At 44.0% G+C, this 72,089-nt stretch overlaps 1 protein-coding gene and 1 long non-coding RNA gene across 2 annotated transcripts; one reads left to right on the top strand and one right to left on the bottom strand.

Moving 5' to 3' along the window:
• The first annotated feature begins 5,364 nt into the window (after positions 1–5,364).
• LOC139820568 (uncharacterized) lies at positions 5,365–7,191 on the top strand. Its single transcript, XR_011734022.1, has 3 exons — positions 5,365–5,529; positions 5,605–5,846; positions 6,100–7,191. It is a non-coding gene; the product is annotated as an uncharacterized lncRNA (long non-coding RNA).
• A 6,506-nt stretch (positions 7,192–13,697) lies between these two features.
• Vvl (ventral veins lacking) lies at positions 13,698–58,584 on the bottom strand. Its single transcript, XM_071794353.1, has 3 exons — positions 54,304–58,584; positions 17,316–17,574; positions 13,698–13,878 (listed from the first exon to the last, which is right to left on the bottom strand). The coding sequence occupies exon 1, from the start codon at positions 57,148–57,150 to the stop codon at positions 55,801–55,803; it is 1,350 nt and encodes a 449-aa protein (XP_071650454.1). The 5' UTR covers positions 57,151–58,584; the 3' UTR covers positions 13,698–13,878; positions 17,316–17,574; positions 54,304–55,800.
• Between the last annotated feature and the right edge of the window lie 13,505 nt (positions 58,585–72,089).

The raw sequence follows: 72,089 nt of genomic DNA, 5'->3' as shown, positions 1-72,089 counted from the left end.
CGCGCTCTAATGCAATCGGAAATATTCGGAAGGCCGAGAAATGGAGTTTATTATTCTCTCTGTACAACAGTGAAAATTTCGCGTGATGTCTTTACCGTACATACGCCGCAATGTTGAACCGTACAGGAGGTAACCTCCCGATGCAACGTAACAACGTGTGTGGGCACGTGTGCACGGATCACAAAGGTCGCGCAATATAGCAGTATTCGGCCACCGCTTCTGTGGGCCCTGGGCTCGCCGTTCCCGCGGGCCCCCGTACGCGAGGGCGCATGGCACGTACGGGCGCGCTCGTAGGGCCCCGCTCGCTTCCCTTTCCCGCAATCTCGCAAATCTTCCTCTCCGCGTCTCCTCCTCCCGCTACCTGGTCGCTCGCTCGTTCCGTCCTTCCAACACGGCGATTCAAATAAGTCAGCCGGATTTTATTCTTGTCTCTCGGATATTCTTTATAGCGCCGGGGCCCTGGGGCCCTCACCGCGCCGTCCGTCCGTCCCCTTCTTTCGCCCTCTCCCGCGCCTACGTTACACGCGCGCCATACATTATAAACGCAGGCAACGGTGTGTATGCGCAAAAGTACAAGGAGCGGAGGCCTACAAGTGAGGCCCCATGTTTGGGGCCTTACTTATTGGACAGTTTACACGCTGCACATTTTCATACTCCACGCGGTCCCACAGAGAGACATATTCACCGACCGCTATAAAACATCCTCTCGTTCCTCTTTCAAACATAACGTATTCCACTGACGGATTAAGTAATTATCTCTTCTACATCTCGTTACGTATACATGTGTGAACTCAAAGTCTCTTAATTCACACAGAAATATACGCGATACGCGCAATCCGTGACTTCGACAATCGATAACGTACTCGGCGTACAGCAATATAATCAAACGGAGGCACGCTTCGTACAAGTCGTCTAATATTTTATCAACCGAAGCTTTCCTCGTACGTCATCACATTCGTATATCGCGATTAAAATCACGGCCGAGAAGCATAGGTCCTGCAAGCGCAGATGGGAAAGATACACGTCTTCGATCCGCGTGGACTCTGCGGATGTATCGACCCCGGGGGCCTTACGGGGCCGCGGTTAAGGGGCCGGCATAAGTCTCCGGGAATAGCGGCTAATAATATGCGCGCGAAGTTTATTTCGCCAGTGGATTCATACGTCACGGCTTTATTGTGCGTCTCCGTTTCTCTCCGTGGGGCCCTCCAGAGGGAAGGAGGGGGGAGGGGGGGCGAGAGAGGGGAGGAGAGATCCCGTGAGACGGCGTTTGCATGAAAATACGCCGGGTGATTGAGTACTTTAGAAAATTTAAGCGCTATAGATTACGCCCCGCGAGGGAAACAATATTGCCCGACGGTGGGCCTTTCGATCTGCCGCGCGAGCAGCCGTTACGACCGATATTCTTACGGACAGAAGAAACTCCGCGACGGTCGCTTCTTCCGTCGAAGAATCGAACGGGCAACAACGGATATTTGCATACGTAATTATACATAGGCATTTTTTATCGAGTATATGCCCGTGCCGCTTGGTAGCCAGATAACCTTTGCTCTTTTTTTCCACGCGTACCAAATAAAAGTTTGTAATGCCTAGGAACATATGCGTTTCGTAACAGCGAATAGCCATTAATGGTGACACAATGGCAGGACAAAGAAAAGTATTTTCTTTTCTTTTAACGATAGGGGAGTGGATTTTTATTTGATTTATATGGCTATTTGTCGTCCAATAACTATATAATTTATCTCATGATATCATTTATATATAGCAATCGAGAGGCAATAATGAGTCATCAGTAAGGTTGTCTCCCAAATTATCATCGATAAAGGATTTATCTGGGTCAATCGGGGTTCCTCGGAGGGAAGCCGCGAATGGACCGAGCAATGTGCATGTGTGTTCATGTGTGGATGAGTCGAGGTGAAAAAGTGTATATATACTGGGGGAGAAAGAAACGCGAACACACGGCGATATCCTCCCCGCGGCGAGATCCGGTCGGACAGATGATTATCGGGTATATAGGAAATTGAAAGGGTGTCTAAGGAGGTGTCTAGGCACTACTCCGCGGGGGCGGTTTTCTCAACGGGGTGGCACACGGCTCGACTTATGGGGTCTTAAGGGCGTTCGGACGCGGACACCCACACGGAAAGATGGTGCTCGCCGATAGCCGTTGCCCACCACGGATAATAGGTTCTACGGGTTTCTTATATAGTCCCGCAGAAGTCACCTATCTGCCTCTTCGACTGTCTTTAGCTTATCCTCGCTGACCGAACAAGGATAACCTCCGCCCTGCTATTTCCCTCCCGCTTTGTCCCTCCTGCGCGATCCTCTCTCCTTTCTTCTTCTTTCTTTCGATCAGGTGCACACCTCCTCGCGTTCCTAGATCGCTATCTGCCAAATCACTATCAATCATTCGGGTGATCCGGACACCGGATGCTCGGGGCCAATCTCCTGTAAGCCCTCTTCTTCTCGCTCTTCGCTCGCGATAAATAAATCGATCGATCGGCTTTAACGAGCCGTGCGAGGAGTCTCGCTGCGTGAACGAGCGAGAAGAGTTTATAAGCATTAGGCGCGACAAGAATCGGGAGTTCGTCGAAGAAACGTTGCTTGAGATATTCATTGCGTCAAAAACTTAATGATAGATCTTTATATATATCTTCAACGTATATATAGACGTATTAAAAACTGAAGAATTTGTTTTACTTTGGAATATGAATCCGCCGCGGGCTAAAACAGCGAAATTCGTGAACTTCCGTACCGCCCCGCTTGGATCATCGATCATGCTCTCTAATGGTCAACGAAGGTCGGGACAATGCTCGCGACAGGGCTCGCCTCGTTCCCGGCGAAAAGCCGCGGGCCAAGCGAACGCGAAGCTCGTCAAATCGCAATTAGACGGACGATTTAAAAGAGATTTTTCACGATAATGATGATAGAGTACCGGGCACAGATCGTCCCCGAACTCGTTTCGTATCGCGTACGTCGCAGCACGTCTTTTTTTTCGCGACGTTACGTAACGTCGCTTAATTAATAGTTTATCGATTATTAGCGACGTAACGTGTCAATGGCGCACTGCAAAGCGCGGATCACGCGAAAATTACACGCTATGTACTCATCACGCAAATCATCCTTGTGAAATGTGTTTTCTGACGTGCTTCCTAATGCGATTGTAAAATCGTAATAGCGAGCTCTATTCAAGAATAATCTTAACTCTTTACATTCTGAATATGCATGACGACTAACTTTGAACTAGTTTCTCTATCGTTTACTCAGCATTATTATAAAATACCTAACCGTACAATTAACGAACATGTAGAGAAAATAAGTAGAGAATTATTAAAAACGACTTAATGCTTTAGTTTATATGTTGAATAATCTTATACAGATGTCGAAATAGCTTCTATAATAATTTCTTAAATTCTGGGACACTCTCTCTTTGTATCTTGTACATGTTAAAAGTATGAACGAGATTTGTGAAGGAATTATTATAGCAAACACGAGTGCGGAGATTAGGATGTTTAGGGAGCGCCGTAATTATTAATTCGCTCTTTGCGAGTTTTTTTATATCAGATTGAGATATTACGTCATGCGCAACGATCTCGGACGAAACCGTATCACCTCGTGCTTTTATCGTTATCTCGCGTGCCGATAGTATCGGTATTTAAAGTATCTAAATCTAACAGTGCGACCGCACACGCAGACCGTTGCACATGTGGCACAACTTTTACCGTTAAACACACAGAACTGACGTTGATTACTACATGTCAAACATTATGCATGAATGATGAAGGAAAAAAAAAGAAAAATTGAATCGCTATCGAGACTAATATTTCCGGCACGTCGAACGGACACAAACTTTAAAACATACGATGTAAAAGATAAATTAGCGATTGAATTACACGATTTATCACATGTGTATAAAAACTGGATTGGAAGATGCTAATCTACTTTTAAAACGAGGTATTCAATAGCTTACATTTACAGTCAGAGCAAATAAGTCTGCATAAAGAAAATAATTGTACATAGATCTTGCCTGATAATGTTGAAGATTATTCTTGTAAGATAAATTTCTTTTTAACGTTGTCACTAATCGACAGTGAAGTTCATATCATCCATCGCAGATTAAATACGTTTAACGTTAAACGCGCGTATTTGTGCCTCGCCATCCTTGTCGTACAAAATCGACATACATCACATACCCATAAAGTCGCGTCATTTTTAAAGGACAAATAAAACTCGGACCTCCTAAATACCTTACCTTACGACAATCACTGGCAACTTCTTTAGCGCTTTATTCAGAAATAAAGATTCGCCGGTCGATAAAGGGCGTAGAATCGCACGAAGCGAACCGGCCGCGAATGAGTGCCGAATCAAATATCCTCATCGCCGACCATCGGCGATTTTTTACATCGTCGAGTTTTTGCTCGAGCAGCTCCGCATCGGATGTGGACGTACGCGGCATATCGTAGCCGATAACCCACTTCGGCATCTGGAATCGGATCCGAGATATCCAAAACCCGATATCCGGGAAGGGAATGCGACGGCACGGGGGAGGTCGTCGTCGCTGGTAGGAGGCGAAAAAAAGCGTGCAGGCGGATACCTCGACGACGGCGCGCGGTTGTCGGAATGCTCGTAAACTCGCGGGTTTAACCACCGCGTTGCATCGGCATCGCGGACTACTCGACGGGGGCACCAGCTCGAACCACGCTGTTTCGCCTACTCGCGTTCGCGAATTCGCACCGCGACGGAATACGCAACCCTTATTTTCGCCTCGAGAACGTGTGTATACCCGCACGATAGGTGCTCAAGGTATCCGTCTGATGTCCCGGCTGTTTCCCTCAGTGGACGGCCCCCGTCGGGGGCCTACTCTCCCGTCGATGAATAAAAGACGAACCGGTATGTGGTCGCGAAAATTACAAGCCAGTATATTAAAAGTCGCGGTGTCCTGTACCTGTGGACAGCGGTCCGCAAAACTGTGCCAACCGCTTAATTTACGACGGGAACGGGCGCGTCGCCGATAACGAACGGAATTTCGCGACACGCGAAATTTTGAAGGACCCGTTTTACACGAGTTTGACCTGGGTCCTGACGAATGAATCGGCAACGAAAACAGAATAAACAGAATTGGCACACATGTTTTATTAATTTATTTAAATACGTTTTAAGATATATAAGTTTATTCAAATAAATTTATTTAAATTTATTAGAATTTTTTTCAATAATTTTGTACATATTAACATATTAATTGCTTGATAAAATAAAATTATATTGTCATAAATACCTAATGTGATCACTAATTACTTTTATAACAGAAGTGATTTACATAAGTATAAGTTTCTCTTTCTCGAATAATCGCCGAATCTTTTTACAGAATGAATCTGATACAATCGCTCTTTTCAACGTGAGCAGAGTACGTTTGGAAAACGCTGTTATCTCATGAGATCCATTCAAGCAGATTTTTCCATGGGCGTCTCATTGATCCTATCTCTCGGTGCACCCGTTCCACTATACAAGAATACCCAACCGATCTCAAGATTCTCTGTAAGTCGAATCATACTGTAGGTCCGAATCAATGACACCGCGAAAAAAGCAATCGTTTCCCGCTCTTTCCGGCAGCTGCTGAAGAAGAAGAAGAAGAAGAAGAAGTCCTCGAGTTCCACGTAAAAACGAGTTTCACCGTGTGTCCGGTTTGGCAACACCGAATGGTCCATTCACCGTTAACCCCTGAGATAGGTTTGCGGGAGCTCGAAGATCACACCGGAATCTATACGGGCGAGGAGGAAGGCGGAGGGGAACAAAACTTGTTATTCCCTAAAACCGAAGTCCCTGGTCGAACATACGAGCGTACGATGATACCTGTACGTATTTCTCTCTTTCCTCCTTCCCCCGTTCTTCATTCTTTCCTTCTCTCTTTCTCTTTCTCTCTATCGATCCTTCTCCGTCTTCCAGGCCGTCTCTTCGCCCGATATGGCCGGGCGTATCGTTGCGCTCGGTTACCAAACTGGACATAAATTAATCCCGTCAAATGTCCTCATTCGTTATCCGATCCTGGAAGTCCCCCCTGATCCGTTCTCTCGGGCACCGCTAAGCAAGGTTAATCTTAACTTATAGGTATGAGGCTTGCGTAAGCCTGTACCCGACCGACTACCTGCCCGCAGCGATGCCCGTTCGCCCGATCGTCTCTGTCGGAACCACCACCACACCCCGGCACCTCTCTCGAAAAACCTTATACGCACCTGAATCTAGCAAAGTGGCACGAATTTCTGAAATACCGGGCAAGCACCGATAACCACGATAAATGATCCTGTCTCTATACATTAATCGACGAGATAAGCTAATTAATTTTCAGTGTACAAACTACTCTCTTCCTTCATGCAACATTCAATAAATCGTGTACCTGGCTGTAGTTCGAAATCTCACTACTGATCATTCGACAAGTGAAGGACTCGATCCGAAAGACGGCTGTAATGCTAACAATTTTTTTCTAGATAAGATTAACAAAATATTACTATAGGTATATATAATTCTTGAAAGTACAACATACATATAGTTTCTTAATTGTATGTATAAAAAATTAATGTAATTGTATGAGCTACAATAATCTATCTTCATTAAGTCTTACAGTTAAATTTTTGTATGCCTAATTGACCGGGAAAAAATCGACACTGAATCACGGTTTGAGAATGGTACAAGCCCACCATAAAAATGATGCAACAATGAAATACAACCGCAGTACCCAAAGTACGATTAAGGATATCGAGTTACCGCGGTTTCACGGGAGTCACCTTATCTGGTATTCAATCACGGAGTGTATCGCAGTTTGTTGATCGTTCGATCGCGCTCGTGAATGATTTTGTCTCCAGAAATGGCCACTACGAACATTTGTAAAAGGAGGACGCGTTGGAAGTAGTACCAATGTTAATGGCAAAAAAAAGACGAATTTCCGCAAATGGATATCGGCGAATAAACGTCCATTATACCGACAACAAACGTGAAATAGAAGCAACATGTCGTTACTTGCGTGTCAACAAGCTAACTGTCAGCCGATCGCATATATTACAAGCGAAATAAATTCGGAAAGAATTAAATGAAAATCGCGCGTGTGTAGATGTACCCCTCCACAAAAAAATAAGCAACCCTTCGAAGTCTGCAGAAGTTTCAAGAGACACATAATTTGTGGTACAGCGACCCCGCGAAAGGACGAGCATTAACTACACCCTGAGCTATTGTTCCGTTTCATTTCAGGGCGCCATGGGCACTCACACCCCCATCGAAACGTACGTGGGGATAACGCATCCCTATACCAGGAGTACGCTCGAAGTTATCGTGCTGGCTATAAAACAATACTGCTCTGTTACAACAAGAGAGAGAACATATTGCAGTTATTGTTGTAAGCTGGAAGGGTAGGTTTTGCCGTATGAACATGAATTTATTCGGTCATCGGTCTGCTATCCTCACATGATTAACATTAATATACAATTTAAAAAATTCCTTAAATCTTTAATACATTAAATTCTTCGAAACTTGTGATTACCTTGTGCGAGTCATACCGCGAAACAAATTTTCGACAATAGATGAATATATTGCGGCTTTCTTCTTTTGATTTTTTTTCTTTTGAACATCTCAAACATGTATGATAAATTCTATCGATCAACCGTTAACGAGTCGTGTCGACGATAGCGTCATTTAAACTTCGCACCATCTTCGTGAAAAGGCGGAATTCCGCCTCAACATTTTCGTTCGTATTTTTCATCGCGATACAGAGCAAAAAAAAAGAAGAAAAAGAGGTGAAATATCGAGTGCCTTCGGTACCTCTGGCACTTTCATCCCTTCGTGATCGCGCGGCGCCGGTGGATTCAACCTATTCCAGAATCTCCCTGAGGTTCTGGTACGACGGGGTGTCTCGCGATTTATGCAAAATGGTACGTAGCTCCCTTGGGAGCTTCTCAGCCTGGTCGACCCTCTATCTAACACGTGCGCAACCGTGGCGTGCCGGGGGCCCCCTCGGTGCCACCCTGCCCCCTCCTCCCCCCAGTTTTCTTTTTCGTGGTTGCGCTCGTCGGGAGGTCGATCTCGGGACAGAAGGGGCCCTTCGTACCTTACGGACGCAGTTCCTATGTATTTTTCGAGCGAACGTGCGAGGAGCGACTGAAGAAACGAACGCTTGCTCCTCCCGACCCAGATGTTTCGGGAGTTCTTTCAGCCTTCGAAATTCCTGTAGCAAGTTAGATAACGTAGCGGCGTGATGCACGACGAAACGACTGTCCGAATTAGCCTATTCAATTGGGACTTCGCGATTGTGGCTTAATCGCGATTTGTTTTGCGATTTGAATTGACTCTCTCGCGCGAACAGGTGGAAAAAGAATAAAAAGAATTATCAAAATTCTAAGAATTATTTTGTGCAAACAATTATACGTTACTATACTTATGTTTATCATTAAACTTAATTATAAAATGCACATTAATATTAGGAAAAAAGATTGAAAAATTTAAAAAAGGTAAGCAATTATACAAATACCTATACCATGCAATGTAAAGCATTTTTAAATTGTAAGTGATATGTAGCACGTGTCCGTAGAAGCTTTCATTCTCATCGAAGGGTGTCGGAATAAATAGGCACTTACGAGCCGGATGATCGAGAGGGACCGTGGATCATTTAATTTAATTACCTCGCGGGGGTTAATAGAAGAGATAAAGGTGGCTGCGCTCAGGCTGGATATTATACATCGTGGCCGAGTGTCGCTCTACAGGACCCTCCAAAAATAAATCCTGCCTTTCTGACAAATGCGAGGAGTATATTTTGATCCCCCCCCCCTTTCTCGCCATCTCGTCGTTAAAAACTTTTACATTATTTCACTCCGAGTAAGACATCGGAGCAACTCGATGGAGATGTGAGAATGATCTACTCTATGTATAAGTTGAATCTTTATTAAAATAGGTTTCGCAAAGTGGATAATAACATCAGTCTCTACAAAGCTTTTCTACATCATCTTAGACGCTGTTTCTTACGTTTAAATCAATTTTATTTTTTAGATCAATAATTTCCTTGAAAAAAATATTACAAAATATATATTATCTATAAAATAATAATCTATAAAATAATATATTATATACAAAAAATATACTTTATAAAGAAGAATAGGTTTTTTTAAATATAAAGCGTGCTGGAACATTATAGGTAGTATTGGCTAGGCTGACCCTCGTTTCAGAAGTCAGCGGCGATTTAATTTCATAAACCGCAACTGTTGCCTCTATTTAGTTCGAATGGGAGTGCGACTAATAGTTATGATCCCCGCGTCAGATTCTTAATCGAGTTCTTCCCCTCTAGCTGAAATCGCAGCCTGCGGTCGATAACGTCAATAACGTTAGACATGAAAATTGCGTTATATTTTCGTCACAGTATTATATATTTCAAACATTTCCAAGAATTATAAGATGGAGATCGAAGAAATCGTAGACGTTCCCTATTTATTAAGCCACTCCTCTAGCAGTACGAATTCTTCAGCTGTTCTTGCGACACTCATCGTTTCGAAAATCCGCTGGATTAATTTAGACGTCATATTTAATCCAAAATCCGGTCTCTCGAGCTGGTTCGCCATGCCCATGATGGATCTCAGTTTCTCCTTCGATAATTTCGACGGGCGGTCGCATTAACGACATCCCGATGATACGTCGGGGGGGAGGAGAGGAGAGGGGAGAGCGGGAGTCAGTTCAACAGGAAGGGAAGAGCGAGGAGGAGGAGGGACGGTTCAGTGTGCCGCGCGGATGTCTCCAGCATTGTATGCAGATGAAGAAGGCAGGGCGACAATGACTCGGGACGACGGTCGGGGACCTGGGCCCGTTCGTCTTGAACCGAAAGAAATCCATCCGCCACGAAAGGGGTGTCGCGGGGCTCGGCGGAGGGCTCGACGGAGGACGGGGAGGAGGCTGCCTGCTTTGGCTCGTGGCTTGGCACCAGCGTTGCTCGCCCTCCTCCCGGTACCTCCTTCCAGACACGCTTATGTACTACGCGTCCATACATTAACATGTCATCATCGTGTAGAAACCGAGCTGATCGAGGTGAACCTTCTCCTCTCCTCCCTCCCCCCTCTTTCCCGCCCCCTTTGCCAGGTCGTGCTCGTCCAAGGCTTGCAAGTCGAACGTGCCGTCGTCATCAGAGACCCAGAGACGTGACGCCCTCCCGTGAAGACTTGCCTCTCGAAAGTCGCTCCTCTCGCGCGCGGATTCAGCCGGCCTCTTCTTCGTGGGCGTTTCGTTTGCTCGCGCTGGATATCGCGGGCAATTCGTCACGGAAATTCGTGCCGGGCCGTTTTATAGACGGAATAATTACTTTAAGGCCCTGCGCGCGCGCGCCTGCCCGTCGGCGTTGTCCTTTTTGCGACGGCCAGTCGATTTGTCTGCGGCGAGTCCGTCCTACCTAAGCGCGAGCTCAGCGTCCAAAATTATACGTCTCTATTCGAAGCGATTATTATATGACTGCTGAACTTACACGTCTAAATTTGAAAGAAAATTAAATAAATAAACGTAATTTATTTTTTTGCCGACGAGCAAACGGAGCGATCATCACTGGGCACCGACGACATATAAAAATTCACGTGGTCACGCGTGATTCGAATCGCGAATGCGATCTTTCCGACCTTTCCATACGCGATGCAAATAAAGGATATCTCGGCGCGACAAGACGAGAGAAGTCGGCGTCGGTGCCGAACGTCGTTTTTAACGGAACGGAACGGACAGCGGAATCAAACCTTGGAAAATCGTTTACGAGAGAATTTCGGAATCGCGAAGGGAGTTCGAACCATTCCAGCCAATCGATATGACTCTGGGGGTTGTTTGGCAGATACACGTACACACAGGTACGTACCCGACGGCCCTTCCGTGCCAGCTCTCGTAACGGAAAAGAGGTATATAGACTAGGCGTTGGACGCGTTGGTGGTGGTGATGGTAGCGATGGTGGCAGCGGCGGCGGCGGCGGTGGCGGCGGTGGTGCAGGAAGGGCTGGATTGGTAAACCGGTCACGTAATGCACGGCGATGAATGGACCCGCCGAGTCGAGCCCAAAGCCGGGAATTGGCTACTGGGCATACCACCGACCATCTACCCCACTGCGTCAGCTTTAGCTACCCCACGGCAACGTAAAATTACAAAGAGGTGCTCAAACCTGAGCTATCTGCCGCGTATCTGCCGTCACGCAAATAGAGACGGTGGGTCGCTGCGAAAATTCCGAGGGCGACGCGTATATTTCGTTTTTTTGAAAAAAAAAAAAAAAAAAAAAAAGGGAAAAGAAGACTGACGCGATGCGACGTAATCGATCGATTACACCGTGAAACGTACGGAAACTGCGTTAAATAATGAAATAACCTGAGCCGCTGTACGTGTAATGCAAATTTAAAATTATAAAACCACCGCAGAAATCTAAATTAGATCCTTTTATATCAGATTACTGTAATTATTACTGTAATTATTACTGTAATAGCTTATACATGATTAATTTTTTTAGACAATTATAAATTAGTAAATTTTAAAAGAGTAATAGTAACTTTTCAACTATAATTTAAACTAAAGCCAGGCATTGTCCTGCATATTCAAACCACTTGCCTCATTGCAACCACTTTAATCACTTCTCAGTAAATGCAGAATTGGTATAATAACGCCTATATCTTGTAACAGTTTATATCTAAATAGGCAAAGAAAATAAATAAAACATAATAATTTTATTAACATGGAAGCATTTTCTATATCTTTTAAATTAATTTTTTTTGTTTCCGTTGAGACGATATTATCTGTATATTATAGTATCAAAATGCAATGAACGAACAATGTATCACACATAATCGCGCAAAGTCAGATATTTGATGTTGAACGTACCACGATTACGAGCCCGACTGCGTCAGCTCCAGTCAGCTCTCGTAAGACTATAAAAAAGGCGCTCAAGCGGATAATCTTGCTTTATTTTTAGACTAAGTGTTGCAAAATATCCTGCGCGCGGTCCACAATCACCCCTCATCGCAACGATATATTTTTCTTTAATAATTCACACAAGAAACTATCTTCAATTTCACATCTACAATATACAATAAAACATTTTTACTTACGAACTTGGGCCGGCGATTCATGAATGACACGTTCGGAGAGATTTCGAAAGGTCGCAGGACGGCGTTATTCGTAATCAGGATTCCATTTGCGGAATTCTCTCGGGCCTGGCTCCTCGTTGTCATACCGTAGAGATCGTCCTCTCCCAGCTCGGACTTGTCGGCGAGAGCCGAACGCGCGTACCCCCGTACGCGCGGGTACTCCTGGACCCCCCTTATGCAATCTACAGCAAGCCTCTGATCTGCCATAAAGTCATTTCATAACCCATCCCGAGGGTTAAGTACCCCTCGAGTCCCAAATCCCGAGTTAAGTGCGAACCCACCGAGAGCTTCAAACTTTCACGACACGATCTCTGGTCTCTTTCCTTCCCTCATTTCCCCGTCCGCCTTTCGCCTACCTTCGGTGTTATCTTTTGACAATTAAAGCTACAAAGCTGATACTCACTGAAAAGTTGCTTGAAAAGCGGCGCGGTCGATTATTTCTGCAACTTGCGGCAAACCGCGATACTCTGCGATAAGTTCTCTTTAACTTATCTCGAAATAAGTAAGTAGATTTTTGTATCATTGATACGTCAGGAAATTTAAATACATATTTCCATGTCATTGTTAGAAATTTAATTAGAGCTTAGATTAGTTTGACCTTTCATATTAAGCTGTATGCCCACTGTTGAGATAAAAATTGTGATGAAAATACCAATTCTGTAAGGAATTGATGTATTCTCTGTCTGCGAATAATACGACGTATTAATTTTACGATTCGACGGATAGCAGCTGAGATTTTCATCTACGATTAATCTCGACACTGACGTCCAGCACTATTACGCGAAGCCGAAGCCTGAACAAGACCGTGCATAAATTACAGGCTGTCTCGTAACGCGTTCGCGACGCAACGGGTTCCCGGCAGCTCGGGAGGAGAAGAAAAAACGCGGTGACACTTGCGTCGGAATTAAAAAGTAAAAGCTCGTTATAAATCAAACGTCTTGTCAGCGGGTGTGGCGGCTGGCCTTTAAGCTGCCGCGCGGGAGGGAGAAGGAGGAGGAGGAGGAGGACGGTGGCGGTCGGGGTGAAGGCGAAAACCCTTTCGTTAATTGCGCATCGCAGATGCCGGGCTATTGCAGGCGCTCTTTACGAGCCACTCTTCCCTCCCCGGTGCACCCGGTGAACGACCGTGGAAAAAAGCTGAGCTTCTTTGTAGCCGAGGAAAAGTTCGGGCCGTAAGCTCCGAAAGTGCCTTTAAAAGCGATTACGACCGTGCCTCGTAATCGTAACACGATCCGTTTACCGCGCGGAAAGGAGAGGAAGAGGAATTAAACGTGTTCGACAAATTTTTCACGGTACGCGTAAGTCCAGCGCCAAATTCCGAACGACTTCGAACGACTAATTAAACGGTGACTCGATGATTCGAATGAGATCTTGTCCTTGGATCGCAGCGATGAAGTAATCTTGTCACGACATTGACATTTTTCCTGAGTTATATTTGGACTTTGTTAATTTGGCAATCCAATTAACATTAGAGATCTGACATACGATTCGTTCAATCATCAGAACTTGTATTCATTCGTATTTTTAAGTGCTTGGAACGTGGATGATTTCTCGGAAGAAAGCGAGACGGCAAATATACATAAAATAATGTATTTATTATAATACCCCACTTCGCTACAGCGATTAACATTGATTTAACACAACTTATACCGTAATTCTATATAATTATGTATTTCCACACACTGACACGATGCCTGGCTGGGACTGGATTCTGGAACGATTGCTTGCAGGAGGACGATGCGAGACAACTCTGTAAGCTAAAACACAAAGGCAAATGCTCTTATTACGGAGGTGCTCGAGTATGGCCGGCGATCGATTATTTTCGCGGCGAATTGGCGCGTGCTTTGGTATATGGAATCGTGAATATTTCTGCAACGGTGACGCTTTAGCTCATTACCGTCCCGCGGCACGACGCGGGGGAGGCACGCAAATAAAAAAGCGCGCGAGATCGAGCAGTTACGGGACCCCGAGATGTCGTCTTCGGGGGGTCCGACGGGAGAGTCGGTGGATATCTAAAAGCGAGATCTCTTCTTCGCGGAGGAGGCTGCTGGCGGCGGTGGAGAGACAGAAGGTGGAGGAACCCTGGAGAAACGTTATTAATTGGCTACACGATAAAACAGTGTTAGTCCCCATTCGCTGTCCTTCGGCCGGACCCCCCTTGGCTTCCTCCTAAGATATGGGGCCACGCGACTTCCTCGCGCGTATGTGCGCGTGTGTACGTGCGTGCGTGTATCGCGAAGCTGGAGGTCCCGTGAGAATTACGAGGAAAAAGGAATCCCGAGGGCGCTGTGCGCGCACGACGGACGGACAACTCGTTTCCGGCGAAATTCCTCGCGCTGCAAAGAAACACGACACGCACGATCTTCTTATACCTCCCCGACAAAAATAATGTTCGTGCATCGAATTGCGTCTAAAAAAGGTTACTATTTAATCGGACAACTAGACGTGAACACACGATCTCCTCTTCCCTTACCGGAACTGCGAAGTACTGCGAAGATTTTTTTTAAACAGAACAATAATTTTTCTATATGTACCGTAATTGCGGACAATATAATGGGAAACTTCAACTCGTAGAAAAACTGTTGCGTAAGAGGTTTATTATTAATTAAAATTAATTTTTTATTATTTAAGATTATCTCATGACGTGGCACATCATAATCTTCGAGTTGCAGTGCGCATAATGCAATTGCCGCTAATCGCGGAGGAGACGAATTATTACGATAATTATCGAATGGAAATTAACGCGTACCACGATTCACATGCGCACACATTAACATTATTGAGCGTTAATTAAAAAGGCTACTGGACATATATGGGTCACTCTCGGTGTAAGAAGTCCTTGATTTGATATAATCCAGGTGCAATCAGTAATATGATAATAAATGCTTCGCATTTATTCGAATATTTATACGATGATAAATTCGAGATAACAGCAAGATAACAAGGATAATACATGCAATCGAGAATAAAGTCCCTTTTTTCAAATTTTATTTTCCATTTTTATTTTTTTTATCAAAACATCCTTGACTGCCGTCATATCAATATCTCCTACCGTTTACCAATAAAATCTCATTTAGATTTATTCCCAATCGTTAAATATCATACATGTACATATTGTACATTATCATTAAATAGTGCAACTCGAATTTATCAAATAAAAATCTGCCATTAAGGAAGAGACCATGCGTAAACACGTGTTTAGGTATTACATTACGTATCATGTGCGTGCGTCTCGCATCTCGCATCTCTTTCGGCTTTCATTGAGATTATTCCTTCTATTAATGTGCCATTAATTAAGGAGCGCGTGGAAAACGAGCGACGCGAAACGCGAGAGATACTAGCGTAGATGCGAGCGGCGATATATACGGTCTAGTTCGATTTTAACGTGGAAAATGGAAGAATAGTACGCCGCGCGGCGGCACCAGGGGAATATATTCAAGATCCGCTGTTCTCTTATCCGCTTGTATCTTATCGGCCCCTTATAGCCCTCTTTCTCTATCTGTCGTCCCCCATGATTTTTTTTCCTGTTCTCTGCTTGCTACGCGACTTTCTTTCTCTCTTTCTCTTTTTTCCCACCGTTCTATTCATGCTCTTCCCTTTTACATCGACAGTGTCTTCGCTTCACCCGTTATACACATATACACCCGTTGTCGATAGGGTACATATATCGCATGTGTTTGGTGCTCCTATCGTTTCTCCTCCTCTCATCCTCTATTTCCCTATCTCTCCCTCTCTTTCTCTCACCTTCCCTCTTTCTTTTTTTATTTCTCCCATATCGGTCCGTCCGCAGTTGTTGTTGCTGTTGTTGTCCTTCCCGCGGATGAGGGAGCGAGCATGAGGGCTATAGGCCATAAGGGCTAACAAGGCGATTACTCATGCCTCCCATAAGAAGGAGTTACAAGCGGTTTCGAAGGTTTATTGCGGCAAATGGCGAAATTTGTACCTTGCTAACGATTGGCCGTCTTTTTTGCTTCTGTCACCCCCTTTCTCCCCCCCCCTCTCTCTCTCTCTCTCGTGTTTGCATTTTTTATCGTCGTGTATGCATCCCCGATATGCGCGACCCTCGCGATTTAGCGTCCGACGCATATAATTATGCATCAAACGTCAATGTATTCTGAAAACGAGTGACACCAGCCTGTCGATCGCGGAATGCAAACATATTTTATCGTCGCTAAAACTCTCACGCAGACTATTAAATATTTGCAGACGATGCATCAATCAAATATCGCGATAATCCTCAACGTAAAGCCGAATAATTTTTTTTAAATCCAACAGGAGAACAAAGATAATAAAAAAAACATGTTGAGATAGCTATAAAATAACTAGTAGGGGAGACCGGGGCTCGTTGACACCGTTTTCACAATTTCGGCATTTGAGTTTTTATATAACTAATTATTATGATTAAGCAGTACTAATATGATAGAGAGAACCTTTCTCTACATTTTCATGCTAGGAACGCTCCTGTATACTGTATAGTTTCTTTTATAATAAGTGAAATACGAACATGCTGCATTGTAACCAACTTGCCCCGATAGTAGACTATTTTAGATGTAGCTTTCTTCATCATAAAAATATATCTAGCTTCTATCAGCATTGTAGGTAGCAAATCACATGTTCAAACAGGTCTCACGCGCGCGGCAACAAGTCAAGCTAAGCGTGTCTTGATATGAGCCAACATACCCCATCTCTACATACGTTTTATTTCAGTCATTTTATTACAATAAATTACTGTTGTTAGTCAAAATAACATGTCGTATAGTAACAGAAACTTTTCTTTTAACTAATGATACGTCACTTTGATTTACTTCTCAAGCTGAAGAACATTAATATGATATTTTGAAACGCTCGAAAATTTACTTGCCACCTCTTGAATCAGAGTTTTCTCTTTTTCTATTGTAATACTTGTCTGATTAAAATAAAACTTTGGGAAAAGTACCTATATCATGTAAGAGATATTTTGTGATAACTTATCAATTGTTTCTTTCGCTATAAGTACATAAACGGAACGCATTGCCAACTTGCCTCTTGTGCCAACGAGCCTCGGTCTCCCCTATTTTTTTCATTTTTCATTGTAACATTCAAAATTTTGATTGATATATTGTGTCTCGGTATTATGGCATTCCTGACTTTCTCCAAGCCAACTATCTTATATTTTAATGGTAAGAATTCGCAATATGATAGTAAAATGTTTCACCTCAAATCCGACGATATTTAGGCCCGCCCGAGTGTCCTGACTGCGCGCGATCGACGGACGACTCATCCTGGACGTCCCGAAAGTCCTGACGACCGATCCTTGACGGCTGGATGCTTCTTCGGGGGCCCCGGCTAAGTGCGGTAGAGCGGCGGCGGCGGCGGCGGCGGCAGAAGCGGCGGCCGGGCTGGTAAGCCGATCATCGAGTTTGGTGTATCCGAAAATGGGTCCGCGGGACGATCGGCGATCCGAGGGCAGGAAACTGCAATTTCGCAAAGTAGGGCCTTAGGTTGGGATCTGTCTTTATTCCGAGGTCAAATTCGCGGCCCACTTGTGCCGAGGAAGGGGAACGGGACCCCTCTCGGTTCCGTTCCCCCTCACGCCCCCTTAAATCCCGTCGGTCGGCCTACGGCAGCTCGAGCTCCGGCAAGCTCTAATTAGATTTTAAGTGAGAAATTGAGCCTGCCGGCAATTTTAAGGAAGCCGAACACACCGCCCTGATTAATATCATTATGTGCGTTCGCTTGTTACACCGTAGGGCCCACGAGATGGAATCCGCGGATATACAGGCAGATGCAAAACTCCTTTGTAATTCAATATAGCTTGCTGCTCGGTGAAATATATATATTTTTTTAATACCCATTGCTATATTAAACTAATATTCTCGAAAATCATCTTTAAAAAAAAATTCTGTTGTAATCTATTCTGCATGTTACTGTATATTGCGTAAATTGATTTTCTAATTTATGTATAGAGAATAACTATCTATGTGCCGTATACGTAATAAATATGCTTAATGATGAAGAATCAGAGCCTGTACTTCGATCGCTGAAAAATACGGTAACGAACCTGTTATGCCGTTGTAACGATTACAACGATCAAATAAATATGAATCTTGGAGCGTGCTATATCAAAATATGAAGCGACTCTCGCGCGATCGCCGAGAGATAGCCAGTGGCTTCTCGTCCCGATGCCCGAAGGACGAAAGGCGGAAGAGAAGCGGTGAAGAAAGACTCTCGCCGAATAGCAACGGGAGCGAGGAAAGAAGATATGCCATTACAAACGCTTATTTTCGGGTAATCGTGCGCGGTGCCATGAAAGGAACAACTTGCAATTATCATTGTTGTGGATGCATCGGCCGCGTCTCGGGCAGTATCTCCTCTTTTTTTCCTTTTACCTCGATTCCCTCCTTCTCTGCCCAGAGGCGACGCTAATTTTTTGCGTTTTGAGGAAACGAGGCCCTGTTGTCCACGATCACCTCGCCGCGCGTTCCCCGACACGCAAATCATTGCGTATTGGTACGCAAATTTCGATACGTGCATTGAAAGTGGCCCGGTAAAAGTACAATCAGAGGTAAAGTAATTTGAACGGTTGTTTTCACATACACCGTATAGACGAATAATCGAAAAAAAACTTACTCTGAACTTATAATTGAAAAAGTTATTGAGAATGTACAAAATCGTATTTTTGTTAAACAAATCTCAAACACAGGTGGCAATTTCTCTCTTCCTCCGCGCTAAAATCACGAAAATCGCGAATCGAACCGCGACGATCTCTCACCAAAACGAAAGGTACAAATGCGATGTTAAATATGCGTTACGGGCATTATTGCTACACATTTGCTTTAATGACCGTCAGCTGACTCGGCACTACCAATATATGCCGATTATATATATTATCTAACCGTTTAAACAGTATATAATCATTACTATTATATTAATCGTATCATTATCAAGTATAATCGCATGGGCGATGAATTAGAAGAGGCTAGCCTGAGACGAGTCAGTTACCGTTTTTATAATGAAATAGTGAGTCTGTACTATTAGCACGATTCAGCGGTGGAATATTTTTACATAAATCTTCATCGTCAACGTAATCGACGTGTGCCGGTTGCACAGCGCGCGGCGGCCCTGTTACTGTTGAATGCCGATGACGCTGTCGTTAGCGCAGGACGATCAAAATCATTAGTCTCTCGGCAAAGAGCCGTCATTAGCACAGCATTAAACGGTTATTAAGGCGTGCACACGGAAAAATGTGATCTGGCGGGGGCGAATAAATTAGACGAGAAAAAAAGGCCGCGGCGCGTTTACTATTAATCACCGACAGGCCGTCCGATGCCCGGCTCTCGTCCGTAGAGCCTCGTTTTATATCGATTTCTGATTCAGTGCTTTGTTTACTCGTCGTTTTGATAGCCAACCGTCGCGAGTTTAACGACACCGAAGTGTCGTGCCCGACACGCCGTTCGTGATTGGAGTCGCATAAATAAATGGATGTAACCGCCGTTTGTTACCCTCCCGCTAATTAAGCCTCGAAGTTCACGAGAGGCCTCGTTGACGTTCGCGTAATATCGACCGCGCGAATTTGATCAAAGTAATATCTTGATGCAAATCGTATTAAAATTCCAATAATTTAAGCTTTTAGAATTTCTAGACGAAGACGCATCGAGATTTCCGAATCTTAACAATTCGAGTGAATCATCCTGATCCGATCGCAGGTCGAGAGAAATGATCTTTCCGAAAGAAATTCGTCACGGTGATTACGTAAATGCCATTACGGAAGCGTCGTGCGTGCGTCCGGTTTCATTTCGTAAAAGAGTGGGCATAATGAATGTGCGCGGTGGCACCGCGGTCGAGTAGACTTTACCCTCTTCGAAACCGATGCGACGCGAGCGGCGATCATCGCGCGCTATTCATCAGCCGCGCTCTTTTACCACCGGCGTGACGTGCCGTGGCTAATGGCACCTCTAAAGCGCCAGACAGCGACGATAATCCCGACGTTCCACTCCACGGGCACCCCTCCTATGTACACGATTTCCCGAAATCCTCGTGCGGGCGTCACGCGTATCACCTGTCGTCCACGCGCGCTGGCGCGGCGGGCACGCAACGCAAAAAAATGTGTTAGCATGCAGGTAGCACAATTCTCGATGACTTAGTGAGGTTTCACCTATACAACTCGATCCTTTCTACAGGAACATGTGCCGAGCTCCTGGTCTCTGAATAATTTCTTGGACTACGAACAATTATAAATGTGTATTAATATATCTCCTTCTGCTTTTTTACCTATATAATTGTTCTAACAAAATTACTTTGTCAAAGGTGATTCTTTGAAAGCACTATAGATTTGAAACTTAAGTTTCGTTGTCTTCACCAAGATTTGAATACGTCGGGGCGAGGGGAGGTCTTGTAATCTCTTTCTCTCTCTCATTTTTCTGCATTTTAATTCTGGGTACGTGATCTTGCAGATTACGTAAATAAAGTTGTTAACGCACAAAGCGGGGAATTAAAGTTATAGTCCCTCGAAATTAATGCGAATAAATCAGCAGTTATAAAGTATTACACGTATATGGGAGATTTATTACGTAGGAATAATTATATAATTCAACACGTTCAATGGTGCATAAATTTTGCGTGACTTGCCGCGTGATCGCACGAAAAAAGAAATTAGGTATGCATAATCCCCTTATGTTATTGTCGGTCGGGTAATTCATGCGGTACTAAACGTGTTAATTAATCCAACGTATCAAGATTTAAAAGAGTAAATAAGCAGCTAGAAGCCCTAAATTTCATCGTTGCGTGGTTAAATAATAAATAAACGACAAGGATAAATATCGCATATCAAGTAGTTCGTACCTCGAACGCGAGTAAAAAATGAGCCAGGAGGTTCCCACTTAACCGACTTAATTAATGACCGAATCCATCATCGGGACGTTCCCACAATGATGTAGAAGACCGCCTGCCAAGTAAAGCCTGCGTGCAACCCTTTTTCTCAACAACCAACCTCTTTTCACGCGTATTGCGAAGTAGACAAAACCGCGACGCAACTGGCTGGCCAGTCCACCTTTCCGGAACGAAGATCTCCACCACCGTCGACACCTATAACGGTCATTCAGGACCGTTTCAGGAGGCTGAACTCGATTCCTAAACTGGATTTTGACAACACCTCGACGAAACATCTCGAAACGAGGATGAAGAGCGCGATCCCTAGTTAACGTGAGATCGCAATGGAGATCCTTCTTCCGGTGGAAAGTGCTCGAGAGTCATCGATTCATATATATAACTCCAATCATACATTATTAATTCCGATCTAAATTCTTAATATCAATTATTAATTAAGAATCTAGTGCAAACTTAAGGAAGGTCAAAAGCCAGGATACGACGTCTCGGCAAATCCTAATCACACGTCTCAGATTAATCACATTCTCTGACACGTCTTCATTTAGAAAATCTCGAATTAGCTCGGTCCACACGGATGAGATGGAAGTCCGGTGTATCGATGTCGCGACGAGACTCTGTTGCCTTTGGTATCAAGTCATCAGGAGCGCGTGCAAGCCGGCCGCCGCCCTCGTCCGATGATAAATGATACGTTGAAATCTAGCACGGTTGGAACCGTCCAGCGGCGATGCGGCGTGAAACTTCCTTCCCGGCGGACGAAGGCGCAGGAGAGGAGGAGAGAGGTAAAAAAAAAAGAAATCAGGAAAGAAAGAGAGGTAGGGAGAGAAGAGAAGAGTCTGAGAGAGCGACGAGCGCCTGTCCTAGTGGTCTGCGCCGCGTAGTGACCGGTAACCGGTGGTGACCAGTGAGAGAATCCCAGAAAGCCGAGAGCCAGTCTTGCAGACTCCCGAAGGCTAGAACTCCTAGGGAATCCAAGGCAAAACCGGTCCAGTCAGATCCGGAGCACCCGCTGGTCAGTCCGGGCTGCCGACTATCCTCTACCTGATCTTCCTTCTTCTCTTCTCTCTCTCTCTCTCTCTCTCTCCCTCTCTTTCTCCTTCTCCGAAACGACCTCGCTCTCTCAAGCACTCGAATGCGTTTATCCAGCGCTCCTGAAAGCGTGGTGGACAAAGCGGAGAAGGACCCGAACACGCTCCGCCGCCTGTCGAAAATCGATATTTCATGTAATTATTCGCACGGTGCGCAAGAGAAATTCGCCGCAGCCTCTCCGTCGTTGTCGTCGCTACTCTCTCGAGGTCGGAAGAGCGAGGCGGATTCTCATTGTCGTGTAACCACCACGCTCTTACGTAACGGAAAAACATTCACAGAGAGAGAGAGAGAGAGAGAGAGGGGGAGAGAAAGAAAAAGACAGAGGGAGAGAGAGGGAGACAATCCTTACAGTTTGCGAGAAGCATTTCAAAATACCAACGATATGACGGATGCGGCTCGAACTAACTCGCGGCTAACTCTTCCTTTCACTCCGTCGTCGTCCGCTAGCGCGATATATTTTTCACGCGCTCGCTCACGACGTCTCCGCTAACATATCTTGCACTTTTTTTCCGAGCACGCGATAAATTCCGTGACGAGCTTCATAAATCTCCCAGATGAGTCAATAGAATGTTATCACGCAGATATCCGTTTCACCTTAGATCCTTCTTTTCACATGTAAAAGATACGTGTCTCATATATGTTGTTTGATAAACACGTTATTTCCCCGTTTTAATTAATACCTTTCACGTGGCTACGTACATTGCGCTCGTTATCGAAAAAGAACCACGTGTTCTTCGACAAGAAACTTGGATTTCTGACTTTGAAAAATTCCGCCGCGTCCCTACCTCTGTCAGCACAATCAGGCCGATGTTGTCCGGTAGCGTGACAGTCCGATATAACCGATCGATGACGAAGGCTCCCGCGAGCGAGGACGCGACGGTATGCGGTAACAACGAATAACGCCAAGATAGTATCTCGATATGGGAGAGAAAAAAAATCGAGCGTCGCGGACGTCGATGACGTGATTAGGATGGAACGTCGTCGTCGTTAGCTCACGCCCGTGACGAATCACCCCGTGGACTATGCGGAGGACGAGAGTTCGCCCTGTCTTTCTCTCTCTCTTTCTCTCTTCCAAGGCTCTTCCGAGACTATACGGAGGAGATGACAAAAGGGCCACCGGTATGTAAGGGCGGGCCGCGTGATCTTTCCGAGGGCGCACCCGTTATGATCGATCCTGCGATCGATCTGTCACCATTAGATTCCAAGGTGGTGAAGACCCACACGCTGCTGCGAAAGATTGGGGAGCAACTTTTAGGTTTTGCCTCATCAGGAGCGAGTGTAGTGCCGTATTACCGACAATCATCGATATCTTAATTATTTAAGAATATCCTAACTTGGCGGATTTTCGTAAGGATTTTGACGTATGCGGGTTTAGCAACGTGCATCGTGAAGACAACGTCGTGGAATATTACAACAGGCCACGAGCAGTTCTAGAACTCAACGAACGTGCGTAGGTAGTTGGCGATCTGCGCGCTCAATACATTCCCGAGGACTACGATATTAACTCAAGTTCGTGTAAATTAGAGGGGGAACGAGGCGAGAGAAACGTAGTCGCCAAGCTCCATATCTCGAGGCCGCAACGAGGCCGGGTTCTTACAGGAAACGGCCGAGATGATCGTCGAATGGAGAAGGTGAAAATCGGAACGCGCTTAACGAAGGGTATAAAGACATCGACAAGTGACGATAAAGAGCGAAACGAACCGATGGGGCTCCACGAGTTGTTAAGTCCGCGAAATTATCCGCACCGGTTATCCGCACGTTTTACCTTTTGGCTTTTTAATCCTCAATCGGTCGATCGGCCGTATCTCGCGCCCTCGCGGACACTCACATCTGGAAACCTTACACCGGATTGTTCCATTCTCGCGTCCGCGAGAATGGCGAATATTTTTCACGATAATACAGAAGACAAGAGCGCAGTTAAACTCTCTCTGATCTCGGGTTGTTACAAGTGCAGTTTACAATAACGATCTCTCTACCAGATATCACGATATGTTATCGTGAATAAACGCATGTAATACGCGACTCCGGTTATTAACGCGATTTCCGATTCTTACGGAATCCACATTATTTCTGGGTGTACAAATTCTTTCACAGGGTAATAAGAGATATATGTCGATTTCTCGAGACGATTTTTCTGTAAAGCACAAATATCCGTGTGAGAATAGACAATACTAAAAAATATAATAAAATTTCAGAAATTCAGCATTTGTGCCATGACATAGATTTATGTTCCAAAATTGTCAGAACAGCTTGATGATTGAAATTTGTTGAAGAAGCACGTACTCTTTAGAATTTAAAAAGTACGAAAATTTCGTACGATCCCTACCTTTTGAAAAAAATACGAACGGAATACCGGAAGAAGAGAAGGAGGGGTGGAGGAAAGACCGACGTTCCAGACCTTTTAAACAAACCATCGGGTCTCGCCCGATAGACACTTCTATGGCACGCTCGAGTTCTCGCAAGGCAGAGAGATCCGAAAAAGATCGTGCCACCAATCGTTCTCGTAGGATTATACGTCTTCTTTGCCCTCCTGTCCGGCCACCGGCCTGTTCCCTTCACCTCAGTTTGTCTCACCAGGTTGCACTACCCCTCCTTTAACTTCGTCACAACCACGACGATGTAATCGGCACGTACGTATCTTTAAGCGAAGGTTTACCTGCGTGGTAAGAGATACCTCTTGCTCTACGATAGCGGCTCTCGCTTTCTCTCCCGATGTAAAATGAGGGACGCGCGAATGAGGGACCGGGGCCGAAAGCGAGCGCTCCCTTTGAACCTTGCCAGAGTTCTGCGCCTCGTGCGCCTGCTCACGCCAAGAGATTGGAGCTAGAAGTTCTTAGCGAGAAAGAGAGAGAGAGAGAGAGAGAGAGAGAGAGAGAGAGTTCTCCCAGAAGCTGTCGGTCGTGAAGCAAGATGCCGGCAACTCTTTGACGCGCCATTGTAACGTCCATTATTATTCAGATTCACCTTGTTTGGACTCCATATTTTGTCGTATGCACGACGTCCAAGGCCGTCGAGTTCGTCGCGCGTCCGGTAGCAATTTATATTACAGAAAGTATAGTAAATCCTTTCACGACCTGACGCTTTCTATAAGGATTTTGGCTGTTTCCTAGTAGCCTAACTAAAGAACAAGATTTTAGAGAAAAGATCGATTATGCTTTTCTATTGTAAATGTTCTTTTCTAATAAAATTAAACAAGAGAAAACATTTAGGAAATGTTTCCGAAGAGAATAATCGTTCATGAAACCGACCCGCGTTCTCGATATCTTAACGAGGCATAATTAAACGGCGGAAGATACGAAGCGACTATCGATGCCGGCGAGCATAGCTACTGACACGATAATTACCGCTGTTACGACTTAGCAAACGTCGTATTTAACAGGTAAATGCCGTTTGCCTACTAATCGCGCGAGGAAAAGCCCTATTGATCGATCGCATTCGGTGCATCCTACACGTTACGCCTCCGTGTAGCTCTTTTTTTTATCGCTATTACATTTTCCGTGGAATCTCTTGTAACGGTCGCTCGTATCCGACGACTCGTTACGGTTATTGTTATAGTTAGCCGATATTAGAATCAATATTCAAGGGCCACTGCAATTTGTATCTATTGGCAGCAGGCTTTTAATTCACTCGGAACTGTGACAATTGTGCGCTCGATTAAAAAAAAAGTTCGTATGTGACATAAATGTTTCATCTACACACATTCAGTTTATGTTGGATATATTTACGGCGGATATTATTCCTAAATTCTTTCGAATTTAACGAAACAAAGGTTTATTTCGAGCAAATACAATTACCTCTGACGAGCTATTTTGTCACGAAAAGCCATATGATTACCCGTCGTCTTCTTTATTCCTTCTCATAAAGGAATGCTGGCCTGTAACGCATCAAATGCGCTTACCTGCCAGCCATGTAATCCTGTAAGCACCCTTTAATACGCTCCGCAGGCTCCATTGTCGCCCGATCTTAACTTCTATGGATTATAAACTATTTTTATTTGGTATTAGCGTTTTGCGCTCGCTACTTTGTCTACTTCTCTCATGACCCCCGCTGCGCGTGCGAAAGACCGAATGTTTTTGTTCTACAAATCCGATAAAATGCTATAGTTGTATCGCCGTCGATGGTATAAACATCGATGGAAAAGAAACTTCCCCACGATCGACAATTAAAATATTTGTTTGATTTTTAACCCGAGAATTAACAAATTTTTACGCGGATCAAAGTTGGAAACAAGGAGATATAAATTTGTCGAAATTTATAGTATAAGGTTTTAACTCCTACATATGTTCAATAAATAGAAATTCCAGTAATTTCTTTCGTAATGATCACGTGTCTTAAAAAAATAATCTCTCATTAATAATTTTGTAATTAATAATATTCTAAAATGTGAACATCGTTCGAATATCCGCTATCGTTTGAGCAACATTTTACAAACGACTGATTCTCGCGTGTCGAGATGCAAGTAGGAACGTTATGAACGACCGTAAGAATTTTTTTGGCAATAAATATCCTTCGGTGTGAGCTTTATCACTACAAGTGCCAGCGAAAAAAAAATGAATATCGCGAGCGCGTACATCCCTTTTGCCTTGGACCATACCTGGGCGATGCATGGATAAAGCTGGATCCATAATTCCTCTTTCTCTTTTCCCTCTTGCGCGTACCATCCGTAATTAATGAACACCGTGTAGAATAGGGAGAATTATTGCACGCTTACGGGCACGGGGTTCTTCTTTTATGGAAAGACCGAGATCGAAATCGTGCCCACCAGATACAAGCAAATTTATGCTCGTTCTTGTAATACGGAAAAAGGAATGAATTATCGAAATCGCGTGATCGGCTACCGTGATAATTGAATAGCACGTTATTTACTCACACCGAAATTCACGGCCGTTCGCGAAATTACCCCGGTATAGCCGCTTAAGTAAATCGGGCCTAGCGTTGAAGCTATATAATTAAGATAGACCATTGTAAATTATTTTATCAAAAAATAATAACTGTGTTTTAAGCTATTCAATTTTAATCACACATTATGCAATAAAAATAAATCTCGTTCCTTACCTATAATGTTATATATTACAAGAGAGCATATATTTTGGTATCGGCAATTTGCATGAGTTCAATGTTCATCATTACAGGTTCCCAAGCATATTTATTTAAGAGCCAATGACTTCCTGCAAGGTCTCTATCGAAAAAACATTACTTCAAAGAATTCGTATCGTTTCCATCGAGACGTTTCCATAAAAATGCCATTTCATGGCAAACAAGTTGCGATTGCAAAGTTGTGTCAAGGAGGAGGCAGCATCTTTCGACTTGGAAATCGAGCAGCCTGGACGGTTTTCCGGTGGAACACTGGGCGTGGACAGCTGCATCGTAGACCCCCGTAAACGGCGGTCTCCCCACAGCGTGGATGAAACTACGACGACGTGTGCCATCGAGAGCGCGGAAATGCGCTCGGACAAAAACTATGGATCGCGCACAATGGCCGCATTGTGATGGTGTGTATCCACAAAAGGTGTCGATCGAAGCGAGAGAACAGCCAACGCGGCCCCGTGCCAAAAATCGGCTCGGAAAACCTGGCGAAACGTGCTCCATCATTTCACATCGGAACGGCGATAATAAAGGGACATCGTGCCCAATGACGCATCGGCTTTCCTCTCCTTAATAGTTACATTTATATAAGAAATACGTATCTTTTTCACTGTTAAGAAAAAAAAGGCTCAACCGGTTTCCATCCTTTAATCGTGTATTGCATAATCGAAATTGATAAGATCGTCTGTCGTTTTACACATAACGATAGAAGTATAGCCAATCAAGGTAACGGGAAGAAAAAGAGAAGTAATGGATAAATAACGAGAAACGTGTTAAAAACCCGACTGGTTAATTGCGACGATGGTAATCTCGGGCTCTTTTTGAAAATTATAGAGGTTAACAGTGAGCATATTAAATGATGCCGTGAATTAATTTCTATTTAATCACACGCTCTTTCATGTAATAAACACGACGTGCGTTCAGAGAGGCGAGAGAGGGGAAAAATAATTTGCGGAAATAAGCGGCATGCCGGCGCCTAATCAGGAAAATCTACTACGTCTATAGAAGGAAATGTCGCTCTATACGCTCTCGCAATTACATTTCATGGAATACATTTCCGAGCTCGCACGTGGTATGATAGCGCAACGATACGATGAAATTGCTTTATAGTTACACCTTCATGATTCTATTCTGCGAATGTGTATAGACAAAAAACTGGTTAATTATTACGTGGTTAATTTTGCAAGTGTTATATTAATCGCATTAATATAACATATCAATAATGACAATAATATAATGGAAGATATTTTTTGTAAAAAAATCCGACGTGTTACAATTATTTATTATTAGGTGAAAATCGCATTAACTACGCACATTATGAAGTAAAACGATCTAGTCACCGTTTTTTTCTTTGCGCAACGCAAATGACGAAACAGCGGCAAGAACCAGCCTCGATAACATAAATCCCGAAGCAACGATTGGAAAATCACCGGCGCGAAACTACCGCGCTAGACCGCAGTCGATTAATCTAAGGACGCGGACTCCGCCGTTTGCAACTTTATCGCCGATGTTGTGACTCACGACGATCTTCGTCGCACGCTATTGCACGAGTCACGAATCCGCGATGAGTCTAAGTGGACGATCCTTGGTCACGGAAGATCGCCCAGGGAAACCGCGAGAGATCGAGGAAGATATCTCAAGCCTGTGTTGTACACGAGAGTGTCGAGAGTGCTGGGAGCGCGATCGTCGATCGTAACGTTACGACTTGAGTCGGAGAATTAAGAATTGCAATAATGAATAATAAGGGACTAATGTTCGATAGTTTTGCCTTCTAAAAATGCAATTGCGGTTGTTGAAAACTGTACAATTACCAGACAACGGCCAGCACGAGAAAAATAATGGACAAACAAGAGCTCCCGGTTATCCTGAGTGCGCACTCTCGAAAATCGAGAGTGCGCACTTAAAACAATTCCCGATGGCGCCATGGATCGGCGCGCGAGCCCCGATTCTGCCTCCCCTTATTTATAACGCAAACAAAGGTGACAAAGAGCTGATGCAGGGATGCGCTCCCTTTCTTCCTACGTTTCGCCGGTCGAGAGAAAGAGAGAAAGAGAGAGATAAAGAGAGAATTTCTCACCTACCACACATATTGTTGCCGCCGCTAATGCTACCGGACAACAATGCGGCCGCGTCCACATTGCACGCGTCCGACCGCTAATTCCTCACGTTTTCTCTCACCCCTCCCTGCTTCGATACATCACAGCTTCTCCTCACCCTACGTCTCTCTACCCCTCGAACGAGATCTGACTATACCATCCTGGAATTGGATTTCAGGAGGCCGCTGTGAGTTTTTGCGAACCATTCTCTCCATCTGCCCGACACGCGCTTCCGCGTCTCGTGTTTCGCAAAATAAAGCCTGTACATGTAAAAAATACGAAGGAAGAACATCTTTCGAACATCTCGAAGATACTGCGATACTTGGAGATACTGTTTAGCAGATTTAATCAAATACCTTAAACGTAAAATCTACTCTCTCATGGAATTCCTATACGATGTTGATTTATACTTTTGTAAAAGTAAACGATCTTACATTGTCGAGTAAGTAATAATATCGTTGATAAAAAATGAAGTGCAAGAGGCAGCGAAAAGCAAAGCATCCAGAAACTGTAGAACATCTATGGAAGGCCGATGTGTTCACGAAAGCTTCTATCGATGCGATGGAAATGCAAATCTTACGGCAAATCCTCTTGAGGATGGGTGCGCGCGCGCAAGAGAAAGAGAGAGAGAGAGAGAGAGAGAGAGAGAGAGGGCTGGCAAGTGTAAGAAATTGAGTTCCAGTGAAAAGAACTTGAGCACTTCCTAGTAGTTTTTCCTGTAACGCAAGGTCGACTGTTTCTCGTTATACACGGAGAGATAGTGTAAAACGTGATAATTTTTTACGCATTTTTGGAAAATTAAAACGAGATACACATACATTATGCATGTACTTTGTAAATATAATAATTATATAAATTCAATATGCTTAATCATTCCTCATGTACTCTTTAATTCAATTACACCTACATATCGGTAGTAAAACAGAAAACAGCGTAGATCCTTGTTATACCGCATATATTAGAGATAAGGGTACTCGCGGCTTTCGATTGCTCTCGTAAAGAGAAACGAGGAACAAAGATCGAAAAAGAGGAACGGAAGAGGAGAACGCGCCCTTTTTTCCACAGGTAAATATTTCGTCGCTATCGCGGTTTGGACGATTTAATGGACGGCCATTAAATTTGTCAGCAGGTTCCGCGCTCGGAATTCGTGCTCGATTCCCCCCGGGGGTCGGTGGTCACCCCCCGCGGCCGAACGGCAGGCGCAGCGCGGCGGGCCCGTTTATCGTGCCACCCGGTACATTCGGTAGCCGGGTACGCCGATAGTGTACCTGCATCCGAGTGCTCGGAGGCCCTTTCTATCTCTATCTCTCCCCCGTTGGAAATTTGCATGGCATTTACATCCGATTGCGGCGCAACGCAGGCTGAAAGCGGCGAGCATGGTCGTGGCCGTGGTGGGACCCGGAGATGGGAAAAGGAAGGGCGCGAGGGGGCGAAAGGCGAAGGGCAAAGGGAACCGACGGGGTTGACCGGTCCCCTCTCCTCGCCAGCGAAGGCGCAGGGACGCGTAGGTGCACTTACGTCGGAATTAGACATTATTTTAGCCACTTAACTCCGACGCGTGCACCGGCTACGTTTCAGCGACTCCTTCCGTCCAATGAGCTGCGTTTCGCGCCCGGCTAAGTGCTGTTTACGAGACAGACGAGCCAAAGAGGGATCGAGGGGAGCCACGTCCCGTCGTTCGACTGGGAAAAAGATCGTTTTGCTCGGTAAATAATCCTGATTTCAATCCGATGGATGTTTATGCATGAATCGTCGAATGACACGAGTGAGTTAAAATGTAAATTATATTTTCTGCATTTTGGAACAAAAACGAAAATCGGACTGCGTGTCTATGGCAAATAGTTGATATAAAATTTACTTTATATTACTACATAATTTAATTTTACTATAATTTTATAAAAATTAAGTTGTAAAATGTCCATTTTGCGCGATAATGAGACGGGTAATTAATGGCACGTGTCTAAAAACAATGTAGAAAAAAAAGAAGATATCTACATTCCCAGATAAAATGAATATTGCCGTCATCGCGCGGATAAGAAACGTTTATTCACGAGCAAAATTAACAGATGATCGTAAATTTCTACTACGAGATTGTACGCGATTTCTGTAACTACGTACCAATATCAATAAATTCATTAGACACGTGTGTCTGTATCTTTCGCAATTATTTTTCGCGCATGCACGTTACAAGGTTTGCAAGGTCATGTTCTCGGACGTACTTTGCGTGCAAAAATTACTCACGTCTACTAAATCTCTACATACGCAATAATATTAACTCACCTCGGTTAAATCAAAACCGATCTCTTCAGTTGAAATTTATAATTACACTTTATTCTAATCTTAATTCTAGCTCAACTCCAAAAAATCTATATCTGTACGAGTTTAAAAAATATCTTAATGCTAAATGAATTAAATGTAGAAAAAATTTCTCGGTAAAATAGGTACTCAATATCAATAAAAATATTCGCGATATTTGCATCGCGATATCTTGATACAGCAAAGAGATAAAAGAGGAGATGTTGAAGAGGATTATAGACACCAGCGTGTATTTCTAAGATTAAGAACATCCAAATGTAGGAACAAAATACACGCACGTGCACGTACACACACACATACGCAAGTATTCCTCGGGATATCCGAATGAGCGCTCAAGGTAAAATCGCGGGGTCAGGGTCATAGGTGCAGTTACGTCGGAATTGAACATTATTTTCAGCGAGTACCGGCCACTTAACTTAGGCGTGCGCGCGTGTATGCACGTATGTGCGTGTCATAGGTCCTATTATCGCAGCCACTTGGTGCCGGAATGACGATACCAGTCTGTCCGCTGCTAAAGTTCGTACTATGAGAGAGAGAAAGAGAGAGAGAGAGAGAGAGAGAGAGAGAGAGAGAGAGAGAGAGAGAGAGAGAATACAATAGTACAGCTGAACCTATTTCAAACCGTTCCACTAGAAACTGACATTTTACAAAACAAAGTTGCTTTATCTTATAACTTTCAAAAAACGCTTTTTTCAAAAACTTCTAATTTTCTGTTTAGTAGAATATTATTATAACTTCCATTATAACTTTATTCTGAAAAATCTCTTGCAAGGAATATTTAAATTCACGATCCACGTTGATGAAAATATCTTGCAAACTACAATATGGAAAAAAAGCTTCGAATGAACGTTTAATATCAAATCGTGCGTGACATATTTTTTTGAAAATTAGCTCGGCGGCAGATGGAATCCGAAATATCGCGTTCTCTGACAGACCGTGCTGTAGTAAAATATTTTTCCATCTCGTACGTACTCTTCCTCTTTTCCTCCGTCACCGAAGGAATCTAGCCACGAGCAACAGGACGGTTGTAAAACGTGGTTGACGCAGCAGACGTAATATCATAAAGGCAAATCCGCTACGTGGAAGGCTGTAGATGTTGGCGAACGATCTTGCATACATATTAGCCGCGTCGTAACTTCGACACAAAATTATCGAATAACGATTATCGAAACGCCAACGATTTCACGCACAAAAAAATTTAAGAAGCCAGTTTACGACCGCGGGGGGAATCGACGAGGAAAGCGCGTTTCTCGCGCGACTGTCCGGATCGCCGCGAGTCGAACGGAGTGAAAGGGGAACGCAACGGTAAGTCGATCGGAGCATCGATAAAATTGAGAATGCACGCGGTCTACCGCTTTTAATGAATGAACGTCTCGTGAATATAGTAAAGAGGAGGGGGAGGACGTAAGGGGCCCCACATGGGCGGGGTGGGCGAGGAGGGATATGAAGAACGGCGAGATACGGGAGGGGGCGAGTACATGTGCACGCGTGTACGTACACGTACACGCAACACGCGCGCATATGCACGCACACGTATACGGCGGAGTTTAACGTTTGTGTAACGGCGGGACGTAGCCGGAACGACAGCGGCGGCGGCAGCAGCGCGGAGATCTACATAATGTTTATTATGCTAACCTAGGCCAACGCGGTTGCATCAACAAGTGTTATATTATCATTCAAATAAAATGTTTTAATCTGCATACGTTTTATCGCCCTCCCGCGGGCATGCGGAATGCATCTCCGGCACGAGACACGCGTTCCACACGCGGCCACGGCGACACGCGCCCGTCGCGGCTCGTCGTTTGGCTCTTTTAAATGTCCACCGAATTCGCCCGGAGCGGAATTCCTTCCGGGGCGGCATATTCGATGGTGATCTCGACGGAGGAGTGGCCGTCCTCGGAAAAATTGATGGAAATTGCCTTCGACATATATTACCTCCGTTTAGCTGACGACTCAAAGTGATAAGCTCTATGATTCATACTCGCGACGTGATATAATTGTACGCACGTGATTTACGTCCATTTTTTTCTTAAATGCATTACTTTATATCAAATTTACTGAATATAAAACGCGCTCCTTATTTCTGTAAGTTTTTCTCGACATATTAAAAACACATAAGTCAAAATGATCGCTCTCCGGAGGCACGGAACAAGCGAAACCAACCTCGAAGAGTGTGGAGGAGTGCTCTCCAAACTATACGATATTGTATTCAGAATTGGTCACTCAGAGACACTTTATCATCATCCCGGCCCCGAATGGGGCCTCCCGAAGGCAAAAACTTTACGACAGATTTTCGATTAGACGGAAAGAAGTCCGGCGAGATTTATGAAAAGTTTCTAAGGAACGAGCTTTAATCTGAATGCGTTTTATCGGTCCCACGGGTCACGTATCGTACGGGAACACACGCGAAAGTTCCGCGTTCCGGCGCAGCGTGCGGCACGCGAGTGCGAGCACGTGTCGCCGCATGAGTACGATTAAGGTACGCCCTTGCGAAACGTAGAGAACAGGCGGCCTGCGTCAGTTTCGTCCGCAATTTGAAGCGTGACGACACGAATGTGTCCGTGTGACACATAATTTAATTAATGATTTGCATGCTCGGTGACGACTATGCGCGCGTAATCCAAGAGAAAGAAAAAAAACCGGCGAAAGGGTTCAAATGCACGCGCGATCAATCACGCGATCAACGATCCGTATCGTGACGCAATAAAAAAAACGGTAAAATGAGGGCACGCTGTGCGAAAGAATTTTTCCGTATAAATGATAATTTACGAAAGTTTTCACTAGTAACGATTTGATATCTTTTTTTTTTTTTTTAGTTAGAAAAAAGTGTCAGAAGGATAGTGTTTTCCATATTACTTGATTGTTCTGAAAACAATCCGGAGTAATTTCAATCAAACGCCAAATCGAATATTGTCTTTCGATCACCTTCGCAGGTATCAAAGTATAAAATCTTTACGTATAAATTGAGATCGATCTGGCGTAGAGAAATGTCGCGATCGCTGGTATAGCAGCAACGAGCCAGCTCCGAAGTAGACTATCGTCTCTTCCCTATCTCACTTACGGCTGATCCCGTAATCATCCTGCTTATGTCTCGCCCGTGTCTCGGTCTGTATATCTGTCTCGACCTCTCCGGCGCGCTGCGCCGCGCCGGTTTCGTCCCGCTCCCTATGGGCCATTCGCCATTCGCGCGACGATCGGGGTGGGATCTTTCCGTGCCACCTGTGTGTCTTCATTATTCAGCAATGCAAATAGATTGCTGGCGCATTACCATAATTAGATTCAATATTTGTAGCTTGTCACGCCGTTACTATAATTCATCAGGACGACCCGCGCGTCTATCTGGCGATTTGTCAGCCCGATCTCGCCCCGCGGGCGAAAAATGCGTGATTAATACGCGGCGCGGTTGCACGCCGCAGCGAAATTAGCACGATCATCTTCCCTAAAAATCCCGCTACCGCGAATCATAACACCTCTCCGACGTATAACCAAATGGACCCCGCATTGAGACATATGAATGTACATACGTCAGCGTAATACGAATGAGCCTCGGACAGTCATAAAAACGTGACGGGCAAATTAATTCCTCGAGCATCGAAAAAGCGATCTGCGGGGTGTATGACTAATTGCCGCTGTCATCTAGATAAGTGACTAGTAATATCGACTTTGGCAAATATGTTACATCAAGATTCTAATAAGCCTGCTAAAAATTGAGCGTCTATTTTTCACAGATAAGATTTCAATTTTAATTTCGATTTTAAAAATATAACAGATATATATTTGGAACATTAATATCTTTCGAGTTACAAGTGAGAAATGAGTGATTTAATGAAATTTTCATATATTTGTTACATGCTCTTAAGCACCAGTCTACCCACTGAAAATCCATAATCATATCACTGCGACACTCTACTCTCATAAATAATTCAGAACAAACTTTGCCCGCGCTCGCGAGAAAAATGCAGAAACTGGTCTCGACACACCGATATCTGTGTTTTGACCCCAGTGCTTTGCCGAAGGCCATTAAAATGTAATAACTTATCGTGAATGCTTTTCAAAACGCAGACTCTCGGCGAGTAACTTTGCAATTGCGAAGGTCAGCGACGACGGAACGCGAGTAAAATGATAAGTCAACGAAAACGGATGCTCACAGTCGATATTTACTGATTACGATAATAAAAAAAAAAATCTCCTTTTCTCTGACATTACCTAATCTGTATAAACAGAAAACAAAGAAAGAAAAAGAAGAAAGAGGGAGGGAGGGAGAGGGAGAGAGAGAGAGAAAATATTGTAAGAGAAGAATTGATAGATCTGTCGCGTCACGCGCAATTGTTCACGTTGGAGTTTGTCTCGCTCCATAACTTCTGACTCTCGGCTACATGTCAATGCGTATTGCAAATTATCATAAAAGCTTCTTCATTATTTTTAGGCACACGTATGTACATATAAACGTGCGCATACATCGGTAATTCCGGCTGTCTTGTGATTGACGAATATGGGTCGCGTTTATGTCACGGCGTGTCAGCCTGTCATTACACGTTTCGCGTACGGAGTGCATTTCGCGAAGTCGAGATGCATTTACGACACATGACGCTCACCGGCGCGGCACTTTACTCGGAAGTAACTAAAAACGATTTTGTGAGTATACCTGTCTAATCGGAGTTAACCATAGCTTCGCAAACATAGTCTTTGAAAAAAATTATTTTTAATATATAATGTACAAAAAATGTACAAAGAAGTATGGATGAGATATATCAATATTTATGACAGAAACGTGTCGCGGGGACAGAAATAAGGGGAATTTTTTTTTTAATACGTCGAAAATAAATTTCTGCGATGATTTCACGCAAGCTTTTTCCGACGAATGTTTTCGGGTTAGTCAGTAGACCGCGGTGGACGTTTGCCCTCAATTAACTTTATAAGTGAGTAAGGAGGCGTGCGCCCGACCGTCCGTCAGTTCGTTCGTATCTCCATTGCATGCGATGTTCATTCTACAAGTGCCAAATCTCACTACCGGGTGTCGGGGCACTTTTATGGAGGTGTAATGGAGCCACGGAAGAATGGTGAAGCTCGCAGGGATGCACGCACCAAGATTGTTTGCACGGAACGCTTATTCCATTTGCAATATGCGTGTAAGACACGTTCGTCGTATCCTTTCCGAGACGATAGATATATAATATCAAGGTAGATGCATTATATCAGTTATTAGAAATCATTATTTGAGTTATTTAGTGATTATTATTAGAGATAAGTGTGACTAAAAAAATACACGAGGGACAATAAATATATTATGTACGTATGATGAAGCTGCATTTACTAATATTCGTATATAATTCAGTTGACTATTAATTATTACTTTTCAATATGATCCTTGCAAAAAGTGACAGATGTGCGTATCAAAGCCTCGGAAAGATTGAAAGTAAATTCTAGATTCCTAATTCATTGTCTTCGCTGGAAGTCGAGATAATTCCTCAAAATAAAGCACAGGCATTAAAAGATAGCAATGAGGTAATATCGCCGATCAGGTTGCGTCGGGGAGAGGCCGTCCCCCACGTTTCTGCGGTTCGACAAATGTGTCGGTCCCGTCGTTTCCGCGGCCAAGCGCGTTTCCGCGGGCAGTGTAAGGTAATGCGGGCATAAGTCAGACGAGCGTCGGCGGATCCCGACGTGATCTCGGCTACCTAAAAGAGCGGTGCTCTCTCGAAGGAGCGTTCAATCTTTATCGCGCTGCACCGACGCCGCGACGCGGCGGGCCGTGCGTAAGCGTGCAGGCACACGCACGCATATTTTCGAACGCGTATGCACGAACGCACGTACAGTTATGCGTGTGCACGCGAAATGAAAAAAATCACGACGTACACGGATAGGTCCGCCTACGCAAACGTGTACCGTACAAGAGATGTACCGCGGTCGCCGTGTGACGTGCGTGTGCATACACGTTGCACACGTTGTACACGCACGTACACGACACCGTGGACGTACAGGTGTACGTTTCACGAGCGTATGCGTAGGCTCGTTTACTTAGCCAATGCCATAGCTGAGTTATTTATCTGTCTTTTGCCCGGCAGCGCCAGTCGAGAATGCCTCTATATACGAGCCAACACTCCTAGAGAGTCGTATATGCGCGTGGGTCCCCGAGTCTTTTTTTTTCTCTGTTCAAGGCCTACCTGGTTATGTTGCTGTCGGACGCACGATCGGTTCTCTCCTTTCCTTCTTACGCTACGTCCGTCTCTCGATTTCTATATGTTTGTCTCCATCACCTCAGTCTCCCCGTTTCTTTTCCCTTCCCTCTCTTTCTCGCTCTTTCTTTCTCTATCGCTCGGTCCGTTTTGCCGCGACCACTACCCGATCTCGCGAGAAAAAAAGAAACAGAAAATCGACGGAAAAAAAAGAATGGCCAAGAGGTGAACAAGGTTGGCATAAGGACGATCCCGAGGAATCTCCCGCAAAGTGGATCCGGTACTTAACATTGACGAGTTCGCGCGTCCCAAGAGTCTCGAGTGGGACCGAGAACGATCGTTAGATGGTGATGTCGTTTCGCTTCGACGTGTTTTCGATCACGCCGATGTTGGATTCGTGAAACTGATCAACGAAAATGTGCAAAGAATTTAAAAATAGCGAAAAATTGTACGTTACGTTGTGATTCTGAGATTCACGCCTATTTGCGCACGTGTGCGCGAGTTTTCTTACGAGGCCAATTAATCATCTCAGTATTTTGAGGTAAAATATGTATAAACGCCTGGAAAAAGAAAGTCTTCACCGCTCGATTCGTTAAATCCGAATCAATCGTGTTTCGTCGATTTAACCGCGATACCAGGTAACGCCTGGCTGCGCGATTTTCAAGCGGGAAGCCGCGATGAAAAATTTGGTGCGGAGATACGTAAACGATGGATGAAGTCTCGCGTACGCGGCTCACGCTCGCTCTCCGTAGCCGGATTGTTGAGTGACGTCAGCGTCACCGGAAATGGAATGTAGGTAGCGATGCTTATTAAGCTTCAGAGCGCGAGAGAGGGAACTACAAGGAGAGAAAGAGAGAAAGAGAGAGAGAGAGAGAGAGGCAAAAAGAGAGAAAGAGAGCGAGAGAGCGAGAGAGCGAGAGAGGCAAAAAGAGAGAAAGAGAGCGAGAGAGCGAGAGAGCGAGAGAGCTCGATGGAACAGCGGTCAAAGGGAGAGAAAGAGGTCTAGAGAGAAAAACGGAGAGAGGGAAGGATGGCGTTCAATTGTTTCCTCCGCACACGCGTGCCGCGTATGCACGTAGGTACGTACCTACGTCCGTTCGTATATATAAAGAAGACGGCGATGCGCTACGAAGATCCTAGTGTGGGCATCGGCTATTAAATCAATGCGCTGGTGTCAGGATCTGTTCACGCCTCGCTAATACACTCGTGGAATGTCAACGAGGTGACTACCTTGAGAAAAGGAGGCTGCTGCCGCTCTGCTGCAGCGGCATAGGAAAATCTCGCGAACCATAAGGGTAGGTAAAGACACCTCTTCCTGCGACTTATTCGATGAGCGGAGATTTTAAGATTGTGTGCTGAATGCCACGGAAATGTCGCGTGAAACGTCTCCCGAGAAAACAATTAAAACGAGTGATCGATTCGTCAAAATCAAGCTTTACAAGATAAATGTTGTACCATTAATTCTCACCTATGACTAAATGTGAGATTGAAAGAGCTACCATGGAGTTAAGTTGCTTCAATAAATGCGATGATATATCGGTAAGATATAAGCAAGAATTCTATTTTTAATTACTTCACCCTTTACGATGAGTATAAAAAAAAATAATCGTACGTTAAAAATGTTTCCTCGATTGCTTAAGTTATTTGTGAATGAGGAATGAATAAGGAAGAGTGAGTAAGTTTGCGTGTGACCGCACTCGGGCAAAAGACTTATTCAGCTAATACTTGGATAGCGCTTTGCGGTTTGAACGCGCATTATTTTCGCAACGATCGCACTTCCATTTCCTCGTCACATCGTCTAAAACGTTTATATGTACGCGAGCAAGAACGATTGCGTCTATGCGTTCGTTATGCTCCGTGTTCCGAGAGCGAAAGAGAAAGAGAGAGAGAACCATTAAAGGAGTGGCGAAATGTTCGTCAATAACTAATTAACAGAAGTAACGACAATTTGTGGGTTCGAGCGACGTGCTCGACAGGCGAGCGAGGGGTTCTACGTGCGCGCGTATTCTATAATTAAAGCCGGCGTTACCTGGTCGCGCGTACACGTTATCTTTCATTCGTTTCTTGTCGTTACACAGAGTGTGCGTAACGACTTACTGTAAGAAGAAAAAATTTTCGAATAATTTAGAGGATGTAATAAAATATAATTAAATTAAAGAAATATACGAGCGTCACATATATGTTGGAAAATAGATAACGCGGAGCTTCTTGTTCTCGACAATATCAGCTACGTCACTTTTTAAGGTATTGTGGTCGTTCTCTTTGGAACAGCCTGTACCAATGGCAGCAAAATGTCGAGATCTACTCGTACCTTGCGAGTACGCGCGTGGAATGCCGACGAACAAAGCGCGACGGCGGCATTTCAAGATGAAGATGCAGTAGAGCGAGAGAGGTGTCGCTAAGTATAATTATGGTATTCCAGATAAGGTCGGGTAACGTGTAGTAACGACTTCGTACGCGGCTACCGGTCTCTTGTACGAGCGGCCACTTTTATCAATCGGCTATTAAATCAATGCAATGCCGGCCGATCGCGGTGCGGCGTGGCGTTCACGCCTCGCTAATGCGCGATCCGTGGAATGTCAGGAAGGCGATCGGGATTGGCGCCGTGATAACGAGAACCGGAATCCGCCCATATGCCAATTCCATTAAACCACCCTTTCACGTCTCCTGATATTTCAGTATTCAAATAGGGATCGTACTGAGATTGACGCACCAAGTTATTCTTCCCTCCTACAATCACTTTATTCTCCTTTATCAAGATTTATTTAAGAAGGTTTCTTTGCGCTTGAATTACGTATTTGTACGATAGATATTCAATTTTTAAAAGAATTCTACGCGAGAGCAAAACAAAGGAAACATTATTGCAACGCATCGAGGAAGACGTAGAAAACGTAAACGAAATCCTGGAAAGAGATTGGATCAGAGATTCAAATGAAAGATATTGAAGAAGTCGACATTATAATTTTAGAAACTAGGAAGGCCAAAACGTTCGTCGGGTCGATTGGTATCGTCGAAGAAAGCGGCACGGTTAGCACGGATCCCGAGGACGAAGCGTCGCAGAGCGCAAATTGCAATGTGCACGCGTGAGCCCATGCAGACGTCGTGCTACGCCTATAACAATAATTTCAGTAGGTGTGAACGAAACCATCGGAGGAGAGGGATGAAGGAGAACACACGGGGAGGAAATGCGAACACGAGCCCCCAGAGCGCATGTCCGCCGGTGAATCGGAGGGGTTGATAGGGGTTGATTAGCGCCTGCGCCGCTTTCTCCCTCCACTTCCATCCCTTCGCTCTTCCCCCTTTCCTCCCTCCCCTAGGAAACTCGTCCCTCTCTTATCAGCCATCCCACTCCGTTATCATCCCCTCCTCGCATCTACCCCCTTCGTTGCGCTTCTCACTCGCTTTCGCCCCCTTCCGTCCATCGTTTTTCCCGTCGTCTCCCGTCTTTCTCCTCGTTTGTCCGTCCCTCGTTTGCGTTTCCCTTTCTCTTCTCCCGACTTTCCCTCTCTTTCTCCTCGGAGGACTCGGATTTTTTCCCCTGCCTCGCTCCTTCCCTCATCAAGCGGCTCTGTCCGTCGCTTTCTCCCCCCTTCTTTCTCTCGCTTGTCGGTCAGTTTCACCCCCTTTCGATACGCGCCGCTCATTGTTCGCGCGTGTCACGCATCGCCGAGGTGAAACCATCCGACGATTTCCTGGCTGGCACCTGGTTTCACGCGCTGCTTTTTTTCCTCTCTATCTCCCTGTCTCTTTCCCTTGTCTGCTCTCATCGTAGAAGCCGTTGTTACCGTTGACCGGTCGGAGAGCACACCGATCGGTGGATCGTGACGAGACGACGGAAAGGGGGAGGACGACTTCCGAAGTGACCGATGTCACTGTCAATGGCGGGGGAGCTAACGAGGATGTGACAGGTGTAGCGTCAAATTAGTACGTTTGTGATCCCAGTCCCGGGGAGGAAGGGCAAGTAGGGGCGGTGTAATCGGTAGAACGAAAGAGATGGTTTTATAATAACGATGTTTAAAGGGTGTCGTGTTTTTACGAACGCCATTTAAGGAGAGATTTAAACGTTTCACGCGGAGATATATATTGTCGTGCGATGCGGTTATATAATTTTAGTAAATCAGTACGTTGTGTTGCATGATATAATTAAACGATTGATATTGATAATAACGAAACAACTAATGGACCATCGTAATTTAATATTGATTTGTCAAGATTGTCGTATGTACCTATGTATCATGATCAGTCAGAACAAGTGCGTTGAAATGAACGCGACGTCACCATTGTCATTTATCTTGCAATATTGCATGATCAACATTTCCTGATTTAATTTTGAAAGAAAAAAGACAGAGAAATGTCTTTTAAATAGAACGTAATAAATTCTTACACTGAACAATTTGTAACATGTAATTCGTTAACAATAATTCTAGCGTATTCTGATGTACAAACTCCCGTTTGGAAACCTATTTAGGATTTATGCGTTTAATTAACAGCGTAATCATAGAATGCATCGCGCTTCGCTTATTCTTCGTCGAGGAGCAATGACGCGCTGAGCTAAAGTGCTTACGTTTCGCGGGCGAATCTCGCCTTTCTGCGCCCTCCCGACTACCTGCGTGATGCCTCTTAATCAGATGCACATTTCCACACATAATTAAAGTCGAAATTCGCACATTAACATAATAATCTGCCTCGCATGGATACCCCTGGATGGCAGCGTCGGGCACTTAAACATCGCGCATCGGGCAACACCGTTCTTTCTCTTAGCACTATAGGAAGCCACTGTAGGAACCGGAAGCCACGTGTCAGCCACCTGATCGTCACCTCTGTTACGGACTGCACGACCGGCGTGCACCGGCATGCGAAATTAGGATCGCTCGCATCGCCCTAGCGATCTTTAATAACACGTCTTTTAAATCTGAAACAGATTCTTCCCTAATGGACACAGATTTTTTGTTTACACCAGTCAATATTTTGTTTGCACCAGCTTCTATTATTCTCATCATAACGCGGTTAAAGTCTATTAGATATTTTGTCGAGGATAAAACATAATAACTATCTTTTCAAAATTTAATTCTCGAAAATACACTTGTTCTCAGTAACTTGTCATCCAAGAAACGTTAATTCGACATCTTCGCTGAGCAAAAAAAATCGACCGTAAATTCATAAAAAAAAAATGCGCTCAAGTCGATGCGATGGTGGTTCGACATGCCCGATATATCACCGATAGGCATCGAACCGAGCGATGGCGGCGAATCACCGGGCCCACCGCGGCTATCGACGACCGCGATTATGATTATCGGCATTATCCCCGCCTGTCTTTTACTCTCTCAGCAGAGATTATACCCGGAGCATGTTTGCGCGCTTCCGAAGTGAGTAGATTGTAACGCGATACCTTCACCGTGACGCCCATTCGCCTCGATTGGCGGAGATCGCCACGCCGTCATCGTCAGGAAGCCGCGATCTTCGCCACCAGCGTAATCGTCGCGCGTGAAATTTGCATATTAATGTTCCGAAGATTTTTACGCCGTTTTTCCCACGTGTATTATTGTCGCCGGGGTTTCCACGACGTTATTTCGGAATTAATTCCGGAAATTATAAGCGCGTTTATCCGCGACCTACAAAAATTTATGCGCCAAGAATTTACAGGACGCTCTGCAACCCTTTCCCTCCTCACTGAACTAAAGCCAAAAGAGGAAATTGTTAAAATTGAGGAGCGTGAAATTTTTAGTTTGCATCGCTTACCTACGTTACACCTTTAAGATAAATCTATGACTCCTCTTTATTACTTTCTGATAAAACTTGATTATCACTCTGAATGGAATTATCTGTGATTTTTTAGACAAAAGATGAAACATTGAATAATGCATCAGATGGTTAGTTTGCGCATGGGGAAGCCGTAGCAGGAAGCGAACGCAGGCAATGAAATCGACGGGTTGTTTCGCGGCCGCGCGATCATACTCTTTCGCCTTTAACGGCCGTAAAAATAAGCGCGACATAAACCGCGAACAATGCGTGTAAAAACCGATTGTAAAAATACCCTCACACTCACGCGCGCGCGCGCAACCGCGTGCGAGATGCAGCAGGGACGAACAGGAGCGGTGCCCTGTGCGACCTTTTTCCCCGTCACGAAAAACATCCAGGAGAGGAGTATTATACCCCCAAATAGATTCGGCGGATTGTAAAAAAAAAAAGCGTCTCCGAGTATAGCTTACTCGGACGAGATTTACGAGACAAACGCATGCATTCGTAGTATAATGGTCAGTCATATTCGTTTGGCGTGACGCGAGAAAAGTGGTTAAAGAGCTTTAAATCCGTTACACAATTGGGCATCGCGTTAGAAGAAACGTTACGCACGCTTATCCCGTCGATATATTAACAACTTTAGCAACCTCTCTTGCACCTGTTAATTTTGCGGTGGTAAACTAGTAATTAAAGAGAAATTGAAGTTGTAAAACAGGAAGATATATCAGACCTGCTGTTTCAGAGGAATAATAAGGGGCTCTTTTTCTCCCTTTAACAAAACTAGAAAATTTGTAGGTATCAGTTGTTCGTTAGGAAATAATTGGCTCCACAGATTGGTCCAGGAATCTCAAAAGATTTTTATTACAGGTATCCATAGTATATTACTCTCAATATTTCTATTAGAATTGACTTCTTATAAGGTTTGATCAACTTAGATGCATTCTGCATTCTACAAGCAAAATTACTTGTTTGTACAATTCGTATTCTATGATCTGGTATTCATCGAATTGAATTCGCTTGTTTTAATAAATTGTATACGGCGGTTGTTTTTGATAAATCGATAGCAGTATATCCTGAAATATCGTGTAGAGGTACTTCGCGTGATATTTTCGTGTAACAGCGTGACGTTATTGCCGCATAAAAAGGCTCTCTTCCCCGTCATCCTAATCAACGTGGAAAAATTGGACCAAATGTGATATACCTCCAATTAATTCACGATCGCGTAGAATAATCACGTAGAAATAGCGCAGACAAACCGTCGAATTCGTTCGACGTGCGCCGATCTAAATATTTTCCGTTCCGGATTTAGCGTGTCGCGCCAACCAATAATTTCAGCGAAAAGCATCAGCGTTGAGACCACCTGTGTGACACGACGAAATGAACGTCGACATACTGATTGCGATAGCAGAATCTTGTTACGCTAAATCGAGGACGATTTCGGCTGCGATAATAATTTACTATTTGCCCTCCGAGTATGGTAGCGATTAGTTTCATCGGTCTCGCATAATTTCCCTCGCAGAGTATCAGACAGGAGAAAAACACGATCGAGAATGCATAATTAAACGTCGATCGACGAAATTGCAGCGCAAATACGTGCAAAATATTTTGAAATAATGCGCTTGAAATAAAAACATTAGATAGATCGATATTTTCCGTGCTAAAGTCAAGTCGTTAATTACGAAGAAAACATTAATCACATTTTTTTCACATGCTTCATCTTTAATTATATTATAAATCCTTCTGCATATATAAACATGTTTATTTTTTTCTTTCGTCTAAAGTTACCATTTTTCTTTGCACAGTTTTTTACTCGATTGTAAAACTTTTACGTTGATTCCAGTTTATCAATTGATCGAGCTATTTACGTGACGTTTATGGAATAACAGAGGATACAGAGATTGGAATAAATAATAATAAACATGACGATATTCCGAGATCTCTCAATCAGATATTCCAAATGGCTTAATTACGAGTAGCGAGACTGGCCACGGGATTCTATTGACGGCAAACAGTAATTAAATAACCATACGAATCTAAATCAAAAAGCTTGACGAACAAAAAAAGAGATACGTGTTACTTAATTATTATTATTGAATGAAGCCAATGTTAGAGCTTTTTTTGTTTCGGATTGCATCACGATTCGAGCAATAAAATCCCTGGGAGGAGGCGACTGCTTCTTCAAGGTAAAACATGCCACGATATTCGATTTCGCGATAAGCAACAACGACACGAGCCTTCGATGCGTAACCGTAGGCGTAGCGAGAAACACCTTCGAAGTCAGCCCGATGCGCGTTCGATGATGAGCAAACACACCAAGCTCTCGCTGGAATCTCACGAACGTTAGAGCAATGTTTTCCAACCTTCTTTGCGTAATGGACTGCTTCGAAATGATAAAACAATTTGCGGAGCATAAAGCACACACACGTTAAATAAATATATAAAACGCGGATATATATACTAAGGCATTAATAAAATGAAAAATCATTGAAAGAGTTATCAACTATTTGAAATATATAGTTAGATATTAAAAGCTTGACCGTGTATATCGACTAATGAGACTTTTAAATATATGCGTGTCGCATGCATATACAGTTCTAATTACATAATTTACTATTAATTAATTTTAGAACGTAATATGTAATACACAATTAATATCCCGACTCGCATACGAGAGATCGTTTGATCAATTGCTTTAGCGCGAGTTGAACAATATTCTTTGTTAGTGATGCTAGGACATGTGCCCATCCCAGAGAATATCATAAACGTTTAATGGATTTCACTAGCGCAACACTAATCTCAAGCGTTTTTTTTTTCTCTGCAAAGTGCGATTATCCCGCTTGTCACTTGGCCGTCACGGCAATTTCGTCATATCGTGCGATAATTACACGCGATGCGATGTACGAAGAGAATAATCGAGCGATCGGGCGAGGTATCTCTCTCTCTCTCTCGCCGTCGATCGACAAACAGTCCCCGGACTTCGTCCATGGAAACAAGAGACAATCGCGAGGAAAAGGTCTTCGGAGAGATGAAGAGTTATTCAGGTTCGATCGATTATGCGTGCGAATACACATTTTTCGCCGTTTCCTCACGTCGCTCACGTTGTTCATTAAGCTCTTAATTAATGCAATGAAAGACTTCAATACCACCACGCCACGATTAAGTCGCGCGAATGAACTTTTACCGTAATTATTCATGGATACATCACGGATGGAAATGAGACGCGAGAGTAAAAGTGTTCGCCCACGGTGATCCGACGAAAAAAAAAAGAGAAGACTTTAAAGACCTCGAGTAGTTTAAGATTTATCCATTGTGAAGTAAAAAAAAAGTCCTGTAAAAACCCAACTATTACGAAACTAATGAACAACTGATTTTGGTCAATCACGTGTCCCGTGTAAATACCTATTCGTTTTTATGAAATTTATCGTACTATTGCTACAGCTTTCTAGTCGCTTCAAAGTCTACTGACCTTATCTCGTGCATGGAATATTTACCTATCGAAACATGAATTATGCAGATTGTAATGATCAAAACCCCAAATAGGAATATCGCACTTTCGCATTTATTTGAACAATCAACATTATGGTACAACAAGAAATAATTTACAAGGGGGAACCGTAGGACGATTCTATTCTCACGACACTGACGTACATAAAATATCGACGAGGTAGAAAAAGGTGAGAATTTCTCGGCCATATAGGTGATGATGATCCGGCAAATAAAGCAAAACGCCAGGTGTATGTTGCACATTACTTTCATGTCATTTATTAATCGAAATTCAATAGTAATTTAGCTTCCGCCATTCTAACAAAATCGTGTTCACCATCACTCGCCAGATCTTTATTTTTACGTTAATATAATAATTAAGATTTAATTATATTAATAATATACAGCATGGAAAAAGAGGAGCGGGGGGAAAAAGAATCGTTTACAGATGCGTATTGTTTAACGATTTCGTGTGTATCTCTATAGATGTACCTTTACATGTCTTTCTGTCGCCTCTCTCTCGTTTGCATATCACTCATAATTCGCAACATCCACACGCGTTGACATTTCAAGACAATGCGAAATTATGGATCGAAATCAATATAATTTTCATGAATTCTCGTTCTAATTGTCCCAGATATAAAACTGATTTTATAAGAAAATACAATGCAAATGTGAAATATAAGTACAAAATATTCAGAGAAAGATCTTTCAAATTTGAAATAAAAATTTAATAAAAAATAATACAAAAATACAAACGAAATAGTATTTCAAATATATTTTTATCAGCTATTTTAAATACACTGTATATACATACATACATACACATATACATACATGTATGTATATCATTGCATTTATAATATACATGTATATATAAAATTGAATTTATCGAAATTATACCGATTTCACTTTCCACGGGCGATAGAGAACGCGAATCGAAGAGTGCGGTTGTTTCGCGAAATCACGATTATTGTCAATTCCACAAAGAGGAAGGAAAAAAGAAACGTACCTCGGGACATGATCCAATTAGCAATTGTCCAATTTCGCGTTTGCGCGCGCCGATTCGCCCGGAAAAGGATTTCCTTAATTTCCTTAACGAACAACCGCGCTCCTCGACCTCCACGTGTCCGAACACGTTTGCCAGCAATCGCACGATGCCACGATTCGCAACAATTAACATCGATTTTCCACCAATCGCACGCCGTACACGGTCGCACACGTACCTTTTTTTCCTTCTCGCTCGCTTTGCGCTCCTTTCTTCCGTTCTATTTTTTCTTTTGCATTTACAAAAAAAATAATAATGTCGAATTTTTTGGCGCAGCGTCTCATTCATCGTTTCGCAATTTCGCATCAGTCTCCCTCGCTCTCGTCTCGGCGCCCGGAAAAAACGAACGGTCCGATTTGTTCAGCCAATAAAATCATCCAGCGCGATCAATCACCGTTAATTTCGATCCCGGGGACGCCCATTCTTTTTGCGTGAGAGTTAAATTATAAGCGTCCGTCGCTCTCTCGCAACGGATTCGCAATCGCGCACCCGAGCGCGCACCGATGCCGATGGGTAAAGTCGTTTGTCGATACAACAAAATCACTTTGCCAGCCACGCATTTGCCTCCCACCCTCTCCACCCTCTCAATCAAATTGTACAAACAAAACAAAAGGAAACGTTGTAAAATGTTGCTAAATTTTACGGGAATTGTATTTTCTTGTATCTCTCGATAAACAACGGCAGATGAATCCGTTGGCTCAACAAATTTTCTTTACGCACATTACGCATCTACTCGCTTCTTTCTCTCTTCCTCGCCCTCTCGCCCTCTTTCATTAAAGTATGTGTGTGTGTCGTTTTTTTTTATCTTCATTAAAAAGAAAAAATAATAATAACAGAAACTAACATGCAATAACAAAAGATAAAATGGCGATTGACTTTAAATATCGCGCATATCACATACAATTCTTCGTTAACGTCTCCGTTAACGCGTATTCTACACGATTTGTAACGTGACGCAATTACTGTTATAATACGCGAGTAATTAACTAATGCGAAAAGTTTGCAGCCGATGCGCCTCTCGGAAAAAGATCCCTCTAACATTATTCGTTTCGCTAACAGCTTTTTATGCAACAATAAAAAAGATCACATCATAAAATCAACGTGCAGTGCAATCTCCACAGCGCGGAATTTATAATTCACGAGAGCGTCAATTGAATTATGCGGAACAGCGTATAAAAAAAATATACATATGTATATGCAAATGGCGCAAGTGAAATCTTTTGAATCATTTTAATAATGAGCGTCGCATGTCAATCGCATCTACAACATTCATAAAATAACGCGCTTTTTTACGCTGTACGGATCAATTTGCAGCAATTTTTAATTGATTAATTCCGCAACGTCATTTATACATTTCATTAAAATTATCGAGATTACACTTCTCGTCGAAGTTAGAAACAGGTACTGGCAAGGATATTAATATTTTCATGGACACTACTTTATTAGCGTCTGCTTTATTAATACCGAGCTTGAGCGATGATACGTATGAGAACATTGTTTATAGAAATTATATTTTTGTCGGTGATATAACCAGTGAAATTCCTCGTCGAATAACTACTTTTTAGGCAAGCTTGATTCTCTCAAAAGCGAATAAACTCGAATGAAGTCGAAGATGTTTGACATATCGAATATATCGCGCTTAATCGAGGAAATGTGAGAAGAGTATACGGCGATAAGCATCAGCAGCCAATTGAGCAAATAATCACAGAAGTAATATGTATGACTGATAATAGTCCACGTAATTGCAGTAATCAGTATATCATATGTAATATATAGCAGAGCTGCTATCTTGAGCAGAGAGCAATGCGTTACTAATCATAAAAGATGAACTTTTCATTCTAATAAAGAAGAAATTATCTATTAACATCACATTTAGAAATATTTTCATACGATATAACGCTTAAATAAATTTCCTTAAAACTTTCATGAGGTGTAATTGTTGTAACTCGCCACGCGGTAGATTTATTCGAATGTCATTCACGCGAGAGAACAGATATTTGTATTGTGAATCATATCTTATTAGTGGAGAATAAGAAATCGATTCCCAGTTGACGAGCAAGGCTGAACAAGATTTATATAATTTCTCTAGATGTATTCTACAGCTGGTGGTCCTCCGAATTAATTATTTATCAGTTTACAACAGTAATCATGTAGAAAAGAGGGTTGTTCAGGGAAAGATATTGTAATACTCAATGAGGCTGACGAAAAACATTAGCGCGAGATTAACGACGACATAACGCTTGAAATTTCTTAGAGCGAATCTGCGGGAATATATACGTTTCTATTACGCCGGGATTAGTAAATGGACCTAACAAGGATTTGATTCGTCCTCGACGACGGCGCGGTGATTACGTTAAAGAAAAACGTCTATATTCCAATGAACGGGTAGACTAACGAGCGTTGCTAATGCGAGAAGGACTCTATCTGCAGGAGGATGAACGGCCTAATATCGGATCTCATAAAATTCCCAAGCTCGTCTCGTAAGCAAATATGCTTCTACCGATCCATTATGATAGTCATAGATAAGACCTTAAAGCGTTCGCACGATAGTACGAAGAGCGGATACACGTTAACTGATTTGTTAGGAAATGTTAATCCGTAAAGGGAACTACGATCGATCGTAATGAACGAGGTAAATTTTCAAGGTCGTAGTGCAGCGAGAATACAGATTAATCAGTGCACAAACGAATAAGAATGTGACTCGTGGAATTAGAGTAACTCCGAGAAAGGTTTTATTCAAATTTCTCGTTACTAGATATCATTATTAGCTTTTATCAATTTCACAAATAAATTTTCATGAAATGAAATAAAAGTGTTTCATGATTCTTGTATCGTTATCATAGTTAAACAAAGAAGTTTTCTATGAATAATGGTGCTGAGGACTAGATTCATTTGATAAATGTTCGAAGTCTGGTGGTCACGTCGTAGATACGCAATGGCTAAACCTCCTAAGCAGAGCCTAAGTTTTGGGGGGAGGGGGGGTTGGGTCCAATGCCGTGCCATTACCGAAACCGTCGAAGTATCACGGAAATGAATAGCCCGCGATGCGTTAAGCGCATTATAACGATCAAAAATTACGATGATTAGCGGATCGTGCGGCGTAACGTCGGTCCGTTCGTAAAGTCCCCCCGGTGCGGTGGGGCCCTCCTTATTAAAGCCCCGTGACGCGCTCGCCACGGAACGATCGCGTCCCCATAAAAATCTCTCTCTTCCCAAATTGGGCCGTGAATTACAAGCCGCGGCCCCGGCGCACGTTTGCGCCCCCTAAACGACTCTTTTAGTCCGGCAAGTAGATACTATAGGTGCTATTAACGCGCCGGGCAGTTTATACACACCTAATGCATCGTTATGCGGCCCCGGCTGCCAGACGCAAGTACGACTCCGCGGAAGTGTATAAATTACCGTCGGCATTTCGGTAAATACGCGTAATGTCAACACAATAGTTTGGGCATTAATAGACGATGACGAACGGGTTCGTTGAACCACCTTATTCAAATAAGAACGCGACCTTCGAGTATGTGCTTTTTGCGATGACCTGACTTATAATGCGTCGCTTGTACTGTCATTCTAATCATGGAATACTATAACTATAATACTCAAAGAATATGAATAGTAATATAAATCTTGTAATTAATAACAATTTTCTAAACTTAATATTGTATTATTTCGCATACCAAAGAATGCTGCACAATAATAGAATCATAAAAAGATCATGAAAAAATGTACAAGAGCACCGTCGAAATAATGTCTGGGAAATGACTTCATCGGATGAATCAATGTCAACTTTCGCGAGGAACGCACAAAATCGAAGTCGTGTGACAAGATCCTCGCAAAACCGGCAAATCAAAATCTTATCCCGGATTTCTCTCGTTAACACGTTGAAGTTGATTGCATGCCGTACAAACAACCGCGGAAAACAGCACCTGCGGACGCGCTAGTAATGACAACGGTTGCAGTAGCCGATGACGCCAGACAAATAAATCCGCGCGACACAGCGCGTAACGAGCCTACCGCGATGAAAAAGAAAAGGAGATGACGCCGCGCGTTTCGCGTGGGCATTCGATACACCGGCGCGATCAGCCAAGTACCACACAACGATTGAGGTGGAAAATAAATCGCTAGAGAGAAGGCGAAGGTGTGCGTCGGCGCTATATGGAGTTCGCGACCACCTACGCGTTTTACGACGCCAAGGAAGAGCCGCAAAAAGGCGGCGTGTCGATCGAGAGGGCTCGATAGATAAAAATATATATGTATATAAAACGGCGGAACAAAGCGACACTGAGAGACCGAGAGACTTCGATCGAGGATACCCGCGACAGTCGGAGAAAAAGAAGGGGATTTTCTTCTTGCAGAATACGTCGCGCGACGGATGTTTCCTTATGCAGATCTAGAGCGCGATCTTCAGAATTAATAATTTATAATGTGAGAATTATACAGGAAATATTATTGAGCGTACTGGGAACATCGATAACGCTCGATTACCGTGATCAACGCGATTATCGAAGCGAGAGAGCGTGTCGCAAAAGAAACCGTGTAGATAGTCAGCACGGAGATGCTGAATGGAGCATCGAGACACGTGACTATCTACAAATGTCTTTAAAAAAAACATTTAAAAAACAGAAAGTGAAATCTTGACGAAGCGCGAAAGTAAAAACAGAATGTACGATCGATCGATCTCATCTCAATTTCGAGTTGTTGCTCGAGGGGCACAATTTAAATTTCATAGAGGGTATAAAATCATGTTTATTTCTTATGAGAAAATCTGTCGATATAACACTGATCTTTTATGGAATAAAACATTGTCGAGAATTAACTCGATTAAATAAATCTTCCTGTATAAATTAAATTAAAAACAGAAAAAAGTCTCGAGATTGTCTCTAGAGAATATACATTGAACACAATTTTTAATAATAATAATAATAACATACGATACTATATATATATATATATATAAAGGGTTATTATATCACACGAAATTATTACAAAAAACATGATGTGAAAGAAAGTTCTCGCGCGCCTATTCTCATTATTTTCCATTTCATTTAAAGTTTAGAGGTCATAAGACAAACTTAATTTTACCGACGGCAAGAATAACAGCTTCGTCACCTTCGACCAAGTATCTCTGGGTATTTTATATCACGCACAGACAAGTGCAAATTAGTTACGCAGAAACAGAAATCGAAACTTAGCGAGACGATTCATGTATATAGAGACGATCGGCAAACAAACCAAAGAGAATTTGGTAGAAGCGCAGCCGGTCTACGTAATAATAATCTAAAATTCTACATACATAATAATCTAAATAAACCATCTCTATGCGGGAAATATGGTTTTTTTTTCCTCCACGGTTCGTACAAATATTCTATTCGAATTTTTTGTGCTTTTCGTCACACTGATATTTAAAGACAGTAGAATTTAATAACATAACAGAAGATAAATACGAGATTGTACGTCCCATATTATTCCTCACAATACAATTATACTGTACCATAAACTGATCGGATAATTAATAACTTCCACGTAAATCACACAGTTTATCATTGTCTAATACTATACTTCGTGACGCAAAAAACTTTCAGTAAATAGTACTGTACGAACCGTGCGCGTCAGCTTCGCATCTGCCTAAGCCTCTTTGAAAAAAAAGAGTCACTATCCAGACAGGAGAGAAGACGAACGAGATGAGAAGCGGAGAGACAAAGGGAGACAGATCGAGAGAGCGAGAGAGGAAGAGTTCTTCGATATTATGCCCAGCAGTGATGGAAGACGCGAGATTCTCGGCTCCGCGGCGCTCGACTCCCGGGCAGTACAGATATCGATGATATTAATATCGACGAAATGACAATAATAATAATTAAAATTATAATAATCGCAATAATAAAGAATAATAATAATAATAAGTGACAATAATAATAGTGGCGAATATTATAATAGCGATAATAATAAATTCGCGTTAACGCCGGATTTTGTGCCACAATCACAACGTTTTCTCAAGACCAGACAATGAACGTCACAATAATATAATAATAATAATGATAATATATAATAATAGCAATATAATAATAAACATAATAATAATACAATAATGATTAGACATAGCTAAAACCTTCCGATCTATACATAGACATAGAGCTTTCGGATGTAACGCCTTTCCGTGTGTCTTCCTATACATATATATATATATATATATATATATATATATATATCCTTTTTCTATTTATATATAATAATAAATCTTCATCTATATAGACTTGTATGTGTATATACACGTATATATTTATGGATACTTACTCTTTATACAGAAGGGGTTTTTCGCGTGAGGGGGGAACTCTGTCTTGCTGTCTCGCTAGGATTTCGCACGCGCTTTTCCAATACGCGGTCTCTCTTCGATGTGCATCCTGTCCTTTTATATATATATATATATGTATATATATATATATATAAATCTGTCCCTCTTTATTTTGTTGCGCTGCATACTCCTTGTCTCTCTCCCTCCTCTCATCTCTCTTTATATCACCTTCCTCCGTTTATTCCAGCTCCCGCGTCTGTTTTTTGTGCTCGTTGTCGACGACAACGACGACGACAATGACGATTCATGCTCTCTCTCACTTAACTTACTAGCTTTATCTAGTACATTATTTACAGTCCATATTTACTTATGTTACATCATCCGCCGGGTTTGCTCCGAGCAAATCCCGTGCGAACACAGCACTCGCTCCTTACGTATGTTTTTTTTCTTGACGCCCGTTCGTCCGTCGCGAATTTCGGACCTTGCGGAAGATAAGGGAGAATCGCACGCGCGCGAAAAGACACCCTTGCGATCCGTGTCTAGTGTCCGATATTCCCGTTTTGTTCGCGGGCGAGAGAGAGAAAACCTCCGTTCCTTTTAACTGCACCCTCGCCCGAGTCTTGCGCGTCCACGCACCTTGTTATCGAACCGTCCTTTCTTGGGTCGGTCCCCGTCGGAGACCGTCGAGTTAACCACTTCCGCTCACCGGCGACGATGAAACAACAACAACAACAACAGCGAACAGCCAACAAGGTCCGCGATCTAGCTCAGACTCCACGAACGAACGAACGGGCCCCGACCTGGCCGCGTGAAGGAGAAACGTCATCACTATGTGTCCGTCAATGGTACCCTTCGAGAGAACGCCACTGGGTCTCCTCTTGCGTCGCGTCGCGAAAAACACGATGAAGATATTTCACTTATCACCGGGACATCGTCGATGAAGTAAAAATAGCTGGAACCGCGCGAACAACGGCGAGATGACGATGACGGTGATGACGACGAGGATGATACTTCGTCGATGAAAATATCTTAAAGAACTTCGGGCGAAGAACAATCACGATGTTCGCCGACGGCAGCGGCGACAGTCCCGGCACCGCGTCCTCTCCTTACTCCGTATTTTTCTTATTCTGTTCCGTCCCCGTGCGGCTTTCATCCTCTCTCCGGGTCTAGGCGCGCGGTCAAGGTCGATAAAAAATCACTGACCGTGCGCGTCAGCTCCTCAGCCTCCCCGGTGGACCGGTCTCGGCCTCGTTAAACCCCGTTGAATCTCGTCGAACGAGCCACCATTCCGTACCTTCGTCTCGATAACGAGCGCCGCCGTCTGATAGGTAGAAAGGGCGCCGCGAGTCGGTCAGCTACGAGGTCGTATAACTGCCGGTGCGTGCCTGAAGGTAGTGATGATAGAATGGCGGCAGGGTCGTCGTCTCTGCCGTCGACGACACGTTCGCCGAGTTCTGCGAGGTTACCGCGAGGCCCAACGGGGGAGGCCCCGGCGAACGCTAGTGAGCCGCGAGCGAGTGGGCCGTGAGGGCCTGAGGGCTGAGCATTGGTGGACTGTGACTGTGACCCATGGGCGAGCCGTGCAGATGATCCTGCGGATGATAACCCTGATGGAGGCCGCCCTGGCTCTGGTGACCCGGCGGCATACCCTCCATCATGCCGTCGCCAAGTGTATTGGGCGGCGTCATTCTCTTTTCCTTTTGCCGCCGATTGCAGAACCACACCCTGACCACTTCCTTTTCGAGTTGCAACGAGTCCGCGAGGGAGGTGATCTCCTGGGCCGACGGTTTTGGCTGCTTGTGGAAATGCTGCTCGAGCGCACCCTTCACCGACACCTCGATCGACGTCCTCTTCTTCCGTTTTCTACCCTGGGCGGCGATCTTGTCGATGCTCGTCGGCGAGCCGGTCGTCGAGTCCGCCTCCTCGAGCCACTTCTGCAGCAGCGGCTTCAGCTTGCACATATTTTTAAAGCTCAACTGTAGAGCCTCGAACCTACATATTGTCGTCTGCGAGAAGACGTTGCCGTAGAGAGTACCGAGCGCGAGACCGACGTCCGCCTGGGTGAAGCCGAGCTTGATGCGTCGTTGTTTAAACTGCTTGGCGAAGGCCTCGAGGTCGTCCGACGTCGGCGTGTCCTCCTCGCCAGCGCTGTGATCCCTGTCGAGAGGATGACCCGCGTGCAGAGGATGCCCCGACGGTGGACTGTGATTGTGCGCGTCCCTCAAGTGGTGAGGTAGACCAGTCTGATGGTTGTGTAGCTGATGTGGATGTTGATGCGGATGCTGATGCAGCATGCCGTTCATCGCTGCGTGATACTGTTGGAGGGTGGTAGGCGAGGCCGCGCCACCGCTCGGATTGTAGTGCGCCGACGGGACAACCGGTGCGTGCCAGGAGTGCGGTGAGGCCATACCCGGGGACTGGTGCGGGCCCCGATGGTGCATACCCTGGTCCGTCGCGGTTGCCGCGGCCGCGGTCAACGGTTTCACATCGAGGCTCGAGTTCGCTTGATGGGGGTGATGATGGGGATGATGGCTAGTATGGTGCATGCCCATCGAGGCCGCCCAGGGATCGCTACCGGGCTGTAGGCTCACCCAGGGATTCGCCGACGAGAGACTCGCCGGATGGGAAAGTCCGTTCGGTGACGGCGAGCCTGTCACCTGATGGTGATGATGATGGTGGTGATGATGCTGCGGCGCCGGCATGTACTTCATCTCGCCAGCGTCGGCGGCGCTACGGGGCGAGCCCGAGGAATAGCCACCCACGGCGATGTTCATCCCGATTGTACCTGAACCACCATCCAGGTCGGTAGACACTGCGCTACTAACCGGCATGTACGTGGTAGCGGCCATCTACTTCCCCCTCGTCGAGAGGTTTCGCGAAACCCTCTCAGTGTGGTTCCCCACCGTGGACACGTCCACGGGGTACGTTTCTCGCTCGCACCCCTTTCGCAAACAGTCCTCTGAACTTTCCGATTTCTGTTAATATATATATATATATATATAGAGATGGAAAGTATACGAAGATTTTATAACTCGGTGAAAATTCCACGAGAACGAATCGAAAGATTGTCGGTAGAATCTCCTCGCAGGACCTTAGATGCAGCTTTCGTCGATTGTCTAGTCACCTCACAATCCAATGATCCTCGAAGAGCAAATCTCTTAGTAATCACTGATCACTCGTTGCACAATCCACAATTCACGTCGACACACCGAGGACCAGACGAAGCTGGTCGTCGTTCTCGACAAAGTCCGTCCATAGTTTCTCAAGAGTGTCATGTATGCAACAGTACGGCAACATCGACGAATCCGTAGCGAGAGAGGATTGTCGATATCCCGTTTCTCTCTCGTTCGCTCCGACGGGGTGGGTCCCCGCGGAGGAAAAGCGCGTTTCCAGATCGGAGCACCGCTCTGTCGTGGCGCTCCGGAATTTTGCTTCTTTCTCTCGCGCTCTCTCTCTGTCGTCAGCCCTGGGTGTCGCGGCTACTCTCGTTCTCACACGAAAATCACACGTGAAACGGAAGCTCGCCTCCTGGCTATGTACTGGCCAACCCTCGAGTCGAGTCGGGAAGTCACTCGCGACGAGGATATCGATTCAGCCGAGGTCACACATCCCTGGTGGGGATTCGAACTTGTCGAGTAATCACTAATCTTGTCTCGATGACGGCGACGACGACGGCGATGTCTACGGCGATGCGAGGATTACTCCGCACTGGCGTCGTGTCTGTAGCCCCGACGTGGTGGACACGTACCGACGACAACGATGCACGACGCGACTGCACTCAGGGGTTGCCACCGCAGACCGACGACCGAGCAGCGAGCGACCGACCGACCGGCTCGGCGTAAAGGGACGTACGACGGTAATCGCGAAACGGAAGAGACTCGACTCGGCGGGAGTAGAATAGGTATATGATGTCGTGCGTGTATGTTCCTTCTGGTGGTAGATGTCCCTCTCTTTACGTGAGTGTACGTGTGCGTATACATACGGTATACGTGTATGCGTGGAAAGAGCGTGTGGGTGAGAGAATATAAGGAAAAAGAGAGAGAGAGAAAGAGAGAGAGAGCGAGAGAGAGAGAGAGAGAGAGAGAGAAGGAGAGAGAGAGAGTGTATGTATGTAAGTGTGTATGTGTATGTGTATGTGTGTATGGCGACGGAGGAGAGACGGGTTAGAAAGATCTCGCTCGGGCTCTCATGCGTTATGCATGTCGTAGCTGAGAGCGACTGACTGCCTCGCCTCGCAGCTCGCCCGAGGTTCCCGAGGCTCCCGGAGCCGCTTGTGGTGGAAGTTCGTCATGCGCGTCACCGCCGTGCACATCCCCACCGTCGCACGCTGCGCAGCTCGCAATTGGACGGGCTGGCAAGGTGGCCGTCGATGTACGTCAGCATCAGGCGGAACCTCCTGTGACCGCGCCTACGAAGGCAGGCGAGGCACCCTAGGCGCCAGTCCTTCTCGACCCCCCCTTGCCGTCACTTGACTACGTTCTCGCCTGGCTAACAATGCTCGTTCGCTGACGCTGCCACCGCCGCCGCCGTCGCCGTCGCCGCCGCCGCCGTCGCCGCCACCACCACCACCACCACTACCACCACCACCACCAGCACCACCACCACCACCATCACCACCACCACCTCCATCGCCACCACCGTCAGCGCCGACGTTGCTGCTGCCGCGCCGCGCCAACACTGCCACACCGTGCCGCGCCACCATCGCCACACCGTACCGTGTCACATCGCGCCGTGTTGCTGCGCTGTGCCACAACCGCACAACCGTTCCGTTGCTCCGTTTTGCTCCGTTCCTGCCGTCGCGATTAGGAGAGGCGCGACTCGAGCCGACTCGACACGCGGCTCGTCCAGCGCTCATCCACGTTCGCCATGTGACACAGCTCCCCGCGACTTCGCTTCTCAGGTGCACTCAATACCTCATCTCTATGTCCCTCCTTGTTCATGTACTACATCTCACCGAGTATCTCGTCGTTTTTCAAACGACGGATCCCTTCAGAAATTTTTCACGATCACGGTCAGCGATCGTTGTCGCGATTTCTCACGGCACGCGCACGCGCGCACGCAACAGGTACTGATTTAATAACGAATAATTGTATGTGCGACTAGGCACGGTAGACGTCGCGACGCCACGAATAGTCCCGCGTCTTCGGGATAAAGTATATCTTGTGGGAATATCCGGGGCTATGAGAAAATCGTATATGGGAATCGCGCACATGAGGCATTATTAATTCAAGTAATCATAAAGGATATAAAATAACTAAAGCACACAGTACACAGTACCCTCGGGACACAAATCATAAGAGGCTCATTGTTTCCGTTGAGCTTTTGGAACAACACAAGTCTAAATATGAGAGTTCATTCTGCCGCGTCCTGCGATTCCCTCCACGAGAACGACGATAGCATACTCGTCACGTACGCAAACGAAAGATCAATTTTTCAGGCATTGTCGCGGTACAATCCTGCCCGTCGACAGTTTCATTTCCTTTTCGCGTAGCTCGCGGTGCAACAGGTGCACGGATAACCGTTGGTTTCGGCTCGTTCACTGATTACGCACGCCTTCGTTATCAATATTCTGCACCCCGCATCGTCGTCGCGTCTCGTGAGCAAATAAGCGACAAAAAGAGATAAAAAGAATAATCCGAGACGCGCCACAAAACTCCAATTTACAACTCTAGCAAAATTCTCCAAAAACATAAAAAAAATTATGATAACTATACACCGAAAATGTTTTCAATATACGAAATTCTTTAACAGACCAGAAAGCAGGATATGGCACGGATCCATGTATGCTTTCCTTTACTTTACTTAAATATTTTTTAAAAGATATTTTACTATATTCGCAAAAATAATCCAAATTTGCAGACGTAAAACTTTCAAGAGGAATCCGAACGAAGGTAGATCGATCAATTGCCGATTACGCAACAGCAACAGGTACTCATTGGGGATGATTAATTATGGAGAAAGGCTGCCCCGATCTCGCCCGTGAGGGAGGGGCGGGAAGGGGGTGGTATCAATAAGAACGAGCCGAACACAAGAAACGAGCGAAAGCGTGTAAGTGTATTGAGAAGAGGGAAGAAGAGAGGGGGGAAAGGAGTCGAGAACGAACGCGCGAGTGAGCGAGGTTTAGTACATTTAAATGAGAGCCACAGGTAGCAGCATTATGCAGTACGTGCCAGCTACCCCTCAGGAGGGGTGAGTTAGATCATCGTGTGCCACGGGATCCTCCTGTGTCGTAGTCTGTTTCAACTACACGACTGGCTTTGCGCGCCTCCGCACCTGTGGCCATTCGTGTTATTGTTGCCGCTAACTTCCTTCGTTTTCTTGTTCTTTATTACTCGCGCGTGCGAGGAAGCGCAACTAATTATCGCCCGTACGAGACGTACGCGAGTTCTGCGCTTCAAGCGTTGCGATAAAAAAAAAAAATTGTGGAAACACAGATGCGCGCGCGATACTTGAGTCTTCCTCGCCTTGTGTGATTCCAGCGATGCAGAGTGAGAAAATTAAAAGAGCGATAATTACCCGTAATATGCCGTCCGATCGTAATAAGTAAATAATATACGTTAGATTTACAGCTATTTCAACTTTTTTATTGCTATTTAATCAATATTAGATTTTAAAATATAGTAGAATATTATCTTATTTTTATAACAACGTCATGATAATTATTTGTATAAAAATTAATTTAAATATGACACCAATTTCTTACTTTTTAATCGTAAAAGATACCAATATTATAGTTGCATTAGAATAGCTATGTTAAAACATTTCACGACTTTGCACACGGGCACCAGCAAGAATCTCGCAGTTCGAAAGAATTCCTACGAGGCATTCTCCAAATAATTTTCTACAAAGTGCAACAGTTGGCCGTGGCGTTTCTAGGTCGACACGGTAATACTGAGGCCCTCTTAGCGCGCCGGAGAAACTCTTAGCGCGTGTCGGTGGATGCCCGTTATGCTCAAAATATCGCGATGTTTCGCTAGCCTGGTCGTCCATCGCTAACGACCCATCGATTTCCGCGAGATCCGCGAGACGTCACATTTCGACGGCTTTTGTTGCGCGTCCTTTTTTTATCACCGCCACGGCACGCCGCCAGCAACTCTGCGAAGCTCTGTCGCTAAGAAAGAAATTATGCATTCCGCGTGTACGCGGGTGTATGTTGCCCGCGAACGGCCTCCGGAATTTCACTCGCCTCGTCCCCTTTCTCCATTCCGTTGCCGCAAATATTCAAGAGTACGCGCGGCTTGCCTCCAAAGTTCTCGAGCGAAGCATCCGAAATCCGAAATGTGCTATTGATTGCTTATAAAAAAAAAACACGTTGCATAAATATATTGTTAAATATGCTACATATATACGTGTGAATAAACTAGAATGGATTAATTAAATTTTTATTTTTTATGACGCTGTGAAACTTTTCTCATAGATTATTTATATAAGATCCTTGTGTATCATATTAGCACGTTATCGCAACTAATTCTGGTTGGCCAGCCAGACATAACGAAAGACCAGTCATCCGTCTTTTCTTCCCCTTTTCGCGCTTTTTATCTTTCGCCAACTTTTCGCGACGGTACTGGCACACAACGGTGATCTACGAGCGGTCGATAAAAGACTCACGCGAGGCGTATAAATTCGCGTTCGTTACGCGGATCACGGTGGCTCGCTGCGACAAGTGCCACCGCTTGTCATAGGACACAGGCGGATCGAGGAGGGTGAGGACGAGGAACAATAATAGGATCACCTTTACATACCTATCGCTGAACTGACAAATTATGAATGACGCTGCTTAAAATGCCGAAGACGTATCTCGTTGGAGTGCTCGTTCGACCGATATAATATTAATACGCATATAACGCACGTAACAAATTTTAACGTGACACGCGCGCACGCATCCTTGTGTTTAGGCATAACAGAAAGCGTAATACCGGCTAAGAGCGGAAGAGGCTTCGGAGAGGATTAGAAGGGCGAGCAGGAAAGGGCACTGACACGTACGAAAAGTAAGATTCTTAAAGATTCTATACTTTCGGCACGACAAGTCGAAAAAGGATTCGAAAGTTTGGTGTTTTATTTTTAAATCATTATATTCTGACATAAAAAGAATATACAAAGTTCATTGTTCGCGAACAATGTGGTAAAGATGAAACTATTATTGACAGTCACCAGCTAAATCTACTAAATAAAGGGATTTAAAAAATAAAGGAGCAAAATACACTTGTCCGTTATTTTCCTTGTCCTAGATATTTACAAAAGATGTTGTCTTAGGACGTACCGAAATAAAGAAAAACGAATGATCGAACTTATTTGATTATAAAAAATAGATTGATAGACAATGAGTGTAATTATAAGTGTCGATTCTGCTAACAATGTTTAATTTTCAAACATATCGCAAAAAATGTGGTAAATATAAAAATATATTGATGTAAAAAATCGCAAATCGTCTTTAAAAAAAAGAAATGTCCTTAATTGCTTCATTTATTTAATTTACTGCAATATACTATTCAGTTTTTTCAACTATTATCTGCATAACATAGGTAGCCGCTCTCGCGAAATTTCCTTTTTGGATCGTCTCGATCGATCGAGTGGGTCGCGGCATCATAATGCACCCTTAATTCGATTTCGTGTATCCCTATTGTGTCAAATTGGATTGAATGCTGCCGTAAAATATTTGTTTAGGATCCGACAGGTAGCTCTAACTTTCTACTTCACGTACGACACGGGATAAATTTAGGTAGGAAGAACAGAGAGAGAGATGAGAGCTGACGAGGGTGAGAAAGAAAGGAATGCAGGAAAACGCAGAGAACAACGAACTAACGGCCTACTCCTGGCAACATGAAAATGTTTTGCTACCTGACATTTGCTTGCATAATTTAAGCGGTTCTTTCGGGACCCAACCCTAAGGGGTCCGAGCGAGCCGGTTGCACCTTATCTTCATGATCGAGGCTCCACGGAAGTGCGAAAACATTTGTGCAAAACAATACGAAATCGATTCTGTCCAATTGGGCGTTAAATGACAATTTTCACGCCCCACCTTTTCTTCTTTTCATGTTCTGATCTTACTTGAATGTCTTATAGCATTTCACATTCGTGCGCATTACGTAATTTCATCAATTGTAATTACATCGTAATTTTATAATACACAAATTACTTTTAAATAATTAATAGAAATTATTGTATAAAATTATTTGAATTGAATCGACATAAAGTATCAGCAACACTTATGTTAATCAACATAAAGTTTTTAGCAACACTTCATACGCAGGCTAAATAAGTTTATACATTACACGGAGCAACGAAACATATCCTTGAACTTTGTCCTCTTAATTTCAATATGTATACATTCGCTCGCTGACGTAGCGTCGGGCGGGCACCCAAAATTAGCTGCGAGTGCTGCGACTCTTTGAGAAAGTATTGTCGAATCCCAAATAATCGTTTTTTCCTCACAATGGCCAAGAAAACGTATTTACATACGAAATCCGTCTGTAGACCCGAAGAGAGATATACACGATACTCGTGCGCACACAACGAGCTCGTGATTGTCGCCTACGGAAGGCCACGATAATAGGGCGTGCACACAAGGCTAGCTGGGTCAACTTTTTCGGGTACATTTGAAATTACAATCATTACTACTCATCGTCAATGTGTCACGTCGAGACTCCACGTCACAACGACAAACCGAAAAATTAGACTATAAGATAATCGACGAGACGGGTATTTTTTATGATCTTTAACGACTAGCTGCTCACCCCAGAAACGTTCAATCCAGGTACTTTGGAACGTATTGTAGGTTTTAAAAGTCCGTAAAAACGGACGCAATTGCACTGCCTGCAGATACGAGCCCGGTGTTACACCGGGATCTTCGTTAAGCAAACACGATTCATCGGTCATCAGAAACGTAGAACACGACGCGCAAATTTTTTCCGGCTTCCATCGACGATCCAAAAACCTGTCAAAATTTCGTTCCGTTCATTTTCCGAAATATGCGCGAACCCCGAAAATACTGCGCGAGTGCACGCGTCAAATTCGCGCGAATTTGATCATCTGTTAAAGCAGAGTGCGACATGTGACAATGTTGGACCATCGTTGTGACTCGATTACACGCTTATACACACACGTACACGCATATATGGTATCCACGTTTTAACGATCGTCGAAATAAAAAACGCGTGACGATCTCCACGAAACAGCACGCGCTCCTCGCCGAGGAGTCTATGTGCAAAAGCGAATATTTAGAACGTGTCGTAGGTCGCGGCGGCCGTAAAAAAAAAAAAAGAAAACCGGGTGGGAATGCCACGTCACTCGTACGTGAATGGAGGACGTTAACCGGCGTAATTTGGTCGCTTTTATGCCCGAAATGAATATTTTAATATTTTAATACGAAATACGCTATGAGGAATTTTATGGTGCGCTATAGCTTTTCCCTATGAGTATCTGCCCTCGTGAAGGTAAGGAAAGGGGGGAAAAAGGGTAACGCGCGCGTGGAGAGAAAGCAACGAGATTTGGCGTGCTCGGAAAGGAGGGAGGTAGCGATACGAATAGTGGGGTTCGAGAAGACAGAAGGAGGGGGTGCGGCGAGTGCCGTTCAAGGGAACAGGAAAGGGGGGGATTGTTGTATAGTGAACAGAATTGCAACGAGATGGCAGCAGCGCGCGGCTATGCCATCGCAAACGGAGGAAAACCTCGCAGGACACCCCTTCGAAGGGGTTGCTGGAGAGAGGGATGCGTTGATGAATATATGGTGACATCTATGAAACAAATCGAGAGTTTCAGAGACAGAGAGTTCGGAAAGGAAGACTGAAGCTTCGAAGATAATACCTATGTCTATACTGATAATTTTAATTATTGCGTTACATTCGCAACGATATCTGACGAACTATATATATAATCTCTCCTTCCAATATAAACAGTAAAAAAAATTGTTACATTATAAAAAAAAAATGCGGTTTATGAAATGATTAAACAATATTGCAATAATAAAGACCTTTATCTTTATTGATTACATCTATATACCTATTCAATAATGTAAATTAGTGATACAAATTAGGATATAAGTATTCGTGTTTACAGTTTCAATACTTTTCAGCAAAAAAAATCAAAACCATATCTTTGTCTCCAATTTTCCTGCCCTATCCATTTCTGTCTTTTCTGTTCTTTTCTTTTTGATCTCTCAAAAGTTCAGTAACCTATCACTACGTGATTAGAACAATTTTTTAAGCCGCGTGTCAAGATCTCGGTCGTGGCGAAGAATCGGTCGTAAGCTTCCTCCCTCGCCGTGAATTTCTACTTTAAAAAGTTCGATCTGCCGCACAGCGCAACCGTTAGGCCGCTCGGAAGGAGAATCGATAGTTCGCGCGTGCAAGGATGTAAAGAGCGCGAAGAAATATGTCAGCGGACGAAAGAGAGGAAAAGCGGGCGATGGTTTTATTTACTACCGTCGGTCCGTGGTCTGAATTTTTACGATCACGGCCGCCGAACTCACGGGCGCGAGTCATTCCCGCGATGACGTCACCGCGAGGGTCTGATACGCAGCGTCGCACGCGGGCATCCGCATTTGCTCCAGATCACTAACACCCTATATAAGTATAGGGTACAAAAATCTCGAATAGGATGAGATATCGCCATTTGCAAAATGCTGGCTATTGTTTCCTAAACACTCATGGAAGAGTAGACAGTTTAATAACGTTCCACAAGTTAATAGTTAAATCCGCCGTCAATAGTTATAAGTTAAATAAGTCGGCTATAAATTAATATTCGTCCCTTCGTTACACGCGCATCGGACATTCGTAGCAATCGCAGTCCACCAGCCGTGATGCTTCGAATTAACAGATAATTCGTGGTCGTCATAAGCGAATGCTGAACTACACCGCCAGTGTCCAGCCGGGCAAACGGATGGAAATTCCCGACGGACGGCAGAAAGGTGCCGAGCTGTTCGTTAAAGCGTCATGAGGGGTCGAGGAAGAGAGGAGTGGGCCGTGGAATAGATTAGGCGTCTTGGATTCGATTATAATCGCCGGCGGATCGAATCGGTCTCAACTAACTTCGTCGACCGCGGATCCTTGGCAGAAGCGAACGAAACTCACACGGGATTCGCTGGTCTGGTAGACCTCACGCCGTACGCGAATTTGCGTTTGAAATCGAGAAGAGGTGGGGATCCTCTTCGTCGCTCGACGCTCGACGCTCTACGCTCTCTCAGGCGCGGACTATTTGATCCTTGCACTCTAAGGACCCGCTAACTGCGGCGGAAACTTCGACGCTCTGGGTATAGTTGATTAAGGAGACGATAAGCGCCGCGCTCGAGCTCTTGCCTAATGCAGCGAGCCAGCAGTTCGCGACGTTACCGCTGAAAGTTAGCGCGCGTTCGCTCCTCCGATGCTATTTCCTTGATCAAACGATGTAACCATGATATTGGGGTAATTTGCTACGACCTGTTATATTCTTTATTTCTTATATTTATTAAAAATAATAGCGAAAATAGCATGAATATGAAATCTTGACAATCTCACAAGTAATAGGTAATCTCAAAAAATAATAGTAGCAAAATGACGTATAATTAGTAAAAAATATCGATAAAAAATATTATTTTAATAAAATTATAGTTTTTTAATGGTACAAATAATAACAGTACAAAGAGTACTAAATTACTAATTAAATTGTAACAAGAACGTTAATCAATTATCGTTTTCCATATGTAAAAAAAATGTAAAACTGATACGCGATGCATTTTTTCGTGTCTGCGGCGCGTCGAAAATTACCGTAACGTAACAGCGTTTCGATTCTCGGTTCTAACTGCGGCAGGAATTGCGAGAACGATTCGTCCTTCGTCCGTGCGCAGCCCCGAGGCTGCGTCGTCCTACCATCCCCCACGAAAACGGAACCGCGGCGAGAGCACAGGCAGCCGACAGTCTCGCGAGAGATAACGATCGAAGCCCTGAAATATGCACCACGCCAATTTACCGATCGAAATTATTATTAAGAGGTACCTGTGGTCGAGAGAGAGCCCGAGGAACGGAGCCCTTCGGTACCCCTTGCATCGCCGTCGACGCCGGCGTACCGAAACCTGGCTTCTGCTCCTTTTGCACCATCAGCCTATAATATTCGATGTGCGAAAATCGGAAAGCCGAGAGAGGAGAAGGAGGATGGAAAGGGAGAGAGATTGCAAGAGAAAAGGAGAATGAATAGAACTCGAGGATCGTCGAACAGAAGGAGGAGGAGAAGAAAGGGAGAATATCGGCGTGCCCTCATGGGCAGGCGATCTATACCGCTTATGAAATATATCGTAAAGTTTCGCGAAGGTAAGGAGGAGGGGGTTGGCGGGTTGAGGGACGCCGTTCAAGAAGGCACGGTCAGGAAGGTAGCAGCTTCGAGACGAAACAAGCAGAAAAGAGAATAAGAGAGAGAAAGAGAGAGAGAGAGAGAGAGAGAGAGAGAGAGAGAGAGAGACCAAAGAAGGAGAGACTGGAGGCTAAGCCTGTAATCATGAGATTGCCAGGAGCTACTGCAGCTGATTGTTATCTTGTATCTACACCCACCACTTTATCGCCGGCCATCTTATTACCCTCGACATATTGACGTCACGCACGTACACGAAGGAGCGCGTACTCTCTTTCTATCTATTCTCTCCCTCCCGCCCTCTATTTTGCTCTTTTCGTCTCCGTCTTCATCCCCATTGAACGCTATGTATCCTGGATTAAAAAATTGGGACCGCGAATCCCTCCCAAAGCCGCCGGGGCCAGCCAGAGTCTAAAACTAATAAAACTTAAATTTACTGTGAAATGCTCCGTATAAATAATTTTGTTTACGTCCATTTCTTATTTTTTATAGTATCTCTCCAAAAGAAAAATCAATATTTCAAGAAATAGTAATTATTGTTAGTAAAAAAATTCGTATATATGTCTCTAAATGCCTATTTCTCGTAGCTTATAGATTTTCAAAATATGTAAGTTTGCAATATAAAAAGCTATTATACATTATCGGATTGCAATATCTTAGATGTGACTAGTATAATCTGAAGGATCCGTTCTCTTGCGCTTAACTGCGGGTTGCGTCCTTTTAGTTCTTCGATCCTGCATATCGCTATTATCGGCGGTTATCATTATTCGCGATTACTCTTGTCCTCATAGGTAGCGCATCGATAAGACGCTACCCCGATCGCGATAATTAATTGGTAAACAGGCGCCGATAAATTCAAACAAACGTAGCAGGTTATTACAAGTCGGATTCCCCGACAACTTGAAGACACCGATTCTTCTTAACGTTCGGTGTGCCCGCGGGAACGGTGCGACTATTCAATTTATTTTATGAAGATCTGATATCGAATTGATTACTTGATAAGAAATGATAAGATTCCAAAGTCACATTGAAAAGATACCTTTCTCAACGATATATTTAATTCTCGTAACTTCAATTCATGACTTATGAATTACTGTAATTGATTTAATATTTTTTGTTAAAAATTAGTTGGGTATAATCTCAAGATTGGATGGACAAAGATAGTATAATTTTCAAGAGAAAATATTAACAAAATTTAGTTAATTTTTATCGGAGAGTGTGAGATTATTTAATTTATCGATCATCGCGTCGCTGAAGATAGTTCAAAGTAGAGCTAAAACGTATGATTTATAACTTTTGTCGAATTGTTAATTAAATGTTACATAAGGTTAATTACTCGCACAATTAACCGCGTTTGACTCTCAAAGCCCACTTTTTCCTTGTTACTTGTTAATTTTATTAATATCTTTAATTAATTAATTAATATATTTATGTATTTTAGAATATATTAGAAATAAAAGGAGTTATAATTAGAAACGATGATTCATATAACCGATACGCGAAAAGATAACTATTCATAGTGCGAATATTAAGGTCATTATATATATATCACGATGATTCAAATAAAACCTCGGGAGGATTTTAATCTGGATGTCCTGCTGTCGCATGGCTTGTCAAAGCTCGTTAGCGTGAAATCGTCGCTTTTTACTCGTGCTCATTCATACACAATTTATTTACAGCACTTTCTGCGGAAATGATTAATAATGTCGTCGAAACGAGTCGACTGGTCAGCAGAATCGGCAGCAGAATGTAAAAATTTGTGAAAATGTGTCGTCTGTATTCGCGTAGAGTAAATTACAGAGAATTAGCCGAGATCGCTGACTTTGATAAAAAATTTGTGACTAGAAAAGGCATGCAAGCAGGAATTATCAAAAGGAATATAATACTAATTTGAGTGCGGTGGAGACAAACCTTCTTTAATAAATCAAACTGCGTTAAAAACAAATCGAACTTAACTACAACTTTCAATTGCAAAAAAATTTCAAGACAAGTCTTATTGTTAGTAAGATTGTCAAAAAATGTGCCATAATTAAAAGTTTTGTAAAAAATTTGTCATTTTTTGACTAGATTTATGTTTCTTTAGTGTTTCTTGACCTTACATAAAGAAGAGTACCGCGAAACTGATAGCAGTCGGTAGCCAGTTTTTCTCCGAAGGATCTGAGCATCGGAGTGAGCAATGGAGTTGGGTGCAGCGAGGGCAGGAACAGAACAGACGAGGAAGAAAAGAAGGAATTCACAAACTGCAAAATGCAATTATCGGCATTAGTCCGCGGGGTATCACGATCCACCAGGGCTGTTCCTGCTAGTCGAGTGGGTGGTGAAGCTTCTGTACCGGGTGTGTAACCCATCGTGGAATAAATTGCACCATAAACTTTCGGAAAATATATCAAAAATATCGAAAGATTCACTCTGGTTTAAATAACTCACGAAAAATGTTACACAGCGAATTATTAAAAAAAAAAATTAGTAAATAATATATTTCATTATCCCAGTTTCACTGACAAACGTACTGCTAAACTATGTTCACTCCAATCCCTCGAATTTCCCGAGATTTAACTCGCGTCTATGGAACTGGTTTAAGAATTTTCTCGGCGAGAGATTTCGCGACAGGTCGACGACTGCGTCGGCGGGGTTTCATCGATCATTGCGCAATCAATTTCGGACAAATCGTGGGTTACGAGGAGGTCGGCATAATTTGTACCCGAGAAATCGGGAGTAAGGCGATAGGACGTAACCGACTCGGCTGAATATCGGTTGATTATCTCCCGGTAACAAGCAGCTTTTTCTCTAATCGCATCACGGCGATGATTCCTCGTTACGAAACACGACTAATAACCCGTTTTGCCACTCACGATCAGTCGTGCTGGGATCACTGACGACGACAACTCGATTCTAAATTACAAGTGCATCCGAGTGAACGTAAGACCATCCGAGAATTAATCCGATCGACCTCCGTCTAATAAGAAAACTAATTCGAACTCGCTCGGCGAGAGTTATGGCGGTTGAAGAATTTAGAATTAATAATTTAGCTAATCGTGAGATGTGCCTAGCGAATAGTTGCAGGTATACAAGACGTTAAAAAAAATCTTTATTGTTAATAACACCATATCTTTTAGAATAAAAATCAATATTCATTGATCAGACGATTGATAATAAAATCAATCTTGGAACTATGCTGCAATCGTTTCAATTCATTCGTAAAATGAAGTTGCGTTAAACAATGAAATGCGGTAAACAATAAATGTTGTGAATTAAAAATTACATATAATATTTCACTTATCAGATACCTTAATTCCATTTTGAATCAATAATCTATACGTACAAGAAACTAATACAGGTTAGATAACGTGAAGGGTTAATAGGAAACGCCATTATCGTGATTTCGTGATAATTAAATGTCTGGAAAAAATATCTGCGCGCGTGCTCACATTTTTCAATACGGGACACCCCGTATACGTGAAGCAGCGTAGGTACGAAGCCCGGTAGCCCAGGGCCATAAGGTCGGACCTCCTCTACTCCCTCACCTATACACGCGCTCAAGAGGTGAAGGAGGAGAAGGAAGAGCAACGATTGGTAGCAGACGAAGAAGAGAACAAGAAGGCAGCGAAACTAGCGGGGAAGGAAAGAGAAGAAAAGAGAAGGAAGGAAAACGAAGGGATCGGCCACATGCGACTCTCGAGAGCTTACACGGTCTATACTTTGCGTCGTGGTATCTGTATCTCAATTCTGACGGCGTAACATACGAAGGTGGCACACACAGGACGAAGAGAGATAGAACGAAGGGAGCCAAGGAGGAAACCAGAGGGAAAGGATATAGGGAGGGAAAAGAGGTGGTTGCGCGGGAGGGTGGGGGAGGAGAAGCGATGAGGCTCGACCGGGTCCCTTGCGTTGTGTCGGAGCTCACTCCGTAATTTTCTAATTATATACTCGAAAATAATTGGTTATTATCCCCCTTCGTGTACGTGTGTATCTGTGTGTATATCGGTGATGCTGCGCCGGATCGCGAATGCTCTGTAGCTCGAGCCTAAAGGGAATCACGAGCACGTCACGGAGCGCCGCGCCGCTTCTTCTTCTTCTTCTTCTTCGTCTATAGTTTCTCTCCTTCTTGTTCGCTCGGTCCTGCTTTTGCGAGAATCATCTGCTATTTAAGATCCTCTGAGAAAGACAGTTAAACGGATCTCGAAATTAAAATAAAAATGTAAAGTGTAACAATGCACATCTCTCCCACACGTAATAGATCTGCGCATATAATAGATTATTCGTAGGTACAGTTATCGTTATTGAAAAGTGTTTAGACACACCGTCGATATAATATCGCGAATCTCCGAACTGCAAGATCGGGAAGAGTCATCCGGAATAGAGGAGGGGTGCGCTGGGGTTCGAAAAAAATCGGAAAGTGCCGCGGTCTCGACGATAATAAATTAGCGGCGAATTCATGAGTTTTCGTCGGCGAGACACGCCAGTAGCAACG

Source organism: Temnothorax longispinosus, chromosome 1, assembly GCF_030848805.1.
Source record: "Temnothorax longispinosus isolate EJ_2023e chromosome 1, Tlon_JGU_v1, whole genome shotgun sequence".
NCBI classification, from domain to species: domain Eukaryota; kingdom Metazoa; phylum Arthropoda; class Insecta; order Hymenoptera; family Formicidae; genus Temnothorax; species Temnothorax longispinosus.
This window is presented reverse-complemented; position numbering and strand designations above follow the sequence as displayed.

What these genes read in the sequence shown, in the direction of transcription:
- Vvl (XM_071794353.1), bottom strand. Translation starts at nt 57,150, where the DNA reads ATGGCCGCTACCACGTACATGCCGGTTAGTAGCGCAGTGTCTACCGAC.